The sequence below is a fragment of the Phragmites australis genome, chromosome 9 (genome assembly GCF_958298935.1).
Source record: "Phragmites australis chromosome 9, lpPhrAust1.1, whole genome shotgun sequence".
Classification (NCBI taxonomy): domain Eukaryota; kingdom Viridiplantae; phylum Streptophyta; class Magnoliopsida; order Poales; family Poaceae; genus Phragmites; species Phragmites australis.
Window position 1 is genome coordinate 272,804 of NC_084929.1, and position 60,948 is coordinate 333,751.

The following is a 60,948-nucleotide window of genomic DNA, read 5'->3' on the forward strand; positions in this document are numbered from 1 at the left end:
CCCCAAGAGTCCTCGGGTGGTCCTACCACTTAGGCATGAGTGGTCGAGATCACCCGACCCCGGGATCCTCGCGTGCCCCTGGACGCTCGGGCACTCCGGCTGAAGGAACCAAGTCCCCGGGCACCCCGAGCTCGGAAGCACACATCCCTCCTGGATCGGTTGGCCGGAAGGCCAACAGCTGTCCGGTGAGTGGTTAAATTCAGACAAATTTGCGTTCAATAATTTATGTTCCCGAGTCATCCTCGGGGGCCCTCGCATTTTAATCTGCTCGGCGAGATGATCTCCTCACGCACAAAACCCTACCGTGTGTCTACTTTTTCCTGGAACGACAGAGCGGTTCGTAGAAAGGTGTACTACGCGTACAGTAATGTCCGACCGAAGCCCTTCCTGGTGGTTGTGGTGTTCGGTCCGCTTTTAAGGACCCCGAGCACTACCGAGTCCTTGGGTGCCCTGGGTAATCCTATCGCTCGAGCTGCTCGAGTAGTTTGGAGCCCAGGCCTCAGGGGCGGGCTGTCAGTGCTCGGATCGGTCCATCTTAAGCCCGGGAACCACTGGACCACGGGGACTCTTGGTCACATTTCCGCCCGCGCGCATCTTCCGTCTACTGACTGAGTGGTCGCGAGGTGAAAAGGTATTCACCGGTCACGGCGTGTTCCGTGCTGGATCGATCCATCTCCCGAGCAAGGAAGTTCGTGTCTTTGTCTTTTGACTTAGACAATGCGGACTCGCGAGGGCTCGAGGGCTAAACGCGCCAAGAACAACGATCGGGACAACTTCGTTCTCAGGGATGGAAAGGTCGGGAACGGTCCGACTGAGTACTCCCCGGGGCTTCAAGGCAAAACATCGGAAGGAACACTAAGTACTCAAAAACACTAGAGTTGCGAGCCCAAAGAAAAGTTGCCATTATATTCACAAGGCAAATACAAGCATTTCTGAGGGATCACTCCCATATTTACATCCGTCAAGACAACAACAAAAGAAAGAGAAACGACTAAAAAAGCCTAGTCGGCGGCAGAGGCGGTGTCCGAGTCATCTGGGTCATCCCCGGGGGCTGGCGGCGGTGGCACTTCCCGCCTAAAGCCGGCCGCCACTTCGACAGCGGTACTCCGGACCGCTTCCCGGGCAGCCTCTCCCTTGGCTTCAACCACTCCTTCCCGCGCCGGCTCCAGCGAGAAGTTCGGGTCTCTGCTTCGGTAGCAGGCCAGGACGTGCTTGGCCACCGCGTGGGCCAAGCCGCGTCCCTCCCGGGCGGTGAGTTCCTGGACGGCCCAGGGCAGGGCCTCGAGGCGCTCGCAGACCTGCTGAAGCCCTAGCACTTGTCGTGCGGGGCTGTCACTCTTCTGGTCCTCGACGAGTCGTCCGAGACCGCCCTTCTCCACGGCCCGCAGCATCCGACGGAGTATGTCCTCCAACATTTGCTACAGGTTGACCCGCGAGACGAACGTGGTCTCGAGCTTCTCCTTCGCAGCTCGCAGCTGTGCCTCAAGTCCCTGGCCCCCGGCCGGGCCAGAAGAACCGCCGTCGGTTGCGGAGCTGGCAGCTTGCTTCGTCTGCGCCACCAGCTCGGACAAGGCGCGCTCAGAGGCGGTTAGCTCCGCCTCATGCTTCGCGTTCTCCTCCTCCCTGGTGGCGGTGGCCGCTGTCGTCGCAGCAACCTCGCCCTCTCGACGGCTCAGCTCCCCTTCCCGACGGGCCAGCACGTCCTCTTGGTGGGCCAGCGAGTCCTCCCGGGCACCCAGATTCGCCGCCGTGATCTCATTGTCCACCTCCCGAAGGGAGATGTCCTCCTCCCAACAGCAGATATCTTCTCTGATCTTCCGGAGGTCATCTTCCCAGTGCTGGAGGTCGGCGCGCGCCTGTTCAGCCTCGCCCTCTCGGCGGGTCAGCTTGGTCCGCAGCTCCTCCCCCGCCTTCTCGCGGGCTGCGACCGCTGCCTCCCGCTCCTGCGCCTGCCCCATCCTGGCAAGGGCCTCGGTAGCCTGCTGCCTCGACGCCTCAACCAGGCGGGCGACGTCTTCTCGCTCCCGCTCGGCCTCCATCCGCGCGGCCTTCAAAATCTCTTGTTCCCACGCGACCTCCGCGCGGGTATCTTCCAGGAGTTTCCGCTCCCGCGCGGCCGCCGCGCGGGCCTCCTCCTGGGCGCTCGCGAGCTGCGCCCTCTCCGAAGTCAGCCGAGCGCGCTCAGCTTCGAGCTGCCCCGCCTTTGCGTCCACTGCAGCGCCCAGCCGTCCGACCGCCACCTGGACGCCTTCGATCGCGGCCAGGAGGGGATCGGTGGGCCGGCCGGGCGCCGGTGGAGCGTCGGCCTCCCCGCAGATCGCCTCCGGGGGGTCCGAGGTCCCCATGGGATGCCACACCACCATCCGCCCCGGGCTCTGCCTGCCCAGGGGAGGTTCCGCCGGTGCCGAAGACTCGGGCGGCGGCCGTATTCCCGCCTCGGCCGCCGAGTCCGCCGGCCCGGCAAGGCCGCTGTCTCCACCATCATCCGCCCCGGGCTCTGCATGCTCGGGGTAGGTTCCGCCGGCGCCGAGGGCTCGGGCGACCGCTCCATCCTCCTCTCGGCCGCCGCTTCCGCCGTCCTCCCCGTGGCCGCCACGACCGTTGGCGCCCCCACCGTCGCTGCATCCGCCTGCGTCGACGCGGCCGGCGGGCTTGGCTCTGGCCTCGGCGCCTGCGCCCCTTCAATCGCGGTGGCGCCCGCGGTCGGCCTGCGGGAAATAGACGAAGATTAAAATCGAAGCTCAGTTCGGGCAAGGAGCGCCCAAGAAAGAGCGAAGAAGGAAACTTACCCGGTCGTCGTCCCCCGATACTGCCATTTGGCCGCCGGGATCCTGAAGTCCGGGTCCGGCGGCGCCGGCCCGGAATCCTCCCATCGCCTCTTCCGCTGGGGGCTCGACGGGGCCGCCGCGCGGCTCTCAGGCGCCGGGCCAGGCTCCATCCGCACGAGTCACGGTTCCAAGACCGGGAACACCGCCGCTACCGACGGCGACGGCGGGGAGTCCGGCACTGAGATAAGGACTCGGGGGCGCTTCCCCCGATCCCCCGGCGCCACCACCACTGCAGTGTCGGCGGAGCCCTCCTCTCTGGCGTGGCGGCTGCTGCCCGTAGCGGCCCCGTCGCCAGCCCGCGCCGAGCTGTTCGTAGCCTCCTCACAGAGCAGCTCGTCCAACCCAGGGAGCTCGGAGGCCTCGGGGCTCCGGCTCCTCGGCCGGTCCACGAGCCCCTGGGCATCGAACTCCGGCAGTTGTGGCATGATCGCCACACGATCGGGATTGGCGCAGAGTGCCATCTCCGGCCACGGGAGTTCCGCCCGGCTCATGTCTTCCACTCCGGTGATCACTCAGGTCATGCCCCTCAGCTCCGCCGGGCCCAGGTCCCAGCTTACACCGATTTGGGTCCGAGTGATGTCCTCAGGCCCGGTGTAGAACCAGCACGGCCGGGCCCGCTCCCGCAGGGGTGCCAGGCGACGGCGCAGGAAGTCCACCACCACCATGACCAAGGTCAGCCTGGAGTCGCGCAAGAGTTTGATGCGCTCGAACACCGGCTCCAACCTCGCGTCCTCCGGCGGTGGCACCTCCCACGTCGACCTCCGAGGTTCCGCCGCCGCTTCTGGTAGATCAAGACGCTCGTGGGGGTCGACATCGACGAAGAACCAGTCTCGTCGCCATTCCTCCCACTTGTTGCGCAGTACCTGGGGGATGTAGTGCTCCCCCAGGCCGTCTCGTAGACGAAGGCTGCAGCACCCCGCGACATCCGCCGTGGAGTGCCCTCTCTTCTTCCCCGCCAACCGTAAGACGAAGAAGTGTCGTAGAAGCATCGCCGAAGGCGCCACCCCCACGAACATCTCACAGAGGTGCGCGAAGACCACCAACACCACGACGGAGTTGGGGCTCAAGTGCACCACCTGGATGCCGTAGGTCTCAAGAACTTGGAGGAAGAAGGTAGAGAACGGCGGCACCAACCCCGCCGCCATGAAAGAAGTGAAGAGAACAATCCGCCCGGGAACGGTTGTCGTCGGCGTCAAGCTCGTCGGCGTCACCACCACGGCTCCCTCCTGCCCCTCGGGCACCAACAGCTTCCTAATCTTGGCCGCCGCCTCTTCGTTCCTCAGACGAGACTCTGACAGAATGCTGTCCGGAGCCTTGTCGCGACGGCCTCCTCCGACTCTCGGCATCTCGGCAGGAGCGGAGGTGCTTTGGTGGTGGAGAGAAAGAAGGAGAAGCGCTCCGGTCGCCTGAAAGTTTTCTAAGGGCTTCGGAGCACGGAGGAGGCAAGAGCAAGAGTGCAAGAAGGCGTAAAGAGGGGGACGGACCGATCCCCTCCCCCTTTTATATCTCAAAGTTCAAATATTGCCGCCCAACGGTTCGCTCGGTGAAACGCCCCCTCGATCGGCGCAACCGCCAGGCGAATCTCCCGCCGATCATGCAGCGTCAGCGGCTGCCAGGCGTATTTTCCTCAATCTGCGCGGTGGCCGCGCGTGCCGCCCGTACGGTCGTCGTGCCCTTCGAGAGTTGTGTGGACACGCGTCTACTCGTCTCCCCGCTGGGTCGTACCCGAAGCCCGGGTCTAAAAAGGTCACCTTTCGAAAGCTTGCCATGTGGCGTCCACGCCAGCCTCAGCCTCGACCGCGATGAAGGGCCCAACCGCAGTCTCTGTGTCATCACCTACCAATGGGCCCGGGGGCTACTGTCGGTGTATCAAGAACCGGGGGTCCCTGAGTCCCGAGACCAGGCCGGCCGTCCGCCACGTGTCACCATCCCGCAAGGTCCCTCCTGCAGGATGAAGAAAATCTAAGTTCCGGGAGAAGGTGCTCGGGGCCACAGGGCCACAGCCTCTGGTCCCCGAGCACCCCAGTTCCCCGATGACCCGCAGAGTCCAAGTACAGGGAAGAAAGTACCCGGGGATGTGCCCGCTTGCCCCCGAGTACCATGGTCCCCCGATGGGCCGAACAGCCAAGTGCTCAGGAGAGAGTGCTCGGGGCTGCACGTGGCAGCCCCCGAGCACTCGGTTCCCCGAAGGTTCTATAGAAGTGCTCGGGAGAGAGTGCTCGGGGCTGCACGTGGCAGCCCCCGAGCACTCGGTTCTCCGAAGGTTCGCGCGAGAACACCCGATGCCCCGACAACCCAGAAGGACCCATCGGCGAGGTGTCAACCAGTCAAAGGTCCGAAGCCGTATTTAATGGGCATGCGCGGCCTGACATCCTGACATTCCCAACTACCCACGCCGCAGTGTTAGTCCCTGCCATGCTTTGGCAGAGGGGCGTGGGTCCATTAATTGCACGGGTCCCGTCCCGTATCATCCGGGGTATCTCGGGATAACGTTGTCAGGATCAAAGCATTCCGCCTGCCACCCTGCCCTGGCAGAATAACAAGACAGGGTGGGCGCGCCGGGTCACTTCGCCCAGAGGGAATGATGACGCCTTTCTCAGTCGTGGCGTCTTAGAACTTGCGCCCCCTCTTTCCCATTTGGGGTAAGTCGTGGTCGGTGAGTGTATAAAAGGAAGGGATGGACAACACAGGAAGATCAAGCTGTCGCCCCTGAAGCGCTCAAAAAGCTATCCTTGACATCGATCCTTGAGTAAGACGAAAGGAGAAGAACACCGCAAGCAAGCTCGAGTAGAGCTAGAGCAAGTGAGCCTCAAGCTCTCTGTTAGACAATATACCCTTGTAACCAAATATATCCTTGAGGGATTCCCTTCGAGGAAGGATATTGCATCCACACAGGGGTAGCGTATTACGCCCCCGTGCGGCTCGAACCTGTCTAAACTCCGGTGCATTTATTTCTCTTTGCACTAGGTCGATCATCCCCCACCACCGGCCGTTGCATTTATTTCCACTTCCATTTATTTCTCCGACGAACTCGTTCAGGATCATCCCCCCGGCCGAATCTCTAAAAAGGGGTCTCTCGGGATCCCTGCGACAGGAGTTCATCCTCCGACAGGCTATTTATGGGTGCTCATTATAGAGTAAGTCTTGCGAGTACCTTCGTACTCACGTTGCTTTTCAGGTGTTACTGCCGAGGAGGAGTTGATCTTTGGTTACTTCACGCCCTTCGATGCGAGTAGCGGGAATGAGTAGTGTATCTTACTCTCAGAGGTCGTATTTTTTTATGGAGTCTAAGGGTATATGGCTTCATCCTTCTTTTGTTGTATAGTTTTTAGTCTTTCGCTGCGAAGTTTCTTTTGTTGGTTAGGAGTTGAGCAGTTTTTAGTCTCCATCTATCTCTCTTTTGTCATAATCTATAATAACTTTATGCATGCTTAAAAACTTGTAATATAATGTTAATTACTCGCTCTTTCTTAAGTTTTGTTGTGATGTTTCATGTTGGAAAAGTATGTGTTCCGATTTTAGGCACAAAACACATGTCGGGACTACCGGAGCGGTATTCTGATTAATCGTTGAAGTCATGATTAAGAAAATGATTGACTTAATGATTAATTAAAATATTGTTTGGACAGTTCCTCACACTCAGGTGGTAAAAACAGCCTGGGTGTGAATACGGTAAACAGTGACGTATTCGGCACCTAACGTGCCGAATATAGTTGCACAGTGCTATGCAGCTCATGAAGAAAGAAGCTAGAACCGGTTTTACGTATTTGTTTATATTTTTATATTCTCGATTTTATTTAGAGTACAAAAGGAATACAAAAATTCTAAACTTTTTGAGTAAACTAGAGCTCACTATAAACTTATTTTAATTGGTTTGATCCAAAAATCTTGTGCCAATATTTGATTAAAATTCTCCAAATAAGCCTACTTTTATAAATTCAAGCAATTTTTAATTTCCCAAATAAATTCCCAAAAATCTAGAAAATTCACTAATAATCTTCTCATGTGATATACTAATTTATAAAAATGTTTTCAACCCTAGGCTATTTGGTGAAAAAATAAGTTCCTTTGTAATGCTCCATTTATATGCAATTTTATCATTTCATGTGATATTCTCTTTTTAATTCAGTTTGAATAAAAAAATTCAAACATGCACAAAATCTTGGTTCTCAGATTAATATTAAGCCTTTGTAATGCTCCATTTATATGCATTTTTATCATTTCATGTGATATTCTCTTTTTAATTCAATTTGAATAAAAAATTCAAACAATCATAAAACCTTGGTTCTCAAATTAATTCAAACTCAAAACGTTGGGCAACCTCTCAGATTAATATTAAGCCTTTTCTTGTTGTTCTTTGTGCTTCATTTCTTTTTTTATTCTCTTTCTGCTATGAGAGATGGCATCCCCATATACATGATCCTTATCTGTTTGTTTAAATTTCAGATATATTATTTGCTATATTTAATTAATAAATATTAAAATTTGTCGTACCACTACCTACTTTTAAAAGATGAATGTAAATATATATTCGCAATTCATGGACTATATGCTTCTTAAGTGTTTGTTTTTTACCATCTTAGTAGTAGTTGTTAATATGCCATAAATCACATGATAAGAATATTAGTAAATTGTTGATTTTTTTTGGTTCTATGCATCAATATGAATTTTTAAATTTTTTATTCAAATTTAATTAAAAGGATAATACCACGTGAAATGATAAAATTACATATAAATGTAGCTCACTCTTTTACCAAATAACATAGTATTGTAAATATTTTTATAAATTAGTACATCACATGATAAGAATATTAGTGATTTTTTCTAGACTTTTAGGAATTTATTTGAGGCACTAAAAATTACTAGAATTTATAAAAGTAGGTTTTTTTGAGAATTTTAATTAAATATTGGCTTTAACTTTTGGATCAAACCAATTAAAACAGGTTGCTTGTAAGCTCTAGTTTACTCATAAAAATGTTTAAAAAATGTAGACTATGTTTGTACTCTGAATAAAATTGAGAGTTAAATAAAAAATATAAACAAACATGTACAACAGGTTCTTGCTTCTTTCTTCGTGAGTGACAGCTTTGAACGGCTGTATTCGGCACCTGAGATACTGAATATGGTCCTGTTTATCATATTCGGCATCTAATACAAGTTGTTTTCGGTACCTAAGGTGCTAAATACGTTGCACAATATGTATTTGGCACCTCATATATCGAAAACTACTGACCCCTGGTTTTTCGGTGCCTTGCATGCCAAAATCAGCTTTTAGGTACATGAGGTACCGAATACGCATGCTAAATTTGTAAATACGTCAAAAATTTATCTATTTTGTTAAATACAATGTCATTGTTGTCTATTTTTGGATTTTCGCTGTAGGGATGGTGATGTATTTTCACAGTGGAGATCCTATTATTTATTATTTTTTAGATAAATAAAAAGGTGGATATTTTTGGGATTTGTACAATTTTGGATCTTATTTGGATAATTTAATTAAATATTGGCTCGAACTTTTTGATCAAATAAATTAAAATGAGTTTCTAGTAAACTCTAGTTTGCTCATAAAAATGTTTAGATTTTTTTTTGACTACTTTTGTATTAATAAAATCGAGAGTTAAATAAAAACATAAACAAATACGTACAACCGATTCTAACTTCTTTCTTCGTGAGCGGCACAGCATTGGGCGGCTGTATTCGGCACCCGATATGCTAAATACAACATTGTTCACTATATACATGCTATTTTCGACACCTAAGGTATTGAATACGTTGCACAGTGTTGTATATTGGAGCAAGAGTTCGTCTTGCCCCAGTAAATACGGCAAGAGTTTCTTCTAAAGAGGAGAGTCAAGCTTGAAGATGAAGTTTAAGAGTAAGGAACACTACGAATATATTGATGGTAGAAAAAATGGATCGATCTAGGGGGAGTATCACAGCGTTCGCTCTGGTGCGTGTTCTATGTCCGTCTCCTGCCCACAGGACCATGACCTCCTATTTATAGGGTCATACGTAGCTTGGCGTACAAGTTATCATAATGTACAAATATCCGGGATCTAGCTAAATTACTGAGTCTTATCCCGGATGACTACCTTCTATCCTGTCGGGAGATAAATATTCACTGTGGTAATTATTGTGGTGCCTGCCCCCTGAAGGGGCGAGCCGGTCGCCAAATTACGGCCCGACGCCTCACTGTCATGGGTGTCATGAGTGGCGTCTATTCAGCCTAGGCCTTTAATGATGGTCACTTCCTTGCAGGCAAAGCACGACCGATGCTCCCCTCTCGATAGATTTTCCCAGGGCCTGCTGACTCACCTCGCTGCCTTCGGGAAGGTGGGCTGATCATCTCGAGGCGGGGGCCTCGGGAGGCATAGAACAGGGAGATGAAAACGTTGGGAAGCGGGACCCCGGAGGGCCATGACTTAGGGAGGCTGAAGCTTCGGAGGACCGAGGCTTCGGGAGGCCATGTTTCGGAAAGCTTCAGGAGGTCGAACCGGCGAAGCCAAGGGAGGACTTCGTAGGTGTGAAAGGGGTACCGTGAAATGATATGATGATATCGAAAATAGAGCTTTTAACAGAGGGTTCGGAGATCAAGACTCTGGAGGGACCTGGATGGTGATCTTCGACCGTTATTCTCACGCTGTTTTATTTTCCCTCCAACACTATATTCAGCATCTCAGATGCCAAAAACTGTCGGGCCCACAATTTTCGGTGCCTCGCGTGTCGAAATCAACTTTTCGGTACGCGATGTGCCGAATAAACATGCTAAATTTACAAATACGTTAACATGTTATCTATTTTGGTAAATATGATACCGTATGCTGTCTATTTTTGGATTTTTGTTATAGGGTTCATGGTGATGTATTTTCACGGTGGAGATCCTATTGTTTATTATTTTTTAGATAAATAAAAAGGTGGATATTGTTGGGAGTTGTACATTTTTTGCTGTGTCAAAAACGAATTTAAGCAGAAAAAGATATTTGGTGGGGGCAACAATTTTGGTTGCGTATAGAAAGAAGATAATGTTGCGAATAAATACGTTGGGGATACACACCCAAACGCCAACTTGTGTCGTGCTGCCCTCATCTCAATCGGCGGCGGGGCGTCTCCCTAATCATCGATCGATCGATCGTCTCGTCGACGACTCCCGTGCCCCGTCCCTGCATCACACTGCGGCGAGGAGAGAAGCGTAGAGAAGAAAGACTCTGGTGAGAGGTGAGGCCATGGCCTCCGGCTCCGGCCCCGGCCCCGGCCAGCGGCAATCCCCCAACCCAGGTACCTGCCTCCCTTCCAATTCTATCATTCTTTTACCGATCGGATTCAATTCGATTTGTCCTTCCAAAAACTCTTACCTTTTTTCGCTTCAGTTTCTTTCTTTGCAATTGAATTGAATTGAGTTGAGTTGAAATCCTCTCTTGCTTCGATCCTATTGACAACATACGGGGTCGTCGCCTTCTCCTGATGGCTGGTGGGATGGGATGGGATCTTTGTACCAGGAGCAGCAGCATCAGCAGCAGATGGCGATGGAGCCGGGGCCAAGGAGCTGGTGTTCGAGGCGCCGCCGCAGCCGATGAGGGAGGAGTACGTCCAGAACGCCGTCAAGTTCCTCTCCCACCCAAAGGTCAGGGGCTCCCCCGTCGTCTACAGGCGATCCTTCCTCGAGAAGAAGGGCCTCACCACCCAAGAGATCGACGAGGCCTTCCGAAGAGTCCCTGTAAGATCCATCACCTTCTTCTTCTTCTACTCCTCCTCCCCTCCCTATGGCTAAGACCACCAACAGCTTCATTCATGTCCTGCCCTTTCTTGCTTTCTGCTGCAGGATTCGCAACCGAGTGCTACTGCTGCTGCTGCTTCACAGCAGCAAGGTAAGCATTAAGTAAATTAAATCGGCTCCCATTCCTCCCTGTAAAGATAAGGTTTTCTTGCTTGTCTGATCATGCTGATTTCATTAACAAGCTCAGGGAATGCCTTGTCTTTGTTTGCTTGCTTACAGCTAACAACCAGAGTCAATCCGCTGGCGTGCAAACTTACGCGCCAGTGCAATCTGTGCAACCAGCATCTGGCCCTGTCGTTCTTCCTACGCAACCCAGATTCAGCTGGTACCAAGCATTCCTTGCTGCAGGGCTGTTGCTTGGTTTTGGTGCTAGTGCTGCTGTCTTTATCAAGGTATTACTGCTGACCTCTCTACATGTTATGAATCTTTTCAGCTTAGTAACACAGGTATATTTGCATGTGCGGCGCAGAAACTGTTCCTTCCTAGGCTCAAGTCCTGGATCCGTAACATCGTAGCAGAAGGCGATGAAACTGAAGGCAGGCAACCTAAGGCCAAGATTGATGATGAAACTGCAGAGGCTGTAAAGGCTTCTGCATTGGCTGTTTCTGCTATTGCTAAAACAAACCAGGAGCTGCTTGTTTCAAAGGATGAAGGTTTCACGATACTTGTTCATGATTTGTTTATTCTTTACAGCCAGTAATGTAATTCACTCTTATGTTATTGTGTTCTTGTTGGCAGAAAAGAAGATACTTGTGACATTAACACAATCTCTAGATTCCCAAGCAAAGGAGTTAAAATCCTTGACCGAGTCACTAAATCATAGCAGGGAATCCATAAATATTAGCAGGGAGGATAGGTTTTCTCAGTACCGGCCATTGGAAGAGCATGTCCCTCCTGCTATAAGGAATGGTCAGTATACAAGATTTATGTGGTATTTCATACTTTAGTGTTTCTCTCTTTGCATCAAATAGCTCTATTATCTGAAGAGGTCCACCTTATGCCGTGACAGGGCTGTGTAAAATCATCTGCATGCAAGCCCTAGATTAGAAAAAGTTAGCTTTCTGGTTTTGATATAATTGTTGACTCTGATATCTAAGAGAATCTGTTGACTCTGATATCTATGTGAATCTCACCAACACTACCGTTTGTTTGATCACAATGTCCAGGGCCAGTTAACAGTTCATGGAGAACATCTCAGGTGTGCATTTATAATGTCCATCCCTTATTCCTGTTCCAAAAATATGCTCATGCTTTGAATCATTGTCCTATTTCTGACCACTTTCCCTCTTGTAGCAAGCTAACATGTATGGTGTGCCAAACAGTGACTTCGGCTCAGGTTGGTATCTTTTGTGAATCTCTATTTTGCCTTACTGAGCCTGGTGTTTCCTTGTTTCTTGTTACCTACTGTTTGCTTGCTTGAGCAGGGAGGTCTTCGTTTGTGCCAGCACCTACTGAACCTACATCTGGATCATTTTCAAGATCCTATGCTGAGGTAAGGAGCTGATCAGTTTATAATTGACATACTCTGCAACCGTCGATGGGTTCAGCTGGTTAACACAAAGGGTTGCGACCCATGAGACCTGAGTTTCATCCCCATCGGGCACACACCGGGTGGAAAAAAAAAATAACCTAGTCAAATAGATACTAATTGGCATCCATATAACATCTATCAAATTAGCTGGATTGACTTGTTGATGCACAATCTGATGTTGCACATTCACTTTAACCAACTTTCTTGGACAGCTAGTGCTGGCTGGCAGCCAACCTTTGAAGTTTCTGGATGTTTTTCACATCTGGGTTGATCAACTCGTGAAAATACCACATTTTGCAAATCAGCTAGAAATGGTTGTGTAGCCTGAAGGGAGCTGTTTGCAAATCAGCCATATGTTAATTCTTGCTTCTGTATTTTTTTTTTTTTTGGGAAAAATTGCCCTGGTAGCATTATATTTGAAGGGAAGCATGTGTCCTATTATAACTTGAACCACCACCCTGATTGTATTTTTGTGCTTTGAACAGACGATGTCTACTGCACAACGAGATAGGTCTTCTGGGAGTAAGGTGAGAGGGTGCCCCCTTGTCTGTTGCTTTTACTGCCATAATGATTTCTTTGAGTTTAAACTAACTTTCATTTTGTTTTTGTTTTTCTTATAAAAAAAGCCATGGGAGATGCAGCAATATTCACAGCAGAGGCCTGGTTATGGGTCCAACTCCCAGTTGAGTGATGATGGATCACACTCTGAAGCCCAGGACAACTATGCTCCTCCATACCACCAGAATGGGAAGGGCCCTGATTTTCAAGCAGATGTGCCTAGGCCTCTGGCCTACAACACTGGGGTTGAGGAAAGGCCGCCGCCTCAGCGGCGCTGGGTGCCCCCTCAGCCTCCAGGTGTTGTGATGCCCGAAGCAGCAGCCGCCATTCGTCAACCAAAGACCCTTCAAAAGCAACCCTCCAGCGAAGGAGCTGAGGCAGCTGGTGAGATGCAGGTGAATGGTGCACCAAGTGCGTCTGCTGTTGACGCTGATGTGCCAGTTAATGGTGGCACTGAAAGTGATGCTGGGCGTAGCGAGATCGAAGAACACCCAGAAGCCATCTAAGTAAAATCAAGACCAACCAAGAACCGAGAAGCAACCCAGGCTTAGAGATTCTGGTACATCCGGGATACGTTTTCTGAATAATATCTGTATCACAACAGCGGCAGAGCAGCAAAAGATGGATACCCATAATGCAATAAGTTGCAATTAATTGTTGATACGTGTTGTATATTTAGATTAATGCTACTGTGTACACTCGAAAACATATCAAGAAGATTTCTAATTTTGTATGGCTGTGCATTTAGGTGCTTACAGAATCTGCTTGTGAATTGTGTTGTCTTTAGGTCTTGAGCAAAATGGAGATGCTCGTTTGTTTAGGTGTTCTCCAGCAGATTGTATTCTGGGTCTGCCCGCAGCATTCAATCTGGCATTTCTGTTGTGCACGCATCATCGGTTGCTGCTCTGGAGCAGGGACTTCCTCTGTTGTGCATAAGCCGCATGACTGTCTGCAGGAAGGGTATTTCAGTGGAAATTGGACTGAAGGATCCAATTGCTTGTTCATAAAATTACCAGCAGTCTGCTAAAAGTTTTTTCTTCTGGCTGCAAGATGTTACAACTAGTAATAGGATTGCAATTGCTATTGTTGTCCCAGATCGAAGATGGAACATCCATCCTAGGTTTGCAGTTGCAGGCCTAATCAGCTACAGAAGCACATTACTTGAGAACAAGGTAAGGCATAAGGAAGGATACTGCATAGCCTAATTTTGTACTACCATTACAAATAGAGGTCTGCAATTACATGACTGACTAGATCTAGATGAGAAACTAGGAAACTAGGAAGGATTGCAGCTGCTGGCATGGGCTGGAGGATCCACGCTACAAAAGACTGAAAATCAACAGCTGCAGCAAGCTGATGAGTACCAGAAGCCATCATCAACTAGCAAAGGGTCAAACAGAGATGATAACCATCCATACAAGACTACAGAGCTTAATGGTGATGAGCAGTGGAAGAAGCACCCTTGAGCATCTTGTCAACCTTGGCCAGAAGACCTTGCATTTCTGCCACAAGATTACCCATGGCCGGCTTTGCTTCTTCAGGTGAGTTGGCCGCCTTAAACGATGCGGACGAGATCATCATCTCAAGGTTCTTCCTAATGTCCGTGAGCGGGAGCTTTGGGACATTGAGCGTGATCGGAGGGAGATCCTGGAGGCGTGCTGCGCCTAGAAAAAGAGTCTTGGCGCACCTGTAGGCAGCCTCTGCTTCAGCCCTGGTGGCAAACACGACACGCGCGCTGGCGCTGCGCTCGCCTCTGGCGATGGCAGGCTCGGAGTCGGAGTGGATGACCAAGCCAAACCTGCGGAATGTGGAGAGAAGCTCGTCTTTGGAAGGCAGAGGAGTGCCCTCTGCAAAGTCCAGGACAAGTGCCACCGGATTCCTGAAATGCTGCGCTTGCTCCTCCTCCTTCATCTTCTTCTTCTTCCTCCTCTCACCATTTGCCGCATTGATAAAGAAATCTGCTTGCGATGCCATCTTCATCTTGTGTGCAGCTTCTTCAAGTGCTGCAGCATTCTCCATTGCGTCATCTTGTTGCTTGGTAGCAGCAGCAGCTTGGGGATTCTTCCTCTTCTTGGCTAGCGCTGACCCTGGGGCTGGGGATCCATGAGCCATGGGTATGGCAGGGCCTGCACTGAGGTTGCGCGAGCCGGCGGAATCGGAAGGAGGATTGGCGAAGGAGGTGGAGACCCTCCTCCTGTACAGGGCGAGGAAACGGAGGGCCGGCGCATCGACCTGGGCAGCGCTGGGGCCGGTGGAGTCCAGGTCCGGGAGCGCGGCGGCGTGGAGAGCCGACAGCACATCCGCGGCGCAGACATTGGGCGGCGGCTCCTCCTCCTCCTGGACGCCGTCGTCGTCATCTGTGTCGGTGTCGGTGTAGGGAGCGGAGAGGTACCTGCTCCTCCTGCGCGCGCGCTTGGCCTCTCTTGCAACGGCGATGGCGGAGGCGGGAGGTGGTGGGGTCAGCTGGATATTGGTTTCCATGCTAGGGTGGCGCCGGGGAGGAGACGGCGAGGAGGAAAGGGGAGGAGGAGGAGGAGTGAAGTGAGACTTGTGGAGCTCGGCTCGAGCTCCAGTCGTCATGCTCCTCTGCTCACCAAGTGAAGTGCCTGCGCCTGCCTCTCCCTGCCTTTTCCTTCCACGTGTACATGCTCCTCCTGCTCACCTCAACAACACTAGCCACTTGTCGTTTTTTCTTGCTTGAAAAAAATGATATTTCAATTAAAAAAGCACCACTTCACTCGCTAAGATTAAATTTTCACAACCCCGTTTTCGTTTATGAAATTTCCTTTAAGAAACATTTTCCCATATGAATGGGAATGGGAATGGAAATGGAATCCGATACAATCAGTCATACTCTAGAGACTACAAATAGATGGACCTTTTGCCCCCTTAGACCGAACCCAACGGGTTCCCGTCCCGGGGCTCATTCCCTTCGCGATGGGAAAACGCCCGAGACGGGAACGGGAGACGATGCCCAACGGCATCCCTTCCCGGCGCGGCGTGGGATGGGAAAGGAGAGAGGTTCCCTCGGCCGTGGGAACCTCTCTCCGTTCCCTTCGCGCAGAAGGAGAGTGGGGAAGGCTCGGGCAGTTGGCGTCGCGCGCTGGTGCGGAAGACGCGGAGAGGAGAAGCGGAGGCGGCGCGAGCAGGGATGACGGCGGCGCAAGGGTGGGCGCGCGTTGGAGTCGGGGCAGGTGGCCAGTTCGACCGCGCGGGGAGGGCAGCGTCGACGTCGCAAGAGGCGGCCAAGCGGCGAAGAGTGGAATCGACGGAAGGTACGACCGATTTGCCCTATGCTTGCTTTGGATCCGGGGTTGGGGAGGTTCGAAGAATGGATGTGGTGAATGGATAGGGTACGACGTCGATTAGGTCACAAGGGTCCTCGGTTTCTCCTCCGGGGACGGATGGTCCGGGGCCTCTGGGGACCGGCGCAGGGGTCGGGAGGCGGCGACGTCGGTCGATTGACAGCGGTGTAGTCACCATTGATTTGCCGTCCGACTTGGGGGAAGGGGCGATGGGGTAGCGGGGAAGGGGTGCGGTGATGGCGGCGTCACAGGGGGTGATGGGTTCTGTGCAGCGGCCTATGGCTGAGGACTTGTGGGAGAGTGCACGGGGTACGGCCCCAGGTGACCTTGCGTTTCCAGCGGGAATGGGTTCTCATCGGGCTCATGGGATTCCCGTGGTGCATGATGTAGATGGATGCGGCAGCTCTGGCGGCACTAGTCTCCATGATGCAAGACCATGTCCAGGAGGCGGCCGACGCTTTGAAGAAGTTAGCGAACGACAACTTGAGCCCAGAGAACACACCAGCGGCCATCGACCTGAACATGACGCTGCTAGAAGTGGATGCCATTGTTGGCGATTTGGGTCAGCTCGTCTTCCAGGTGGAGGATGCGCTGCGCCGGTCCTCTCTGTCCGTGCCTACTGACGAGGTGGACAGAAGTAGTGTGGGGGAGGAAGAAGACCCATGGCTATCCTTGAACAACGACGGCAATGACATGGAGCATTCGGAATGGAGCACGCATGAGGTGCTTTGTTCCAGTACTGAGGATGGCGGGTCCGTTGAGTCCGATAGATCGTGGCGCCTCTAATCTAGTGGCACGTTAGGTTTGAAAGGTACGAGGGTGGTGTCCTCCATTTGTGCGATATGCGTCTGCTGCTATGAGTTCCTTTGGTACCTTTGAAATTAGCTTTGTTGTCTGCTTAAGCTGTGTAATGAACTGAATTGGAATCATGTATGATTGGTGGTGTCCTGTGTGGCCATTTCAATGATGGAGGTCCTGTCTGGCCATTTCTGTTTGTGCACAATAATTCAACTGCTTTGGAAGATTGTTGTCCCCATTTGGTGCAAAATGGTATGAATAGACTCTTGTATGCATAGGTTGCCGAAGCAGTGGGGGGGGGGGGTTTGTTTACAGTACATTGGCCAATGTATTTCATTGTATGTTTCAGGTGTTTGAGATAAATGGTTAATGGTCCTGAATAGAACTATATTTTGTTTGTGAGGGCATGCCATGCGTGTTTGATTGATGCTTAAGGAGGGTTGCAATGGGGCAGTGCAGATAGGTATGTATGTGCCGACTGCACATACATAAGGTTTCAAAGGGCATGGTATGCCTATACTCTTGTTTCATTAGGTTCTAGATGTTGGTTGGTGGTGTTGTTACCCAAGGGCCATGGGTTTGAGAGTCTTGGTTCCTATATTCTGGTATGACTTGCTAGGAGGAACCTTTTGCGAGGGTTATAGTGTAGGACAATGTTTTCTGATTGTTAGGTTACAGCTATTTGTGGAAAATGGTTCATAAAGCATGTGTTGTGCAATGTGGTAGTTCAGTATCAGTGGGGTAGTACCTTCGGTTGAGTACCTTTAGTCCTGATGCATTGCTTCTGCGCCTATGCTTCCACTTACTTATAAGATTGTGGCCATATTCAGTGTTTGCTTTGTCATAAATTATGTACCTTAACTTATTTGAAGGGGCGGTATGGATCCTTTTTACGAGAGTATCCTTCAGGACGGTTTCGACCGTATGACTTGGGGGGGGGGGGTCCGGAGATGGGTACCCAGGGGGGTCCTCTGACGTTCCCGAAGCAGACTTCTCGTAGTTCTCACAGGCTACGAATCCTGGAGGACATTCGGATATAGGGCAGTTCAGTCTTGGAAGCGATGAGAAGGGTAGGAAGAAGGTTACCTCGAAGAAGAAGAAGAAGGTGGACGCGAAAACTGATAGAACCAAGTGGACTGACAAGGAAGATGAGTTGTTGGTGTCGGCATGGCTTAATGTGAGCCAAGATCCGGTTGTGGGCACAGATCAGTCGAAAGAGACCTATTGGGGCTGTATCGCAAAGTACTTCAACACAAATAAAAAGGAAAGCATGATGCCTAGGACCGACAAAGCGCTGATAAATCATATGAAGTTGATCATTGATGCTGTGACGAAATTTACGGTGCATTACAGGAAGGTAGAGCAGTTGAATCCGAGTGGCACCAATGAACGTGACAAGGTAACAATAATTGCGGCAACGTTTTGCAATGGTATTGTCCCTTGATTTGCAAGCATACCCGACTGACTTCTATGTTTTTTCCAGATGGCTCGAGCCTGCACCGCATATAAAGCACTTGAGGGCAAACCATTCGCGTACACCCACTGTTGGGTGCTGCTGGCCGACCACCCTAAGTGGCACGCACACGAATCGGTAAAGGCGCAGAAGGTCTAGGATGTTGTGGACGCCCAGTGCAGCCAAGCTGCGGGCAACGACGTCCCAAATGATGCGGCTTCGAACGCGTCAACGGACCTTCCCCGTCCTATTGGCCGTGACCAAGCGAAAGCTTCCTGTGCGTGCAAGTCACCGTCCACCTCGTCACTTCCCACCGTTTCCGGAGGTGTGTATGAACGACAACCGCAGGACCTCAGTGAAACGAAGAAGGTGATGGTCGAGCTTAAGAAGGAACAGCTCGAGGTGATGCGACTCCAAGCCACGGTCCGAGTCAATGACCAAGACGAACGTATTATGAAGGTTGACTTGGACAGTGTTACCGGCCCCCTACGCGAGTACTATAGGAAGCGCCAGGAAGACATATTGGTGCGGTGGAAGCTCCTACAAAACCATTCTTAGCTTGGTTGCAGTGCATGCGGACGTGTGGTTTTTTTAATCATCGGTTATGTCTTATTTGGATTGTAATAATTATCTTGGACATGTATTTCTTCTGTCTGTGTGGAACCTTGAAACATACAACTTTCCTTTGTAATATTGCTCAGACACAAGTGCTGGTTCGCTGCTTATATGCATTGAACTTGGTACATTCAGTTGTGCTATTATGCATTGAACTTGGTACATTCAGGATGTTGTGTTGCATTGTTTGCAGTACATTCATTTCTTCCTGATGACAGTACCACGCATGACAACCATCTCAGTTTGCACTAGCTAAGCATGATGCACGATGCATACTTAGGGCACAGAACTGCCCAGACATTAAGGACCATGGGAGATAAAAACCGAACTACATGCAACTACCTAAATTATGGAATACATAGTTGGGATCAGTCTACTATGCACCATGAATACTCCAGAGGTGCTCAACAAGGTCGTCACGCAATTGGTGGTGCATTGCACGGTTCCTGATAGCTTGAGTCGCTTTGACATAATGCAGCACGCCTTCATCAACATTTCGATGGACTTGAGTTGGTTCCCCCATATAGTCGAACACCTGCACCGTGGATGCGCTTCCACGCTCGTTCTCAATTATCATGTTGTGCATAATGACACAGGCGGTCATGATATTATGCAATGTGGATTGATCCCATACTCTAGCTGATCCGCGTACAATAGCAAACCTAGCTTGCAAGACACCAAATGCACGCTCGACATCCTTGCGGACAGATGCTTGCATGGCGGAGAAATGGATGCTCTTGTTGCCTCTTGATGCAGGAATTGCCTTCACTATGGTCGCCCATTCGGGGTATATGCCGTCGCCGAGGTAGTATCCCATGTCATACCTGTTACCATTGATAGTGTACGACACGGTTGGGGCAGTCCCATCGGTAAGCCTGGTATATAAGTTAGACTGGTGCAAAACATTTATATCATTTAGACTACTAGGCATCCCAAAGAAAACATGCCAAATCCATAAGTCATATGACGCAACCGCCTCCAAAAACTATAGAAGGCTTGCGAGTATGGCCTGTATATGCACCATGCCACGCTTTGGGACAGTTCTTCCATACCCAATGCATGCAGTCGATGCTCCCCAGCATCCCGGGGAACCCACGCCACTCGCCTTCTGCCAGGAGACGCGCGGTGTCAACTTCAGTGGGAGCACACAGATATTCATCTCCGAACACCTCCACAATAGCCTACACAAATTTCCGCAATGCCAGCATCGCCGTGCTCACCCCTATCCGCACATACTCGTCAACTGCATCGAAACTGACGCCGTATGCTAGTTGCCGGATCGCCGCTGTCATTTTTTGCAACGGGCTAAGGCCGAGCTTCCCCGTTGCATCCCTTCCCTGCCGGAACCAGGCGTCATGCTCCTCCACAGCGGCCGCAATACGCAAGAACAAACGCCGCGTCATACAAAACCTGGTTCCAGAAACATTCATTAGTCAGTGTACACAATGTTGCTTACGTCCTGCATTACAAATACACACTTACCTCCGCCGAAACAGGACATCACTGTACACAGGGTTGTCGGCGAAGTAGTCGTTGTAGAGCCTAGCAGCACCTTCGCGGTGATGACGGTCTATAACCGCATGGCCCAGCATGGACCCACGCTGACAGCTACGACACACCGCTGCTGCTTGTTCCTCCTCGATGGCAATAAGCAGAAGCAGCTTGTCCTCTTCGTCACTCGAATCCAAGGAGAACATCAGCATTTCCTCCGAATCTGAAGAGCTCATTCTGTATTTGCAATACGTGGAACTAGTGTGAGTCCCCTTTGAGGAGGCCGACCCTTTTATAGTAGTACAAATCTTCCTTGAGAAGCCACACTTGAATAGCTTCCTTTGCAAGCCGCTCGAAAAGTCCAACGTTTCCTTCCACGGGAAGCCTGTACACATTCAACACTCTCACCCGTACTGCATACTCCCGTAAATGCAACATATACACGCATAACTCGTGAAAATACGATTTCGGTTACAAAAATTATATAATATTGGAAGTCTGTTGGGGAAGGGAATGCTGTTGGAGTGTAGGATCATGAAGGGAATGAATATTGAAAGGGAATCCTGCCGGGAAGAGATTTTGGAGTGGGAAGGGAAGGAAACGGTTGGGATTGGTTTTAGGCCATCTCCAGCGGGAGAGGCTTTTCCGGCCGTATCACTGTGCGAACTAATCATTTCGTACTTTGCCGATCGGGAGCCAGCGGTATGCGTCTCCAACGGATTCGGCTTCGAGTCCAACAATGAAGCCGACGATGGGAGGAGGCTAGCAAATTTGCGGCCGGATAAAGTCTCTATCACTGTTTATAGCGTATGCACGTGGGTCTGGAGGGAGGAGGAGAGTGATGAAAGGAAAGAAATATGGTAGCTGCTGGAGATGAAAAAAATAGAAGATGTTGTAATAGTGTTAGGAGATATAGTAATAGTATTATAGAGGATGAATTTTTAGAATATCTGTTGGAGATGATTTTATTCTGTTTCTATTTATCCAAACGGTTTTCCAAGTGGGGAAAAAATGATGAGAAGTAACCAAACACTTGCTGAATAAAGATCGATATATAGACTGCAGGAACTAACTAACCATGATCGATGCTCCGGTCCCTTCAGATCAGATACTCCTACTATACAGAAGTATGAGTTCATCGTTTCTGCTAGCAGGCAGCTGTAACGATAGGTTGCAGAAACAATCTCTGCCCTGTGATCTCCTTCCTCTCTCCATATCTTGGACAACATTCCTCCTCATCCAATCCCATTACATTTCTAGTTACTTGATCCATCAGAGAAATTCGTCTAAATTACTTGTAACTTGGATGACCCATCATCACATTAATTAATTATAATGAAACGGATAGCAATATATGCAGCCTTGTCTTGCCTGGCCTACATTCACTGGAACGCAAGAGGGAATTAAGGAAATGCATGAATGAAGAGCAGCAGCAGCTATTTCTTGTTGAGGTCGATGCCGGCCTTGCGTGCGACGGCATCGAGGCCGTGCTTCTCGATGGTCTTGAGGGCCTTGGTGGAGAGGCGGAGCTTGACGAAGCGCTTGCCGGCCTCCCACCACAGCTTCTTGTACTGCAGATTCACGAACTGCTGCGTCTTGGTCTTGTGGTTGGAGAAGGACACCTTGTTGGCCCGGTTAGTCTTCTTGCCAGTGAAGGGGCAAATCCTACCTGCATCATCACATCAGTCACACACACAAGACAATCTTGTTAAGCAATAACTAAGCTACTGCTAGGATCTATCTTATCTGACATTATGTATGCTATGAATGATGATTTGGTTTGCAGGGCCTCAAGAAATTCACTGTGCAGAGCAGGTAAGCTTAATTAGCTAACCAATCTAGAATTGGATTGGAATCGACCATCAGAGGAGCCGAAGGAATTTCCACACTAGTGTAGAGTACCCGATCGATTACAACACACACTGACACTGATGAAATGGTTCGTTCCTGACATAACTAATCAGGTAGTAAATTAAGTTTTTTTTTACAGAACAAATCAAAATGGAGCAAATTTTTATAGGTACGAGGCACGAAAGAAAGAAAGGAGAGGAAGGAGGCAAAGATTACGTACGCGCGACGATGGGCTGGAGCTGGTGGTGGTGCTTGGGGAGGGGGGCCACGGCCGCTGTTGAAGTAGCAGCGGCAGCGGAGAGGGAGAGGCCGGCGAGCTGGGAGGTGGCGAAGCCGAGGGAGGAGGCGGTGGTGCTCCTCCGAACGGCGGCGGCGGGCATGGAGAAGGAGGAGTAGAGGAGGGTGGTGGTCGCCATGCCGAGGGTGGTGGTGGATGGAATGGAGGAGGAGGAATGGCCAGCTCCGCCTCCGCCTCCGCTCGGGGATAAGACGAGACAGGCTTGGCTAGGCTCGGATGGATCCACTCTTTCCAGGGCAGGCCCAGAGGCCCAAAGCCCAGGCCCGTTAAAGGCTTCTTTCAGAGATACTGGGCTGTGTGGTAAAGGAGGAAAACCCGGAGGGGCTGAAGGATTCTGAATTTTTTTATTTCTATATTTTTCAAATCCGGATTTTGCAAATATAAGCGTCCGTTTTACAAAATTACAAATCTATATGTCTATCGCGCGTTGGAAGCGTCCTTCCAACAGGCGACCGGTTAAAAAAAAATCATGTTTCAATGCCCTCAAAATTCAAAACACTATCTAAACAGTCACGAAAAATTATTTTTTAAGGATAATATCATCTAGGTCTTCATAAATTTTCAGACAAAAATAGGACATGTAAGATGATAAACAAAAAGATAAATTTCCTAAAATTTCTCTCTTTTTTCTCATTGTACATGCATTTTTTTGAGTTGAAAATTTGTGAAGGGCTAGATGATATAGCATCCTCTGCATCATAATTATTTTTAAATTTTTTATGACTATTTCGATAGTGTTTTGAATTTTGAAAGCATTGAAACGCAACTTTCAACAGACAACCGGAGTATAGATTTGGTCCTTAGGTTGGTAAAGAATATCCCAACGTACTAGTCTATATTTTTTCTTGTGATTGTCACCTTGCCAGAAAAATCTAGATTGTAGACAACCCAGTCATTTAAGTACTCCCCGTGGGATCTCAAAGAATGACATCTTAAAAATTGGAAGACTACTGAGGACCGAATTAAGAAGCACTAATCGTCCTCTAGCTGACATCATCTTCCCTTTCCAACTGCTCAATTTCCGTTCGAATCAATTTTCAACCCCTTTCCAATCACTATTTTTTAATTTTCGATGATGCATCGGAATGCCAAGATATTTAAAAGGGTATGTATTATATTACACCAAAATAAATGAGTATATTGGTCTTCACATTCCTTTGCCTCACTGTTGGAGGATGAACTCCGCAAGCGGGGATCCTGAGGGACTCCCTTTGAGATTCGGATGGGGGTTGATTCTGGATCTACCTCGTACGTGGATTTAATGTGAATATGTGAGATGTAGGCGGGACGGATGATCGTCTGCTAGTGAGAGTAAATGCAGTGAGAGTAAATGCTCGAGGGATTTTAAACAGGTTCGGACTACACGGGGCGTAATACCCTACTCCTGTGTGTAAGCTATTAATGCTCTGGGAATGCCTTTATCTGGATCTCTTGTATTACAAGGTTTTTTGTCTAAGTCTAGAGCTTCGGTCTTACTTCTAGCTTGGAGAACATCTGCTCAGCCTCTCAGACTTGTGTGCTGTATGCTTTGGCTTGTTCAAGTGTGTGCTTGAGCTTGTCCGAACTCGTTCTCCGACTTCTTCTTCTCCGAAGTGCCCCCCCCCCCCCTTTTATCTTGTTGGGGGAGGCTTGGCGTGCCCAGAAAGGAGGGCATGAGTTCCCATGCCCCATAAATGGAAAGCAACCGTCATGGGCTGCAATTTTGATGTTACAGGGGGTTGAAAAGTGCGTCTCCGACCGGTCCCATCGCCCATTATGCCCAACTGCAGCGGGTGCAGGGGGGCCCACCGGGCAGCCGCCGAACAACCCCGCATGCCCGCTCGGTCAGAGCAGGTCTGACACAGCAGGGAGGCAGGCGATAAGCCTCGAGCCCAGCGACGACATCTCCAAGCCACGCAAGGTGACGTGCGATGGGACATGTCGTATTAAATGTCCCCACGCCTTCCTTCCAAGAGGTGGTAGGGACTGACGTATTCAGTACAACAGGCGTGGGGGGGAGTGGTTGGAAGCGACAGGCCACACAGAAAGGACAATGATGTCACCTAGAGGGGGGTGAATAGGCATTTTTACAAAAAAATCGTCACTTTTTACCGTTGGCCTAAACTTGCAGCGGAATATAAACTAACGGATTTTTCACAAGTGAAAAACCTTAATATGCTAGGCTCAACTAGTGCACAATCACCCTAAATAAGTGTGAAAATTATAATCCTAAGTTGACAAAAATTACTCTAATCTAGCAAGAGATATGCAATAAAACTTAAATTGAAAAATGCTGAAAATACTGTTTATATGCCTGAAATTACTGTTCACCGGAGTCTCCGGGTTGTATAGGTCCGGAATCTCCGGTAAAGTCCGGATTCTCCGAATTCTGTACAGAACTGAGCCCGAAACTGAATATAAAGGATGGGTAGAGAGTTCTAGCTCAAACCAAGTGATGTCGTGTGTTCCCAGAGATGATTCCAAGTAGATCCATGGAGAACCTACACTCAAATACACGCAAACAAGTAGATCGAGCAATATGCACAAAGATTTGAGCCAGAACTCAAAAGTAAAGAAACAAGAGAGGAGACACAAGATTTGTTTCCCGAAGTTCGGATTCACCACCGTGAATCCTACGTCTCCGTTGAGGAAGCTCCAACGAGCCGGGTCTCTTTCAACCGCTTTCCTCGATCCACTCTTGATTTCTTCCCTTGCGGATGTGAAATCGAGCCCTTCACAAACTTCCGCAGCAACCCACAACCTTGGGTGCTCGTCGGCGACGCCTAGCCGCTTAGGAGGCTTCACCTCCAAGAGTAACAAACACGACGATGAACTTCTTGCCGAGAACTCAAGTGCTCAAGATTGGATTTTAGCTCACTTGCACTCAATCTTCCAATCTCTCAACCCAACTCACTTTTCTTGTCAAATCACACATTAGAATGGAGTGGGAGAGGTTCTTTTGGCTCTAGAAATGTGTTCTTTCGTGCCCTTTGCAGCAGCCCTAAAGGATGGGGTGAGTGGGGTATAAATAGCCCACTCCAAAGAACTAGCCGTTACTGTTCTAACATACCCACCCCGGAGTGAACACTGGAGTATCCGGTCCCAATTCCAAAAACAGCGTCAGAACGGTCACAGAACGTGTCAGAACTAGCCATTAGGCTCTTTTCTGGACTTTACCGGAGTATCCGGCCTACACCAGAGTCTCCGGTCGGCACTTAACACAGAAAATAGCCCCGAAAACTTCCCGGAGACTTCCCGGAGTCTCCGGCCACTTCAGGTACCGGAGTATCCAGACTTCACCGGAGTCTCCGGCCATTTCAGGTACCGGAGAATCCGGTCTTCACCGGAGTCTCCGAGTACAGCACAGCTGACCTCCGAAAAACGGCGATAAATTTTGATCCTGGAGTCCGATTTCAACAATTTTGGACTCTATGGAAAGCTTATTCAGAGGGCTACACATTCCAATTGAATTCATGACCTAAAACACATAGGATCAAACTAGGAACACTCCAAAACCTATTTTGGACACTTCCACACTTTCCGCTCCGGACTCTTAACAACAAACTCTCACTTTGGGTTTGGTTGGTACCTCTTGAGCACTGAGATGTGACAATTAGCTCACGTTGCATCCCTCTTAATAGTGCGGCATACCTAGACTCAATTTCAAAGATAAAAACACATTTGAACCAATTTGAGCCTTTTGAATACTTTCAAGTACCGCTTCTTTCTTTCAAACCTTGAGGGTTACCAACTTCCATATATTCTTCACTTGATTCTTCATATGATTGATGTGAATCATCCATAGCTTCCCATGGCCTTGCACAGTCCATCGGCGCAAAGCCTTCACTCGCTCTTCACCACCGCCTTTGATCCTTCGGCGCCAAGCCATTTGCTTGCCCTTCACCATGGATGGTCCATCGCAGCCGAGTCTTGCTTGCCCTTCACCGTCTTGCCATAGAAAACCACTTTGTATTCGACATCTTCAAGGAATTCATTTTATCAAATATGGAGTCCACTCTTGTTCTTCACTCTTGACATATATGATTTTAATTCAACTTATGCCTTCTTATGGATCCTAACCCCAACTCACTCTCAAGCATAAAGCACATGGGTTAGTCCATAAAACCTAAATGACAACATTTATACCTTAAGTTACTTGATCTCCACAAGTAACTTATTAGCCTTCATGCATATTATCAATCTTCATATAGAACCTAACCCCACTCATTCTTAAACACATAGCACACGGGTTAGTCCATAAAACTCTATTGACAGGTCATACCTTTAGTTACTTGATCTCCACAAGTAACTTAGCCTTCAAGCTTATTGTCAGTCTTATTGAGCTTCTTCTTCTTCTTATGAGCATCACTAAAATCTCAATGACTTTTGATGCAATTCTTTGAACTCATGACATTTCTCAAAGAATCCATGCTTCATCATTTATGCATCTCCTATGGAATAACCTAATAGCAATTTTTAATATAATTGTTAGTCCATAGGCATTGTCATCACTTACCCGAGCATCACCTAGAGCTCATTCATCTTGATGCATTGTCATTCTCCCCATTCACTTAGAGCTCATGCATATCTCTCATTCATGCATCACCTATGGAATAACCTACTAACAAGCTCAACACCATTGTTAGTCCATAAGTATTATCATTAATTACTAAAACCACATATAGGGGCTAGATGCACTTTCACACACTCCCTCTTAAATGCAGCATCGGACCTATCACCGATTGACACCTCACCGCTGAGCCCTTGTGGGGTCCACCGGCAAGGGGCTTCTTAGGTCCTCGGGGAACTCTGGGTGCTCGGGGACTACTGTTCATAGCCTCGAGCGCTCCTTCCCGGATATGTCTCTTCTCGGGTCCTCGGGGAACTACGGGTACTCGAGGACCACTGTTCATAGCCCCGAGTGCCCCCTCCCGGATATGTCCCTTCTTGGGCCCTCGGAGAACTACGGGTACTCGGGGACCACTGTTCATAGCCCCGAGCGCCCTCTCCCGGAACTGGCTCTTCTCGGGTCCTCGGGGAACTACGGGTACTTGGGAGCCACTGTTCATGGCCCCGAGCACCCCTCCCGGAACTGTGTCTTCTCGGATCCTTGGGGAATGACGGGTACTCGGGGACCACTGTTCATGGCCCCAAGCACCCCTCCCGGAACTGGGTCTTCTCGGGCCTCGGAGAGATGGTCCCCGAGGGAAAACGCCACGTGGCATTCTGCTGTCCTGACCTCGGGACTCGGGGACCCTTGGGTCCCATGTCACCGACACTCACCATAACAAAACAACTCATTTTTGTGGTAGTTTATTTCAACCCCAAGAGATGCTCAAACACACAAAGGATAAGTTTCATATTCTTTGTTTGTTCCAAATTATAGTCTATAAAAATGATAATGTCATCTGCATTTTACAGAATAGACAGACCATCATCTAACAAATGTGGAACCAAACATATTATTTGTCCATCCCTTTTGGCTCTTGATATTAATATTGTAAGCATATCTGCTACAATATTAAAAAAAGATGGGTGATAAGGGGTCACCTTGCCTTAAACCTTTGTGCGGTTGAAAATAGGGGCCAACTTCATCATTAACCTTAATTCCTGCATGTCCTTCCGACACAAAGTTTTGGATCCACTCACATTATTGTGTAGAGAATTCTTTCATTCGCAAAATTTGTTGAAGAAATGGTCATTTTACTTTACCATAGGCCTTTTCAAAATCAAGTTTCAATATCACGCCATTCTATTTTTTCTATGTAATTCATGGATGATTTTATGTAATATTATTACACCCTCCATAATGTTTCGTCTTGGTATGAAGGCGGTTTGAGTAGGTTTTATTATCTTTTCTACCACAGTACCAATTCTGTTAGTGCCCATTTTGGTGAATATCTTAAAACTAACATTTAACAAATATATAGGACGGTACTGTTGAATCTTCAAAGTCTCCTGAATTTTTGGGACAAGTGTTATCACCCAAAATTAAGGCTATAAATGGCCAGTTGCCCCTGGTGGAAATCAGATAACAAAGCCATCATGCCACCTTTGATGACTTCCAAAAAACCTGATAAAATTCAGCAGGGAAGCCGTCAGGACCTATGGCTTTATTATGCTCCATCTGAAATATTGCGTACTTCACCTCTTCTTCATCAAAGGGTGATGTAAGAATGTCATTCTATTCTTCACTTACTTGTGGTATATCATTTATGAATGATTCATCCATTACAAAAGTATTATGCTCCGGCTTACTAAATAACCCCTTATAATATTTTGTGATAAATTTTTTGAGATCAGCTTCCCTGATGAAATTGCCCTCGTCTTCAAGTTTGTATATCCGCTGCTTTCGGTGTTTACCATTAGCTACTAATTAGAAGTATTTAGTATTATTATCACCCTCTAATAGCTCATTCACCTTGGCACATTGGTACTATTTGAGCTTCTCTTGTCGCAGTAAAAGTGCAAGCCTCTGATTGAGGTAATGCTTAAAGGCCACCTCAGAAGGTGTTAATGGATTATTTTATGCTTTTTTATCGAGCTCATTAACCTTATTGACCAACTGTTTCTTTTCTTTCTTTAAAATTCCTAGTGTCTGTTTAGGCCATCTCTTAAATATTGTCTAAGGGATCGGATTTTATTTTTCCATTTTTTGATGGCATTAGATCCCCGATGTTCACTAGCCAGATGTTGGCAACCAGCTCATAGAAATCATCATGAATTAACTACTCCAATTTAAATTTGAATAGAGGTTATTTTTTATATTGAAAGGGAGCACCTGTATTAAGCAATAACTGAGTATAGTCTGATTTTACCCTGTCCAATACTTCTACTGAGATCTTCAAGTATTTTACTTTTTATTTTATATTTATCAGAATTTTATCTAGCTTTTCATATGTTGGAGGATGCCCATATATACTGGTGAGGACTAGATAGATTGCTGTTGATGTTGGCTGGGCTGAGCAGTGAGCAGCACTAATAAATTATACTCCAGAGCGGTAGTGCTTGCCACCTACCTAGATGCGCACTGCCTGCTCGTCCGTGCGTCCGTCAGTCAAGCAGGCCAGGCAGGTAGTGGCACGGGTAGACGGGTAGTAGTGGCAGTGCTTTTCGTCGCCGCCATCGATCAACAATCATCTCGTGAATGCCAGCTGCTGCTCATGCATCTTCATCAAATGCAATGCAGCAGATTAAGATATAATTTGTCTTACTCGCTGATCGAACGACCACTCAACCTAGCTCTGCAAGATATTTTCTTCAGCTAGCTAGGGTACTGCTACTCCATATACCCCTTCTGTTTTGGATGTGTTATCAGCGGTCCGTGAGGGCATGCCAGAAATTTTTATTTATATATTTTTTTTCGAAATTTACAAATATATAGGTTCATTTTGAAAATTTACAGAAATGTACTCCAGGGTGGACATTTATTCAACTGCAATTCTATAAAGATTGCATTTTTTTTAGAAACCAGACTACTTTAAGAAATTTAAGTTATACGAAGAGGAGAGTAGAAGTCGGTATTTTTATTCGTAAAGGTAAACATCCATGATTATTATAAACTTCGCGATATATGGTTTTAAATATTATAATACATGGGATAAAGCAAGAATTCTACTACGTGGAGCATGGAAATTTTTCTCTTCTCTTACATGCCACTACACACTTCTCTTCTTCTTGGTGACGTAAGAGAGCTCTAAAGTAGGTCATTACGCCTCTGATGTTCGCCCTCTTGCCTCCCTCAAATGTCCTCCTAGAGGTGGTGTTCATCCTTCCGCCTTTGAAGCTTATCAACCTATCGTTTATGTTCATGTTCTCGCCACTAACATTCCTGTTACCGCTCCCAACATGTCTCTTGCCTTTGGTGTGATTCCTTCATCCTAATCTCATACCCCCGTTTGGTTCCTGCCTCTCTAATCCATCCCCCATTGAGCGGAGGTCTCACCACATCAATCCATTGCTTGAAGCGACAATATTGTAGTTGATATAAACATGGTGTTAGGAGCCGACCCACTGAGACTTATCCCATATATATATTCTTCAAAAGATTCACCAAGTTCTTGTTCTTAAACTTCATAAGGAAGTTAGCACACAAATGCCTCACACGCCACCACCTCTTAAAATCATGCTAGAATCCTACTTGGTAAGGAGTCCTTGGATTCCTAGGGTTGCATGTATTCTCGAAGATACAACTGTGTCCGGGAAAGAAGTCCTTGGACGTATGAAAACTGCCCGTATGTACCAGGATATCTCACAAATATGAAAATTTATCTCTAAGAATATCATAATCCTACTTGAGAAGGAGTACATAAGCCATATAGCAGCCCCTATACACACACACAACAAACAAGCCCCAAGCCTACATGAGCCTCAAGCCTTCGAACCTTCTGTAATTGCCATCTACATCGACATCTTGTCGATACTACAAGCAAGGAGACTTCGATTAGGTTTACATCTATCTAGGCTAGCTAAAAACCCTCCCCCTATCACTGTCCCAAAGATAAATACAAGACCACAAGGTGTAGGGTTATTATTATTTGGGAGGTCTAAACTTTTATAAATTTCGGTGTTCGTCGTGTGATTCAGCTACAAGAGTATCCCCTACATCTATCATGTATTCGTAATATCGGTAGTTTACACATTGTCAATGGCTTCTTATCAATATAACAGTCAGTTCTCCCACCGGTACGTTTAAAAAAACGTGTGTCTATTTCTAAATGTAGCTGATGTTTTCTTTTACCGACTTTATGATTTCAGATTCTAACTTTTGCACGAGAAATTAATTGTGCTTGATTGCAACATGTAGGTTCCTACATGTGCCACGGCTGCATACAGCTGAAATAGTTTCTGAAACAATCTTTAGCTGCCTGGGCGAATGGGATCTTGAGATGAGGGTGTCGATGTTGACGGTTGCTTATTGTTGCACTGATCTTACTGTTATGGAGCTCCTAAAGCAAAGACTGGGAACTGGAAATCTTTTGCTAGACGGATCGTTGTTGCACATGAGATGTGCCTACATGCTGAATATAGTTGCGAACAGTTGCCTGGATCTGATGCGCATTGCGCAGTGCCATTCATAGGATCCGTGCCAGTGTTGAATTCTGGACGGCGACAACAGAAAGTGAAGAGATGTTTGTAAAGGCTGCTTGTGATTTGAATGTTACTGCAGTTCTATTTCCCTTCACTTTTCGGTGATGAGGCTTATAATGAGATAAACAGAGTTGGATAGCTTTGTTACGATTTGGTCAGACAGTACCAGGACAGCCGATCAGAAGTTGGGCCTTTACAGTCTTGTGTGGACTAGGAAGAAGATCCAGTCCAGCTATCGAGCTATGATTTATATATCGCTTGCAACTTTTCTAATGGAGATGTCAAGTCAGAGCTAGACAAATGTCTAAACGAGCCTGTTATTCCTAGAACAGTAGATTTTGACGCATTAGCTTGGTGGAAGAGCTTGGGGACAAGTTATCCAACTCTGCAGATGATAGCAGCGAGAGACATTCTTGCAGTTCCTATCTCAGGGCTAATCTCCGAATCAGCATTTAGCATCACCGGAAGGGTTATAAGCCCACAGCGTAGCAGGGTTTCACATGAGGCCCTGCAAGCCTTGATGTGCTCACAGTATTGGCTTCGTGGAGAAAAAAGAGGTACTTACTTTTTGTTATCCAGTAATGTTGCATTGATCGAGTGAATGTGAGATCGCTAATGAACTTTGAAAAATCTAGATGCAGGTTCGTCGGGTCTCTTCAGCTACCTCACCTGCCTTGAAGAAACAGATGCAATGGAGGTTGGGTGAAATTCGCATATATTTCTACACGGTTCAGTATTGGGCGTTGTTTATGAATACTCCACTGTTCATTCCGGGACCTTTATAAGCTATGAACGATGCAGGGGTCAAGCTAGAGCACCTGTGGAGACAGACTGCAGATGCTTTGAGCTATAGAATTGGACGGTGACTATCGCGTTGCTGCTCAGAGGTCAGGTATTCTTTTGTCGATATATGCATTGGTAGGAAAGAGGGAAAAGTGCTGTGCATCCAAGAATTCAGATGTGATTAAATTGAAGAACCGATATTTTATTTTGTTTGCCCCCTGTCCTTTGGTCTGCTGGAAAGCTCTGTTACTTGTGTTTACTTCAAGGCAAATTCAGATGGTATATATGATCTGGTACCGTGCAGAATGGCCTCTCTGCTGCTAGGAGCTTGTTACAAGCAACTAAACTAGCGGAGGAGTCTTATTATCTGTTCTGGCCTATGGGTTTTTTTTTTATTGAGTCTTATCTGTAGCCTGTCTGAAAATCATGCATGGTCCATAAACACCGGACGCGCACGTGCAACAATTGGAGAGTTGGGATCAAGTACGAAGGCAGAGCACCCTGTCGCTGTTGCAACAGGTAGAGCAGAATGAAGGGTTGAAAATTTCAAGGAGATGACAGTAAGACCTAGCATGCATCTACCATTTGAGGCAGATATTCAGATAGCGTCAGAGTTTAGCAAAGCAATCACAGAGGCCGAACAGAATCTACCATTTGAGGTCGAATCAATTGGCCTGGTGTGGTGTGCAGAGTGGGATATTCTTTCTTTCCTGGACGGGACATACATACATAGAGAAGTTGGTCCGTGTGTAGAATGGCGACCCTTCCACGGAAGCAAAGTGACGCAAATTGCAAAAGGTAAAGTAATCTCTTACAAGTAATCTTGTGCATGCAAGTAACCGATCACCTAATCTTGTGCTAGCTTAGCTTCGCAACTGAAAACATGTACGTACCATTGCTTGTTAACATGATCCTCCTGTTGTAAAGTCGTGATTTCATATTGAATTGTGCTGAAACTTTGGACATGACTGCAGCTGCTTTGCTTGCGTTCTTGGCCGCCCATGCATGCAATTCTTTCCTTTTGCTTTGGTTTGGGCTTGGGCTTGCTTGCTTGCACTGTTGGAAGACTCCTCTTCCCTTCAGCTTCAAGCCAAAGCCAGAGGCCAGACCGCCAGAGCAGAGTAGTTAACCCTCTCCACTGGATTTGGCATTGCTAACAACAAGTATTCCCTCCTCTGCTCTGCATATATCCATACATCCTTTGGTTTCAGAATTCATCAGAGAGATAAGATATAAATATATGCATTGCATTGCATGCATGGTACGAACAAGCAGCTAGCCATATCCATCCTCTGTAATTGCTTCTTTGCTTCGAGAGTACAAGTCAGGGATCGATCGAGATTTGCCAAGAAACCAACTAATACTAATAGAGGATGAAGATGCGAGAGATCGTCTTCTTCGACGTCGAGACGACGGCGCCGTCGTCGGCGGGCCGGTGGTGGCTGCTCGAGTTCGGCGCTATCCTCGTGTGCCCCAAGAAGCTGGTGGAGGTGGGCAGCTACGACACCCTCATCCGCCCGGGGGACCTCTCCGCTGTCTCCCGGCGGTTCACGGACGTCGAGGCCATCCGCTCCGCGCCGCCATTCGAGGACGTCGCCGACAAGATATTCGACATCCTCGACGGTATCTACCTACACGTCAACCATGCATTATCTATATATCCATCCATTGAATTGCTTCGGTTCGATCAGTTCAGTTCTGTTCAAGATACATGATGCTATATATATTGATGCATGGCATGGCATGGCATGGCAGGCCGCGTGTGGGCGGGCCACAACATCCAGCGCTTTGACTGCCCTCGCATCCGGGAGGCGTTCGCGGAGATCGGCCGCCCCGCCCCGGAGCCCACCGGCGTCATCGACTCCCTCAACGTGCTCGCCCACGACTTCGGGCGCCGCGCCGGCGACCTCAAGATGGCCACCCTGGCGTCCTACTTCGGCATCGGCAAGCAGAAGCACAGGAGCCTGGAGGATGCACGCATGAACCTCGAGGTGCTCAAGCACTGCGCAACAGTCCTGCTCCTGGTACCTTACCTACTCAATTCTCTCTGGCTAGATGCAGCTGAATGGATCATGGATACTCCTCTCCCTGCTAGTGCTATTCCGATCCAGCTGCTAGATGATTACTACCATATTGAATTCGATGCAGGAGTCGAGCCTTCCTTCTGTGCTGTGCAGTAAATCAGCAGCGGCTGCTCACGCCGGCGGCGCCATGACGAGGAGAAGGGCGACCATCGCCTCCACGACGCCGAACCGGATGTCGCAGACCAAGCTTCAGTTTACCCCTGCGCCTGTGCCGGCAGAAGCAGCGCCGCCGTCTGCAGCAACTCAAAAGATCAACGGCCCCTGCAAGAGGGATAGCTTGGGCAAGGTAATACTATGTGAGAATGTATCGGTCATGTTGCTGTTCTTGTCCGATCAATTGAAGAATGGATGAATTGAATTCCAATGGAATTTTATTAGGTGGTGGGGAGGGCCAGTAAGGAAGCATTGAGCACTAGGCGAGCAGCGACGGCGACACCCTTCCGCATGATCCTCAGGCACTCCAGGGCCATCCTCTAGATGATCCATCCTACGGATACTCTAGGGATCGACGTTCTGATCGATGGATGCTTTCTCAGGGAGAAGTGTAGAGTTGACAAATAATTTGAGCTCAAGCTTCTCCACACCAGCATGCGATCGACTAGCTAATTGCACCTTCTCATGATTCATTCCTAGCTTGGATTCATTCGTTTGTACAGATGATTGATTCGATCCACCTGTCCATATGTAATTTGACTCAAATCAGATTCATTTCATTTGTAAATTAAATGAAATGCCCTCATTTCATTTGTAAGTTAACACGCCATTCGTTAACTATTGCAGATTTCAATTCTTAATTGTTGTGCAATGCTCTCATGTATGCATGCTATTTATTTCATACAACCAAATTAACCATGCCATCAGATATAGACCACGAACTGATAGGTGTTGCTTCAATTCATTAGGAGATCGAATACCAACGAATGGAATGGAATGCATCCGAGTGAAAAAGACATTCCTCTAGCTTGGGCCAATCGTACAAGCAAGGTTGAAGGTCCAGGGCCCAAATCAGTATACACGTACAAGATGAATCACCTTTTAGCTCCAAAGAAACCAGCCAGGCAGAGACGCAATTCTTGCATCTACCAAAATTCACCAACCAACGATGGCTCCTTTGTCTGAGATTGCATTCTTGCATGAACCCCTTTTGTCCCCAAAAGGAAGTTGCGTAAACAATTCACTCACGAACCCATCTTACAAGTTACCATTTTAGCACACAGCTGTAGGACCAAATGTTGTGATTCGCATACACCTTAACCAGAGACCTTAGATACAGATACAATGGAGACCATCAGCGCGGAAGCAAACTATATCTTCAGTATAAGCAAAAGCCCATAATTCACAGATTCGCCACCAGAATAGAGATAAATTTCATATTCCGACTTAAATCCAAATGCAAGACAGTATTTACAGACTGACCCATCAACGGACACTTAGTTGACACAACATGTAGATACAATGGAGACCTCATTTATGTACATCCGAAAGCTCCCTGCGATTGTGCAGTTTCAAAAGCCACAATCACAAGGGCATCAACCACTTGACTCAAATAACTAGGTAGCAGCATAAAAGAAACTAGTTATATCCTCAGGTGGACCGGGAAAATTTACAGGTTGAGGTAGCAAAATAACGTTATGGTCAATGGGGATGATCAAACGCTCAGGCAAAGGTAACTGCACAGTGGGGCTCTTTGCTCCCGCAAGCAAAACCTTCGATTCTTACTTTTGGGCTGCTCGCCCCACAAGATGGAGAACCTACTTCAACTATTCCAGCTGCCTTTTTGCCAAAAGAACTCCCTAAGGGAGAAAAGGAAGGTGTTTTTTTACCGAACTGCGGATCATGGACAATAGGGTTGTTAGTGCGTACAGGTGGCGAGCCACAGAAAAAGCCCGCCTGGCTGCTCGAATCAGTATCAACATCAGGGTCACTCTGCAAGAGGGAGGAGAGCAAGATGGGCATCAGATATCCAGAATATGATGCTGCAGTTCTACAATTTATAATACCAAGAAAGTGCTGATATGGTGGTATACCTTGCTGAGGATGAGGTCAAGGATATCAGAAGCGGAGTCTGCTCTATACACTGGCAGTGCCCTGCAATCATGAAACACACATGGTCAGCAAAGAACCAGTCTTATGCCTGTCTACTACAATTTTGAAATGACATCATCACATATGAAGCATGACATGTGAAATCTAATCCTATCCGATGATTACTCCCTACTTTGTCCTCACATTATCCGTATGTAACGTCTTTTTCATATCTTGCTACTAAATGCCTACGCTTCCTGTCGAAAGCTTGTAACGTACGTGTGTGAAGTCATATCATCAAAGTCCCTCAAAAAGTATCTTTGTCGGTTCATGTAATCCTATCTAGTGTGTATCACCTACTTTGTCGCTAAATGTGCATGTTGCTGTCGCAAGCTTGTAAAGTAGCGTGTGAAATCCTATCACCAAATAATCTCTCAACGAGTATCTTTGCCGGTGCATGCATGTAACCTATCTAGTGTTTATTGCCTACTTTGTCGCTTAATGTCAAAGAATCTCTCAACAAGTGCCGCTTCATATTGCATCAATTTTGGAGCAAACTTCTCAAACACATAATAATACTATATATGTGATGTCTTATCTAAGAACAAATGCGAACGTGCACCCTATGCAATCATATCGCGCTATAAATTGGCGTTCAAAACCTAGCAAGTATTCCGCAAATGGCAAAGGCAGGTACAAATGCTTTAGATAAACTAGAAGGATGTAACGTTTAAGGTCAATCTGGTTAGAGCAAAGAATAAAAGAACTAACCCGTTATTAGGCTTGGGGCTGGCTCTATTCAGAGCTTCAATCGGGAAGGGCGGACGGGAAGCCCTGCGCGGCTGAGGGCAGATGACTTCGATGCGAACCACTGGCTGTGCATTCATCTGGCAAAACCTTGACCTTCGGTCAGGCATTGGGTCTACCCTAGAGAGCTGCTGCCCTCCTCCCGCGCTGAATCTCATCATGTAGTGCTCCATGTCTACTCCTGTAAAGACACAACCGTGGTTGAGCAAACAACAACAAAAGTAGCGGTAGTTTCGGCAAGTGAAGTGGGAACCAAGCATGTAAATGAAATAAGAGCTAATCGACGGCGACACCAGGTGATGGAAAAATAATTTGACGTTGCTTTCACTTAATAATCATAGTGAGAGAGTTGGTGCACCAAACAAGAAGAAGACTTTGTTCAAAAATTGCACATGTTGGGGGGGTTTTCTATGAGCAGCAAGGGCGAGATACTTGTTTCAATTTTAATATTTATAAGCAGATCTGCTGGTGCGAGTGATATGCACGAGCAAACGCAAACAATCTAACTTGAGATTCCGCAAGAAACAAACAGATTTTGAAACAAAAAAGACTGTTGCGAATCCGCAAGCACCAAAACACTAACTCGATATGCCGGAACTTCTTCTACACTAAAACACTAACTAGCGCCCACCCAGTAGCAGCAAACAAATCCTCCGCAAGGAACTGGACCGACGGATCGGAGAGATTTGAGAGCTCATCGAAGAAGAAGAAGAAGAAGAAGAAGAAGAAGAAGAAGAAGAAGAAGAAGAAGAAGAAGAAGAAGAAGAAGAAGCAGAAGAAGAAGAAGAAGGGCAGATCTGGTGGATCCGGAGAGGCTCACCAGCAAGGCACCCACAGATCCGCGCCCTTGACCGGCAGATCCACCGCTGCTCCACCTCGTCGTGCCGCGGCAAGCAGATCTCCGGCGAAGAAACCGAAACCCTAGGCCCGGCGACTTGCCCTCGCCACCGCTCCCCCGGCTTCCCTTTTTATCGGTCAACTTGGCCAAGCCCTTCAATGACACGCGGGGCCCACAAGTGCTGTGGTGGTGGCCCGCACGTCAGAAGAACCGTTTCCGTTCCGTTCATGGAATCCGTTCCCTCCCTCCGTCACAAATCTTATAAAAGAATGTAATAAATGAAAAGAAAGAAAAGAATGTGATTTTTTCTATATATGTTTATTCCAAACCTCCCTCATGTTGTGTTTTCTATCGATCTGCAAATATCTACAGTACAGCTGCTCATATGCAACTTCAATTCTTGCAAGTTTTGATGAAAAACTTACCTGTTGTTGTAAGTAATATATCCTAGTATAAGCTAGCGACGGATACATATGTTCGTTTTGAGTTGTTAAAACTACACAAGTAGTGATATAAGTTTTGTATTTTCTGAATTATTGTATCGATCTAAAACTTAAAAAAATAAATTAAAGATTCACTTTCACCCAATTAACTTAAGGAAAAATGAATTAAATGGTGATATAAAACTATCTATTGCGTACCCACTTACATCCCTATACACAGAGTCTATAGTGTATAATTTTACCGCCTGTTATACCTATTGTCTCTAGTCATATGCTTATCCTTTGTATTATCGTATGTTTGTGTGTCTATATAAACATAGATATTATGCTCAAGGAATAGCGAGTCATAGTGTAAATGTGCGCTCTTGTTATGGAGTCATGTTTAGTCAAGCACTCAAAGCTACGGTACTATTATCCGATAACAATATGTTTTCTTTTTGACGGCTCTATTTCCAATACTCTTTATAGTTCTGATCTTGTATTCATCCCAATCTTATCATTTTCAGTTTTCAATGTTGATGCCGAGAAAATATATGGTTTATGAAATGGATTTTTACATTTTTCCGATTGATTCTGACCGTCGTCCCCCTAAGCACAAAGATCGAAGCCCCATGCTTGCCCATGAGGCCATATAATGTCAGATTATTGTCCCTCCATCTTTGTTTTTTATCACCTTTCTATTGAAGTTTTCCCCTGATCGAAACCGTAGCACCTTTCTGCACAAATCCATCTGGCCACACAATGAGCACAAGGGGTCCCAATGGCTGCACAGAAAGACAGGTCTGAAGATTGCCTTTTTCTCCTGCAATTTTCTTCTCTCATGAGTAAAAGATTTCTTCTCTCAGGGCGGTACCAATTGATTATTAGTCGGCAAGTTACAAAACAATTTAGATCACTACTTTAAAGATGTTAGCTTGAGGATACATAGAGTGCAAGAGGCATATATTTTAGAAGGGTAAGTCACCTTCCAAGTGAGGTATTGTATTTGTCTCGGTTATTTTTTGGACAGTTAGATCTAACTTCTCCTTTTAACCTTATCACCCTGATACCCGACACCGCCATCGCACCCTGACACCGCCAATGGCCACCTCCCACCAGCGAGGCCCGCCGGTGCTCCTCCTCCCTCCCCTAACGTGTCTCCCTCTTCTCCCGCTAGCGTAGCCCTTTCTTCTTTGATTCCAATGAGATTCTCTAAGGAACGGCGATGATCTAAGAATGGGTGAATTATGGATTATAAAACCAATCGGCTCAAAATTAACAAAATAAACCTAAATTAATTTCTATTTCAATGTACTCTAAGTTCATCTAGTGTGGCTATTCTAATGCAATAAAGTTTTGTACCCTGGATTTTAGGCAATTCTATGAAAAGTAAATGCGAAATTTAAATAGTGCAATATATAAGTGCATAATGTAAATAAGTTAGAGAGCACAAACTCGTCACGGTGACTTTTCTCATGGTATTGGTAAGTTGCCTCTTACCACTAGTCCACGTTGGAGCCCCTTGCAAGAGTTAAACTCCCTGGTCGGATAACTCTGTTGCTCTTGCCGTTAGAGCTTTGTAGGATCAAGAAGGTCGACTACAGGGGTTGAATAGGTGGTTCTAAAAATTCTAGCAAGATATAACCGATAAAGAAGTGAAATTGAAAATAATCGATTACAATACATATGAACCCCCAAAATCTATATCTTAATGAAAGTGATCAATTCTATATCTATGTCAAAATTTGTAACCTAAGGTAACATATAAACAATTATAATTTTAGAAATGTAAATTGCTCAAAGTAAATAAGCTTAAGTAGGCAAATCACAAAGGAGATATCAGATTTTTTACCATGGTCTCGGAGACTTACCGATCTCCCCTAATCCACGTTGAGGTGGGTTCAAGCCTTTAACCGCTTCTCTATCAAGTATGTAATTCTCACCACGAGCAATTTGATCTTGAGACGAATTAATCCAATAAATCACTCACTACCTTGATTCCACTAGTTGTACTTTACCACTCCGTCAAGACGTATACAAAGCCTCTCACAATCACGCTGGGCCTTCTCACAAGCTTTATTGAAAAGATCACCGGATTACAACGCCACTACACCGTCTAGTTGTTGGCAAACACCAAGAGTAACAAACCAAGACAAACTCGACTCTCACCAGGTGCATAAAGCTCAATCACTAATACAAAAGCACTTGATTATTTCCTCACAATCCTCTCTATATGCAAGATATGCACAAATATGTGAGAAGGACTTTACAATAGTTCAAGGATGCTCAATAAGGGCAGCAGCACTAGCCCAAGCCACTGGACACGGGGTATTTATAGGTCACAACTCAAAATGTAGCCGTTACCAAAAGTCTGACTTCTCTGCGTATCTGGTGATCAGACCACAGTTCACTGACGGTCAAACCGCCACTAGACCAACGACTCTAAAACTAGTCGTTATAGCCTTTTCACCTTTTTCAGTAGTCAGACCGACCCTCTTAGCAATTAGACCGCCACTCTTTTACCAGCACATCTGACACTTAAAGAAACGATAATAACTTTCTAACCCGATATTCAATTTATATGATCTTAGACTCTATGAAAAGTTTATTTAGAGGGCTACCCATCCCAACTGATTGCTTGATCTCAAACATATTGGATCAAACCTAAAACATAATACAAAGATCCACCACAATGAAAACTATATGAACCTTAAACTTTTGCAAAATAATTTTGCAACTTAAAGATTCCATGTGACCAAGAGTTAAAGTATTCACTATGAAAACTTGTAAAACACCTCTGCAAACTTAGCAGCATGCCATACGGAGTAGAAACATGAAGTTGAGCTATTTACAAAACCCATTTGTAAACTATAACATCCTACCAAAGAGAGTATGTACATATAAGATTGAGCTTACCAACACATGGTAAAACTCAAGCAATCGTCAAAACCCTTCTTAATAGTACATCATTTATCATATCAATCTGGTCATTTCTCTCCGCTAATCACCATTGACAGACAAAAGAAAATACACTACATTTTATACCTTTACCTTTACCTAGGCATCCCGCCAGACTTGATGAACACATCATCCGAGTCCCGATGTTTTTTTTAGGCTTATCATCAACTCTTTACTTGAGCTTGATGATGATGTTCATCCTCGTTTGCTATCTCGATCCTCTCTTGATCAAGCTTGATGAAGTCACTTGATTGCTTACATACACAAAGCATTAAAGATTTGTCTTTTCGTACCATCTTCATCCGGTTCATCACCAAGGTATAAACTGCAAATATCAAGTACACAAGTTGTTCACTAACCCTGTCTGGATCTCGCTCTTCTAACTTAGCACATTGAATATCTCAATTCAATATTTGTCTTCATACGGAACCTAACCCTAACTTACTCTTAAACAAATAGCACATGAGTTAGTCCATAAAACTCAATTGATAATTCTATACATTTAGTTACTTATATCCACAAGTAACTTTGATCTTCATGCTTACTGTTAATATTCTTAAGAACATCCTCAAACTTCGAGGTCTCTTCCTCTCTACCTTCTTATCCTTCTTCACATGAGCATCACTTAGAGCTCAATGACCTCAATGCATATCTTCTGATCTCATGTTATTCCTCAACGAATCTATCTACTATGAAATATCCTACAAATAATTCTCAATATAATTACTAGCCTATAGGTATTATCATAATTTACCCGAGCATTACCTAAAGCTTATTCATCTTGATGTATTTTTCCTGATCATATAACATTCCTCAATAAATCCATACTCAATCCTCCATACATTACTTATGAAAATAACATACTAACAATTCTCAATATAATTATTAATCCATATATATTATTATTAATTATTAAAACCACACTTAAATGTTAGATATACATTCAAGGTCCCCACAGACCAATGTGTCCACTCAGATCCTCACAGTTGTCTTCATTATGACAGCGCTTCACCACTCTAGCACAAATCACTTCTCTCGCTTACAACGCTTATAACTACTCTCCAAACTTCATTAGAGTATCTCATAAAACTCATTGCTACCAAGCTATCTAGGTGTAGAAAAAAATACCAAGAGTAAATACAAAGTATGGCAAAGTGACAAGGAAGTCTCGAACCTTGAGATGTAGCACTCACTCGGAAAGCTGCAATCTATTGGTTTGGAATCCTTCCAACATGTTTCTTTCTTTCCTTTTCTTTTGTTTTCCCATGAAAAGGAAGTAGGAAAGGAATTATGGTTGGATTGTATTAATATAGGCTGGCTACTATATATATATATATATTATTAGTTGTAGTAATTATCAGTTGACTAATGGACAGAAAGACGAAGTTATACGATTGACTATAGTACTATATTGCAAGAAGCATCACAAAAGTTGGAGAGGCATGGTGGAATATAATAGGTTCAAATGTAAAAGGAAGGAAAATTAAAGGTAGCGACTTTATTCTTATTCCACCATTATCAATATCTGTAGCAATAGGGATCGAAATACTTTGTCTAATATCCGACAGCAGCTGCTCTCTCAGATAAAGCTATGGATAGACATGAGGCACAACAATTTTGGTTCGATCCGAGCATGATATGGTATGACCTGGCTAAATCGGCATAACATAAGTCGATAAAATTAGGCTAGTTACAGTAAGTACGGTAGAATTTTTTTCTAATCAAGACAACCAATTAATAAAGTTTTTAAATCTATTTTTATATTTTTCTTGATTCTTTTTATTTTAAAGATTTTTTTCAAAACGGGTGGTGCTAAGCCTACCGTGCCTAATCGGCTCAACATGGGCTCACAAGTCTTGTCGTGATGTGCCCGTGCCAAGCCGGTTCGTCAGGCCCACTTGACTAGCTCTGCTCTCATAGTCGTCCAGTCATTTCAGAATTAGAAAGCAGGGAGGGGAGGGGCAAAGCGGTCATTCCAACCTCATCATCTTGTTCATTTCAGCCAGCGTACAACCACTGAGACTGAGCGCAGGGACCCACCTTACAATGTAAGCGAAAACCTCCGATGGAATCCAAGGAGCGGGAGGAATTGGCGGCAAACCAAACCCTCTCGCTCTCCTCCTCCTCCTCCTCCTTTCATCCGCTCCCTCCCTCACAAAACGGAAACCCTAGCAGCACACCATGCCCGACCTCCCCTGTGACGGCGATGGCGTCTGCATGGTATGCCGTGCCGCCGCGCCGCCCGAGGTTGACCTCCTCCGATGCTCCACCTGTGCCACCCCATGGCACTCCCCCTGCCTCTCCAAGCCCCCCGCCCTCTCCCACGCCGCCCAGTGGAACTGCCCCGACTGCTCTGGCGATGCTGCCCCCGCGCTCGTCCCTGCCCCCGGAGGCCGCCTCGTCGCCGCCATCCGCGCCATCGAAGCCGATAATACCCTCTCCGACCAGGACAAGGCGCGACGCCGCCAGGCGCTCCTTGCCGGCGAGGCCCCCGCCGCCGCCGACGACGACGCAGCGGACGATGTCCTCGAGATGGTCGGCAAAAACTTCAGCTGCGTCTTCTGCATCAAGCTGCCCGACCGCCCCGTCACAGTGAGTTCCTCCACTCCTCTCGATTTCTTCTTCCATTCCGCCTGCTTCCCATCTTTTCCACCCACGGATCTGCCCGCGCTACTCTTGTCTAATGACCACTGCAGCATAAGCATACGCACGGCTAGACGGACCACACACACCATTAGATTCCTCACATGGGTGCTCATTACCTATCAATCCGATAATCTTCTGCATTTCGTCTACTGTTGCGCAAACATCTCTTCGCCTCCTACTTCTACCGATTCTTGTTGCACCTCCAGATTTTCTACTCAGGGATCATCGTATTTATGCTCATTTTGTTTGGTATTTGCTATATGATCTGTTCCGCATTGCATCACCTGGTATTGTTCCACGTTGCTACGTTTCTGCGCATAATTCTTTGCCTTGGACGCTAGAGATACTGTCAGTGGTTTTAATCCGGTATTGCTTCAATGAAATGCCATGATTTTTAATAAACACTACCTCAATTTCATTTTTCCATATTACCATGCATTTTTTGTATGCTGGCTGGGGTCCAGTCTTGTTCTTCCCTCCAGCTTCTAATTCTTTAAATTTTGTATTTACAACAGAAAAAGAAGCTACATTGCGGTGGAGTGGTTTTATTAGTTGGCTACATTGCCACCTTTGTAGTATGCATGTAATTCGTAAATGACCGCCGCCATTTCTCCTCAAAAACCGTTATATATTTGAATTTGAAGACTCAATTTGTTCTTAATGTTGTCCGTTGCAAACATGAAGTTTCTATAAATACAGTGATGCTACTTTGGGGGGATATGTACTGATGTCATCCTTAGACATTTTCGATACCATAGGTTATGAACTAACGACATGTTTTGGTAGTCTCTAACACGATGCCCTTGGCCCACCTTATAAATGTGCTCTAAAACTGTTTTCTTTCTGTTATATATATATGTCGCATTAGAGTTCCATAATTGTGCTTTGAGTGCTTGATGACAGTGACTGAAGGAAATATTGGCAGTTTGGCGCCACACTGCTCATTATGACCTTGTAGGCTTGCCTATATTATTCTGTTCATTGTGCGCATGTACAGACATTTCCAACAGTATGCTGCGAGTTGCACCGAGTCAGACCCCATTAGAGTCTAACTTTTTAGTTGCAATGTAGTTTAAAAGTTGAATTCAGTGGTTCATTGGCAAATTGAGCTAATATGATGGAGCTTTGCTGAAGGTTTTTTCGATAAAGGAAGTTTTTATTGATCTCAGACTATTACATCAAGCTGATACAATCGCACTGAAAACACTCCCGGCCTTTGCATAGTCAAGATGCACACAACCAAAAACAGAAAAGAGGAAACATAATTTTTTTTAGCATAGGTGTAAACAGGAGATGCTAAGGCGCTCTGATCCTCCGACTAGGCCGCCACCCATACATCTGGGTAAAACACTCCCTGGCCACCCTCTCCAAATGCTGACACGGCGCCGTAACCGTATCCCGAGAGTCCGGTTTCTGTAATATAGTCTAGGTATAGAGCCAGTGAGTACAAAGGTAGATAACCTGCAAAGTAGATAAAATATTTTTTTTTATCAAACATCATATCATTCTTGCATAACCAAAGCGACCAGCAAATAACCGCTGCCCCCAACAGGACTTTCGGTTTCAAGTCCTTCCTAATACCACGTAACCAAGTACTGAATATATGTGATACACTACGAGGTCGGAAGAGTCCTGAAGCCGCTTGTATGATAGACCACACAGCGCGGGCAAGACGGTATTCAAAGAAAAGATGTTTAATTGTCTCTTCTTGGTGACAAAAACAACAGTTCTTACTCCCTTGTCAATTGCGCTTTGCCAGATTGTCCTTTGTCAGGACTACACCGTGGCGTAAGTTTCAAGAGAAGATTCTGACTTTAAGAGGCACCTTCAGTTTCTAAAGGCGTTTATTTAGATTGGGAACATCACTATACACTAAGTCAAGATAGTGAGATTTCATCGTGAACTGCCCATTCAGAGTTAAGTTCCAACGGAACTCATCTTGCTCTTGAGTAAGGACAATATTAGCGATTCGAGGAAGTAAATCATTCCACGCTATTAATTTTGTCATGTTTATTCTTCTATTTGGCTGTAACTTGTAAATTTAGTTATGGAGTAACTATTGTTGGTTGGTTGCAACGCTATGCACTGCACACTTGATGCCATGTTTTTATCCTTTGGGAGTTATTTGATCTTTGTTCTATATGTATTCTTTGTATATTTTACTTTGGGTAAACATAGTATCCCTGCTATGTTTTATGTACCTTCAATTCAATATTTGTTTGGTGCCATTTCTAATTACTATATACTTTTGTCTTTACAGACACCCTGTGGCCATAACTTCTGCTTGAAATGCTTCCAAAAGTGGATTCAGAATGGAAAAAGGACATGTGGGAAATGTCGGGCACAGATCCCTGCCAAAATGGCTCAGCAGCCAAGAATTAACTCTGCACTAGTTGAAGCTATACGGATGGCCAAGATTTCAAAGAATGCTAACTCAGCCGGCTCAGCAGCTCTGTATCATTATATACGGAACGATGATAGACCTGACAAGGCATTTACATCCGTGAGAGCTAAGAAAGCTGGAAAAGCGAATGCTTCGAGTGGCCAGATCTTTGTGACTATTGCGCCTGATCATTTTGGCCCCATTCTTGCAGAAAATGATCCCAAAAGGAATATTGGTGTTCGAGTAGGGGAAACATGGGAAGACCGACTTGAATGCAGGCAATGGGGTGCTCATTTTCCTCATGTAGCTGGTATTGCTGGCCAGTCCACATATGGGGCTCAGTCAGTAGCGCTCTCGGGAGGGTATGAAGATGATGAAGACCACGGGGAGTGGTTTCTTTATACTGGAAGGTTCATGATTCTAACAACTTGCTATTCTTCTCTTTTTTCCCTATATGATCTCATATTTGACCTTATTGAAATATATGTAAGATTATACCTGAAAAGTATATGCAAAATAATATCTACTGATGCAGTGGTGGGAGAGATCTAAGCGGGAACAAGCGAACAAACAAGGAGCAATCCTCTGATCAGAAATTTGAGAAGCTGAATGCTGCTTTGCGTATTAGTTGCTTGAGGGGTTACCCTGTCAGGGTTGTGCGGTATGTTCTTTTTGCCACGCTTATACTTGAAACCAAGTATGGTTTGCCCCTAAAAAAAGATTAGATGATGTTGTAGTCTTTTGCTGCTTTATTTGTTTACATATCATTGCTTTCTTGACATGGAGACAGGAGATATGATTATAGGGCCATACTGTCGCTTTACAATTTGAATGATGCTCCTTCTGTTATTGTCTTTCCTCTATCCATTTCTCAGTGTTATGAACTGTTCATCTATTGAGGCCATTTTCTATTCTGACAATCTGTAGTACTTCATATCCTCTTGTCTTTGAACTTGTCTCACTACATTCTCTTAATAGGTCCCACAAAGAGAAGCGTTCTTCATATGCTCCTGAATCTGGTGTGAGGTATGATGGAATTTACAGAATTGAGAAATGCTGGAGGAAGATTGGTATTCAGGTAATTTCATTCTCTCGTATGCAGATTGCAGATGTAGCTCCATACTTCTGTACCTTGCAGCTGCTTATCAGCTGACAGATTAAATAAATTTATTGAAAAGTATTAAATGCACTCCTGCCTTTTGCCATAGGGTACGTTCAAAGTCTGCAGGTATCTCTTTGTACGCTGTGACAATGAACCAGCCCCCTGGACCAGGTTTGACAAACTACGTACCTTTTATCTTGTGACTATTAGAATATACTCGATTTTAAGCGAAAAACGGCATTGTTCCTGCTGACACCATATGCTTTGGTTTTCAGTGATGATCATGGTGACCGTCCGAGGCCATTGCCCAAGATTAAGGAGCTACAAGGTGCAACTGATATAACTGAGAGGAAAGGACGTCCTTCATGGGACTACGATGTATGTACATCTGTTTCTTCTTCTTGCAGTATTACTGAACTATGTTTTGACTAGTTTATATTCATTGTTATAGGAGAAAGACGGTTGGAAATGGATGGTGCCTCCGCCAATCAGCAGGAAGCCTATTCTCACTGGGGATTCTGAGACTGACAAGCAAGTACGGAGAGTAGCAAGGCGTGCTCATATGTCCGTGGCTGAAAGACTGCTGAAAGGTTTTTTTTTTCTTCTGTTCTATTTATTTTGCGTGCGTTTTGCAACAATGTGTTTGTAGCATGACAAAATTGAAGGTACCACGAGCATTCTCTCAGAACTTTTTTCTGTTGTCTGGTCCTGCAGAGTTTGGTTGTTCTATCTGCCGGAAAGTTATTAAAGAACCACTTACTACTCCCTGTGCTCATAACTTTTGCAAGACTTGTTTGCTTGATGCATATGATAGCCAGTCCTCTATGAGAGAAAGAAGCCGTGGTGGTCGGACTCTAAGGGCTCAGAAGATTGTGAAGAAGTGCCCTTCCTGCCCAACTGACATCTGTGACTTCCTAGAGAATCCACAGGTACGGTTAAATATAAATTTGTTGAAGCGTGCTGGAGCTTGTAGAGTTTCTCACATGTTTGGTGATATTTTTCTTTCAGATAAACCGAGAAATGATGGATCTAATTGAGTCTTTGCAACGGAAGGCTGTTGAAGAAGGTGACACCAAGGTGGCTTCAGATGGTAGTAATGAAGCTGAGGAATGTGGTGATGGTGACTCGGAGGAAAATGATGGTGCTTTGGCAAAGGAAGACGATGACAGCAGCTTGAATGAGGAAGAGCAAGATAGTGCTGAGGATAAGAAGACGGAGTGCCCCAATGTTGATTCAAATGTTAATATTGATAGTTCTGTCAAAATTGTGGTTGAAGTCAAGGAAGCTGGAAAAGATGATAAGAAGATCAAGACGAGTGCAGCTGAACTGGTGGCTGTGTTAGTTGAAGAAGACGTTGTGAAACAGATCAAGAAGGATTCAAAGGAGGTTGAAAAGAAAGAAAATGAGAAGCGCAAGGGTGACACTGAGATTGTCACAAATGCTGCTAAAAGGATGAAGGCCAGTGCTGCCGTGGAAGAGATTGCTGTGTGCGGCACTCCTGTCAAACAGAACAGGAAGAGTGGTGAGGCGGATGGTAGTCCTGCTGTGAGCAGCGGTCGCAGGGTGACTCGGAGCAGCGCGAATGCTTGTGAAGCTGATGATAGCCCTGCTAGAAGGACCAGAAGCCGTGCCAGGGCTGATGGCGGTTGCTGAAGGTGGTAGAAAGAGGCGGCGGAGGAGCGCAGGATGCTGATGGCGCGGAAGCAGAAGCCACATCTTGTTGAAGGCTCCACTTTTTAGGGGAAGTTTGCTTTCTTTTGGGTGATTTGTGTACCCTACTCTTGCGGGATGTAAGGGGGAACTGGATTGCGTGCACTTCAGGAAACCGATTAGGGATGCCTGGATGTTCGGTTGTTTATCGGAGACGTTTAAACTATTTAAGTTACCAGCTCCATTGGATGAACAATCGCTGTCTCCAATTGGAATATATATGCCTATGACTATGCTCTCTCTTTGCGCGTGTATTCTGTTTGTTTGTTTTTTTTGTAGGGTTTAGGAAATGGTGATGAATGTGTCCTTGAGCATGCATGCATCCTTCCATTTCACCATCTCAACAAGTAATGGCCCCAAGTTTGTTTCGGCCCTGATACATTGTAGTCTGTTTCTTGACTTGCAAAGGTAAGAGAATTATTTTTAGATATTTTAAGTTCGTCTGTTCTGGACTTGGTTGAGACTTCGGGATTCAGGGTAAGGTTTGCTGATGAACAGTGGCAGGCAAGCAGCATTCTTCTGATGCTCCTATAGGGTTGCGGATTTGTTACCAGTACACTGAAAGGGTAGAGAGAGAGAGAGAGAGAGAGAGAGAGGAGAATACAGACACATGGTGAGGTTTTTGCAGATTCGCAGAATCCAGACTGCAGAAACCGCAGGAAGGAGGATAAAAGCACAAGGTAAGCGATGCATCGAAAACTTGGTAGCATCCCATGGACCATGATCATCAGCACAAGTCTTTACACAGAGTAAGCATGGAAGCAAGATAAGTTAGCATAGCAATATGAGAACAATTCAAGTCGATTAGCATTTAGCAATCCTGATGAATTCAACTGTACAAGTTCCATTTCACCCAAAACACAGCACCTCTCTCTCTACTCTTCACCTGCTTGCTCTTCTCCGTACTTGTAGCCGTCGATTAATAAGTTTGAAACTGAGGGTCTCGCATAATTTAGGGTGAATCTTCAGCAGCCTCATGCAGGGCAGAGTTCATTGCATCCACAAGTTACAACATTGCTGATGAGGAAAAAAAAAAAAGCAAAACTGTGAATAATTTATTACAGGTTCTTCAGCCTCCATTTAGTGAGTAAATACTGGTTAGGCTTGCTCCAAGCTGTCCTCGGTCCGGAGCCAAATCGAGTTGGCTCGGATGCTTGTGTTTTCTTAGTTTGGTGAGGTTGATGGACTTCCGTCTTTAGTGCCGGAACTAGTGAGCGGCCTGTTTCTCCCAGACCGAGACTGGACATTGTTCCCGACAGGGAAAGGCTCCTGAGAAGAATGTATAAAACCCCGTGTCAGTCATTTCACAGCGACATGTGGGACTCAGAATTCATTGTAGCTTGCACTGTTACTAATCAATAGGTTTACAGTAACAACGGCAGCATAATAACTCATACCTGATCCCCTAAATTAGGACCATCTTTGTGGAAAAGGATAGGACGGCACCATTTCTCTTCATTCATCAGGCTAGAATTCTGGAAATGAGCAATCAAAGCACTCCTCCCCTGGATTCTGGCGTACGCAAGTGACGCCACTTTCTCGCTGTTGAACTTTTCCCATTTCTTGCCATTAAATGTCTACATAAAGCCATCAAATCCAATTAATTCTCAACATACGCTCAATTGGAAAGGGTGAGAGGCAAAGCAAACTGGATATAAGCCCTACTATTATCTAGTAAGACATGGACATATAGCCATATACCTTATAAAATGGAATTATGTGCTGCGGATCAGTCATATTGATGAAAGCATAGCCCACATTACATTTGTTCTGAGGAAAGCAAACATTGCAGGAGTCAGAGCCTAGGAATTTTATTGCAAGTTCCAACTTTCATACTAAGTGGAAAAATAGACCTTAAAATCAATCGGAAGATAGAAGAAATCATAGGTTCCTCGGTGATTCTCATCAATCACAGCCAAAAGCAGCTTACAATTGTACCTGTTGATAGAATCAAGTGTGAGTCCACGGAAGAAAATGGCCTACAGGATATACTAACCTGAGTAACATGCGATAAAAAATTGGCAGAGGTGTAAACGTACTTGTTAGGAATGTTTTTGATCATCAGTGTGGTGCGCAAGTCTTCATCCTTCGCTATGCGGTCAATGTCAAGCTCAAATTGCTTCTTGTTTTCAGACTGGACAGCGTTCCCATCATGCCTGCGGCTCCTGATCTGATCATTAGTGGCATCATATGAAGTGGAAAAACGGATCATAGGATTCCTTCCGTTGGTTGCATGAAAAATTTGCTGAAATGATGGAAATCCAGCATTTACGGGAGAGAATATGGTCTCCCTGTAATTTCCTCTGGTAGGCGCAAATACAGAGAGATCTGATGGATATAGTTGAGGGCTACCAGGAAACCCTACATTCTCAAGAGATCCTGGATGAAAGGAGTGTACATTTGCAAAACTGCCAACATTGTTTGGAGCTGAACCAAAGTGATGTTGGTCCATAGGATGAGCACCAGTGTTCAACATGTGAGGTGGCACAACAGGGTAACCATGCATATGCATCGGTTGCTGAAAGTTCGACCATATCATTGGAGCAGAGGGGCTTTGAGGAAAACCATCTAAGTTATTCCAGGTGTAGTTATGTCCATGAAGTGGGCAACTTCCAATTCCAGTAACCCCAAACGCTGAAAAAAAGAATTCTGCTGATGAACTATAAAAAGGTACAATTATCATATTGCAATCAAGGTTGTTAAAATGACGATCCTAGTTGTAGGATCGTACAATCCTACGATCCCACCAACACCAATACGACTCATTGTATTAAGAGTCGTATCTAGTAGGATCGTGGTAGAATCATGTAGGATCGAAGTAAAATCGTGGTAGGATCATGGTAGAATCACAAACTTGATCGCAATCACTATAAAGAGCAGTGATTTTCATGCTAAACAGTTAAAACAATCAAAAAAAGTTTGGAAAGACAAGGACAAGCAGTTTGAGCAGAAAAGATTTACCTTCATTTTCATCAGAGAAATGACCGTGAAGGTCACTGGAGCTGACCTTATGATTATTATAATCCATTCCTTCAGTAAGTCTGAAGCTGGGACTCCTGGCACTTAATGTCAACTTAGAGCTATTGCAAATATCACTATGACACTCTGGCAGTGAGTGTGGGTGGAAGGCTCGCAGTTCACATCCAAATTTTCCTTGACCAAGTGACCCACTAGGTTCACCAAAGGTCACTTGATTACTGTGCTGACGTGTAGACTCGATTCTGATAGGTGATGATAATTTCTGAGGACCATTCATAGAGAATCTATGGAGTGATTTATTGAATTGTGTTCTAGCCGGATAATATAAATTATGATAAGAGCCGTGCTCCCAACTTTTAGGCCCCAACTTTCCTGTTTGACACGTGAAAAGAAAGTCCAAGCTCAAAATTTATGAATAGTAGGAAGCAATGAATAATGTTAAAAATGGTTAAAGTCATATATTATACCAATGGTCCCAGGCGGAGAGTTCTTAAGCTGGTGAAATACAGTGTCCTGCTTCCATTCTCCAGAACATTGCTCTGTGAAGCTGTGTAATACAGAGGAAACATGTTACTTCACCACAAACTGATAGGATTTGATGGCAACATAATACGACTGCCGTAGCAGAAAAAATGAGAATGGCAGTTTAGAGTTCCCTTGACATTGTACGGTTACCCATTAATTTGACATGATTAAAATTATAGTTAAAGAATTATCAACGGATAGAAGCGCGTGGAAGTTAGCAATACGCGTGCCAGAGCCATAACTTATGCATCAGTCTCCTTATACCATTATTACTTTTATTTTGTTACTATTACTAGTATCTTTATCATCATTATTGTTTTCACGTCATCTTTTTAGTTGGATCATGTGGGTTTCATATCTAGCCTACCCCAATTTGCTCAGGACTAAGGCTGCTGCTGTTGTTGATTAAAATTACAGTCGCAAGACAATTGGTTTTGTTCTCACGCAAATTTAAATTATTAGAATGATTCATACTAATTACTAGTTGATTTCTGGTTACCATGGAAGTAAGGAAGAACAACAGAAAGTCCAATGACTGAGAGTAGCTACAGATAGCCCACAAAGGCTACAAAACAGTGAAAAATGTGAAGTAGCATGTTTTCCTTGCATCTATGAGTACTTGCAGCATTTTTTTATTGTCCCACTACCCAAAGATACGTACTTCCGGAGTCTTGAAAAGCCTCCAGGCATATTAGTCCAGTATGAAGAAAGACAACAATAGAAAGTGCAAGTTCGACTAGGTAATTAGTCCTTATGAAGAAAAACAACAATGCACAGTACCCATACTACAAGATAATACCAAAATAGGGCCCAAAAAAAAACAGCCAAGCTAAGTACCAGGATTTTACTCCTCCCGAATGGCTAAGCTCAACCTTGATTTTTGGGCATGACATATCATCCTTACTAAGGTCATTCACTGCTGCTTCTGCTGCTCTAACATCATAGAACTCTACAAATTTCTTATTGCAGCTTGTAGGAGCCCTGAAAATCTAATAACCAACAAAAAAGTGGTAAAAAAGTTTGAAATTCAATTTTGTAAAGCAAAGTTTAGAAATAATATTACCTCCTTGACATCACCATAAACACCAAGTATTTGGAGAAGATCATCGTTAGAGATGGAAGAGTCAATGATGGATACCACAAGTATTCCGTTATTGGGATATTTGTTTGGAACCTTTTCCTAGTAAAGTTAAAGTAGCACACAATGGCAACGTCAATGCATTTGTATAGATCGGCATCATTAAGCTAATCAAGCAATTAGTGACATGAACAAAACTTCAGAAAACGAAAAACTCAGCATGATGCCACATCAAGATAGTTTAAACACAATGCCATATCAACTGTGCTTGTATCTGTCTAACAGATAGGCCATGGTGATAAATATTTCCAGTCTCCTAGATGTGACTGAGTTCTAGAGCCAGATACAGAAAAATGCAAACAGTTTAGTTCAGGAAAAGACAAACAAATGGGAATGGAGAACATAGAGATATACCATTGCAACATAAACATGATGTGAGAACATCGTCTTACCGAGGTACAAGGTTCGTCTTAGTGTAGGAATTGAAGTGGATTCAGAATTGTGTTCTCGTTACTTATTGCAGTCATAGCCATTTTGAAATTTAAAAAATTAGCGATGAAAGAGACATAAAGACATATCACAGAAATTTTCAAGAGGGGATACTAAGAGATGTATGACTTGCTGTGGTCTACACACAGGAATATATAGGATACATACGTTAGTTATTCATTGGCAGAAGTTTTTACTGGGTGACTAGTGTGCAATGCTCAATTGCTCGTGCTACCTTTCAAAACATAGCATAACAAAAAAATTATTTCTTTCTTCCCTTTTCTGATTAAGACAGAAAACGGATTCTTGTATACTGACAAACTAATTGTACATATTGAATAAGGGACATGTTATGAAAACATTTCCACTTCCACAAAACTGATAATGCGTTTACCTTAGGAATGGAAGATTGTACATCAAGGTTCATCAGTCCCAGAGCTTTGTTATGCAGTGCTCTCATCGCGTTCTCAGCAGATCTTATGTCATAATAAGACACTGTAACAAATCCATGATTCTTGCAGGTGTAAAGTGTCTGTACGTCCCCAAATTGCTGGAGGTCCAGATGAAATATATATTATATGTGTGTATCTGAAAGAACAGTATTTACTAAAGTGAAAGTGAAATGAAGTATTAAGAAGGAATGAGGAAAGTGCTGTTGAAACCTGAAACAGAACCCGCAGTTCAGAATCCTCAATGCTAGCATTAATGTTTTTTATTATAAGAGCTCTGGAAGGGTGTTTATTGATAGACTGTTGTTCCCTAGAAAGTTGACTCTTGAAGGATCCTTCATGATATTTGTCACCTTTGCTGGAATCATCATTCTCTAACTCCATTCCTCCTCCAGTGCAGAATATATCTTCATCAGCATCATCCTGGTTCGATAGGCCAGTGTATTCAAAACCATCTATAACGCCTGATATTAAATCATCGTCATCGGGAAGGAGGTCTCCAATAGTCTGAGCTTCAATTTCTTTCATGGACCCTAGAGGTTCATCTCCATCACAGCTGGAGTTATTTGCATCAGCAGATTGACCAAGAACACCACTTGCCATCAATCTCGCTGCAGAAACATTAAGGCAAGAAGAATAAAACATGTCAAGATAAAAAAAGGAACTGACTTATACAATATTTTGGCTGAATAATACATGTAGTGCAATAATGACAGCACTACATCTCCGAACTCTAGTAATATAACTTAGTTTCTTGGAAAACAGGAAGGCAACTCACATTTGCTACTGAACACTTCAGAGAAGGAGCTGGATGAAGGGCTATTTCCATAGCCATGCACACGTCGATCAGCACTAGTTAGTTCAACAAAAGCTGTCTCTCTTGTCGACAAGCCAAGCCTGGATCTGGAGCTACTGAGGGCATCACCCCAAGAAATTGATGGCAAGCTTGAAGCATTTTCTTCTTGCCCCATCAAATTACTGAGGTTAAGTACATCCAATTGACCCTTGAGTGCTTGAGCTCCTGGATTTTCCAGACCACATGCAGGATTTACTCCCATGGGATGGACCTTTTCAAGCGGAGAAGTGAAAGCTGACTTGCTCCCTGACATTAATGAACATCAATGAGTACACTCAGTTCCTGGAAAGCTGTTCAATCTACTGTCATGTTACAACCTTCAACACATGAGTTGTATGATAAGTTGATTGTGGCATTTAATTGCTAACTGCGCTTACTTAACCTTCCAACTAATTCCTACCTAACTGTCTTCAGCGAAAAATTCCATATGCATTCCCTGCCAAATTGAGACACTGAAATCTTTTTATGTACCACAAGTCCAAAATGCTTATTAAAATGGGATGCTTAATCAATTAGGCAACCTAGGTGGTATTTAGTCCAGAAGGGAACTCCCTGGCAAAATAGTCTGACCTAAATTGATACAGAAGCCCAACTTTCTGATTTTAGTCAGATAGTTAAATTTACTACAATAAAACAGGCGAGAATCGACCAGGACAACAAACCACCTATCAGCCCCCAACCCCCATAAACATGAAGCATGAGTTTATGAGTTGTTTTCTGAAGGATGAGTTGGGCAAGACAAGTTAGGTATGTATCTTTTTAGGTGATCTTATTGAAGCATCAATAACTCCACTAACTACCAACAGTGAGTATAAAAATAAGCCCATGCATTTTGTAAGGATGTATCAGGAATTGAAAATAGAACACCTAACTGGCAATTTCCATCATGCAAGAAGCAACAATCAAGACAAAAATAATCGTAAATTTTCAAATCAAGCATGATCCACACCTTTCTGATCGACCATTGACTCTGATTTCCAAAATCCAACTTGTCTCTGCATAAATCATGGAAACGAGATCATGTAGTGCTACCGTTTTGCATTATCAAAAAGAGAGAGAGAAACAAGGCCAAGCTTTTCATTGTTAACCTCAGTAGGGACGAGATCCTCAGAGAAGAATGACGATGATGATTCTGACACTGGACCAAACGCCCTCCTGTCTATGACTCCAGATGCTATCACCATAGGTACAGAAAGTTTTGTCTTGACTCACTTTTTTTTGGTTCTGTAGTTTCTTCACCTCAACCCCTGGAGGCTATGGCCCCTCTCATTAGTTGCCTGCTTAAGAAATATCGAAGAAAAAGATTGAAAGAAACAAGAGGTAAAGATTTCCTAAGCACTACTGCTTGAACTTTTTTTAATTTCTCAATGCATAGAAATCAAGAGAGGTAGTGGTTCAGAGTTCACTAATAAGAAAGATGGTAGCCTACAGTACAAGATAAATTACGCAGGTCTTGTATCTCGAGGGATTGCACAAACTGTGGCAAAGTTTGGCTTCCAACCAAACCAAAGAGGCCCTAACTCTAAAGCAAATAGTGGAGGAGGTAGTCCTAATCATGATGGCAAAATCGAGGCAAGCAGAGACGGCCCCATTTACTTGTGGAACCAAACTAATGGTAATGGGGAACCGAATCGACGGAACTCAAAACTTTGTGGCGAAAGGCATCTTACAGAAACAGCTACAATTGATGAGCAAGGCAAAACCAAGAGACTGGAAGAAAGAAATACTATATAATTGTCCTCCTCCTGTCATGTTGCAATGAAAGCAAGAATGTCGAGATAGAGAAAAAGGCTGAAAGGTGCGAGACAAAAAAGAAAAGTTGCTTCCTTTCCTTTCCTTTCTATAACGGACATTGGGAAAGACGCAGTTTTTTCCTCTTCTTCTTCTTCCTCTTGTTGTACTCGAGTCCATAATGGAAGAAGGATTCCCAAATCGGAAGGGCAAAGTAGCTGGAATTGTAGTCCATGGACTTGGAACCGCACGCAAATGAAATGATTGGAGCCAGCAGAGCATTGCGAAACCCAGGGTCCTCGAATCAAAGACTCGATTTTTTTCTTTTTAAAAAAAATCAAATACCATTTTCGCAGACATTTGAGGACAGGAAACCCAAGCAAAAGCAGGAGAGAGAGAGAGAGAGAGAGAGAGAGAGAGAGAGAGAGAGAGAGAGAGAGAGAGAAGGGGAAAAGCTAACCCAGGAGGAGGAGGAGGAGCAGAAGTAGAAAGAAGCGTCGATGTCTCTCTTGTCTCTTTAATTTCTCTGGTTGCGCAGGGAAGTGCTGCTAGCTAGCTTGACCGCTTGCTCCTACCCTGATTAATGGGGCAGTTTATATCGCAGGGATCAATCACATCGGAGACGAAGCAAAGCAAAAGCTCAGCACCGCACCCCACCCAGCGATGGATTGTCCCTGTGGCGTAAGGCAGCGATGGATTGGAGAATGGAGATGGAGAAGCGGGGGAGGATAATCTTAGCACCACGCCTACGCGATTCCAAAACAAACCCCCCCTCCCCGCAAACTTAACAAATCAAAACAAATAGATTTCCCTCTCCCGCACTGCAAGCAAGCCGAAGGAAACCTTGGACTGATGGAACGGGCTTGCCCTGCCCTGCCCTGCCCCGCCGCCGCACGCAACGCAACGCAGACAACTCCTACTGCTACTCCAGGTAGAGGTAGCTAGGAGGTAAATCACTTAACTTGGTTGCTTCAAGAGTAATCCCTAGAATCTTAGTGAGCATGCAAACCACTGAGGTGTCGTGACAATCGATTGGATTGGAAGGAAATAGATAGATGTATGCCATTACCATGCCTCTCTCGCTTACGCTTCCTTTGCTTAGGCTGGCGGTGAGGTGCCTCGCCGGCCGGAGTAAAAGAAGAAGAAGAAGAAGAAGAAGAGAGCTTTCTTTATTTTCCTTGCTTTCTTGGAAGGAGGGAGAGAATGGAGTTGGATTTGGGTGGGGAACAAAACAATACTCATGACGGAGGAAGAGGAAGACCAGAACAAGAAGGAAGAGAATGAATAGTGCTCGCGCGACAAACACGAGGCTGCTGCCACTGCCAGCCAGAGTGCGTGCGTGAGGAGAGCGATGGAGAAAACGGGAACGGCTCCTCCTTTCCCTCCATCCTCTCGCAAAGGAAAAGAACAACAGCCGGATCATCTTGTGACGTTGCTAGTAGTGTACCATTACCAACACACTACTAGAATACTGTATGTCTTTTCTTGTTTCAGATATCTATGGAGCGAGTAGTCAACCCGCCTTAGGTGAGCGATGACGCTGGAGATCCCGACCTCTCATCGAAGACCTTGTAATTTAGGATAAGGGTTTAAGATGGGGTGTTTCTTTTCCCGTGAGTATAGAAACCGGATGGAGGAGACGGTGGTGGGCAAGGTCAGTGTGGGGCCATGACGACGGTAGATGTTAGGGTAGGGCGGGGTTGGAGGGGTGACGACGGGTGTGCAGGTAGAGCAGCGATGCGACGATCTATTGGCTTTGGAGGTGGTGAATAGTGATGGTATGGGCAGCGTGATGGGTTGCGGAGGTGTTATAGACAGTACATTCGTTTAGGGGGAGGTAGGTTGTCGAAGCGGGGACGACGGTTGACAGAACCTAAGCAAGATAATGCCAGGAAAAGAGGTGTAGGAAGACAAGGTCTAGTTGCGACAAAGTCGAATGGCATCAGGTGGGGCGGTAGCTAGGTCACACTAACCAGTGAGCGTCATTGATTAGTAGTTGCTACTACGTGACGTGGTATGCTCTACTGCATGTATACGTTTTATATTATTTGGGTGTATGATTTGATGTAATTTTACAAGAGTATATGGTATTGACTTGTTGCCTTAATAGTTGGTGTTGGCTACCCACGTCGTTGCTTCCATATGGTTGTCCGATTGGGGTGTGTTAGCGATCCATCTATCCCTTTCCTTTCTCCAATCACCTATGCCACCACCCGTAGACCTCAGCCACCGTCCTCCTCAGCCTGATGCTCCCGACGTCCACACCGTGTTCAATCCAACGAAGAGGGGAAAGAAATAGCCAATCGATGCTGTCCACCTGTTCTCGTCTCCGACCACTCACTATTCTCGTCCAGTCTGCACCGCTACACCACCAGGATGCTGCGCCCTGCACAGGTGTGCTCCAGATTTGGCGCTTCGCCATGTGCCCAGAGTTCAATTTCCTCTAGCCCAATGCGCCTCCTGGCCTAATGCAATACCTGAAAATGTGTAATTCATTTGTTGATTACGGGACCTGAGAGAGAGCACGGATTTTGACATTTAAAACCATTATTTCATTGGACGATCGAAGACCGTGGATACATAGATCTCATCGAGATGATTCCATGTTGTTATCTAGCGTCACGTTTGGGTACTCAGTCAGTTCATGGTGAGCCCAATACATCTAGACTGTTGATTAAAATGAAAAAAAGAGAGGATAAGGCTCCACCTCCAGTTTGCTCGACCACTTCCAGCTCCATCTGAATCATTGTCGTCTCCCAACTATCGGCGTTGCCTCTGTCCCTGCTGACTCATGCCACTACGTGCCTAGTCTCTCATCATGCTACCGACTAGTGGCGTAAGGGGGAGCAGGAGAGGGTGAGGGGATGTGTGGGAGGGGGCATGAGGGTGCTATGGGGTGGACAGGAAGGAAAGACGAAAGAAGAAAGGAAAAGAAAGAAAGAGGAAAGAAGAAGAAGGAAGAAGAGGAATGAAGAAGGGGAAAGGGAGAAGAAGGAGGTCTTCCGCGAGTTCACCGGGATTTGCGGTTCCGCTTCAAAGGTAAACTCTTCGTAGTCCTTAGAGGCTTGTAGGTAGTGGAGATCGGTCGTCCACGTTGTCGGTTGAGTGCGTTGTTGGTCCGGTTAGTGAGTAGCACATCAATTCTATTTGAGACCTAATCGGTGTCAGTTTCAATCGTAGGATTATAATGGAAGTTGTAGTTCTTATCATACTCTTCCCGATGGCGTTGGCATTGTTCTTTTTGGGTAAGCGGTTTAGGTGTTTTTGGCTAATCGGTGTTGTTGTCTGTCAAGGATTAGACCATGTGTTTTGTCTTGCTCTTCGGCCTTTGATCGAGCTATAGAAGGTTCTTACTCGACGTCTAGCGAGCTAGTTGGTAGATGTCTTTCTGTAGCCTTCGGTTGTCGGGATTGTTGGCTTTTGGGGCGTAGAAGCGTGTGCCATCTTTTGTTTTACTGTTGCGGTGTCTTGGTGCTAATTGGGTCTTTGTTCAGGTGGTGCCTCTCTAGGTC

At 45.7% G+C, this 60,948-nt stretch overlaps 8 protein-coding genes across 12 annotated transcripts; 3 read left to right on the plus strand and 5 right to left on the minus strand.

The window, feature by feature from the left end:
- Window positions 1-9,875: 9,875 nt before the first annotated feature.
- LOC133928225 (peroxisomal membrane protein PEX14-like) lies at window positions 9,876-13,424 on the plus strand. 2 transcript variants are annotated; one of them, XM_062374453.1, is made up of 11 exons: window positions 9,876-10,103; window positions 10,331-10,542; window positions 10,648-10,693; window positions 10,822-10,994; window positions 11,072-11,255; window positions 11,341-11,511; window positions 11,769-11,800; window positions 11,896-11,938; window positions 12,027-12,094; window positions 12,619-12,660; window positions 12,760-13,424. In XM_062374453.1, exons 1-11 carry the CDS (start codon window positions 10,052-10,054, stop codon window positions 13,195-13,197), a joined length of 1,461 nt encoding a protein of 486 aa, XP_062230437.1. In that variant the 5' UTR covers window positions 9,876-10,051; the 3' UTR covers window positions 13,198-13,424. The 2 variants fall into 2 exon arrangements, with proteins under 2 accessions (XP_062230437.1, XP_062230436.1); XM_062374452.1 differs by having other exon boundaries at window positions 9,877-10,103; window positions 10,325-10,542.
- Window positions 13,425-13,722: 298 nt separating this feature from the next.
- LOC133928227 (uncharacterized) lies at window positions 13,723-15,415 on the minus strand. Its single transcript, XM_062374455.1, has one exon. The coding sequence runs from the start codon at window positions 15,269-15,271 to the stop codon at window positions 14,123-14,125; it is 1,149 nt and encodes a 382-aa protein (XP_062230439.1). The 5' UTR covers window positions 15,272-15,415; the 3' UTR covers window positions 13,723-14,122.
- Window positions 15,416-19,238: 3,823 nt separating this feature from the next.
- LOC133929582 (uncharacterized) lies at window positions 19,239-20,589 on the minus strand. The gene is made up of 4 exons (XM_062376387.1): window positions 20,345-20,589; window positions 20,095-20,272; window positions 19,915-20,043; window positions 19,239-19,754 (listed from the first exon to the last, which is right to left on the minus strand). Exons 1-4 carry the CDS (start codon window positions 20,587-20,589, stop codon window positions 19,239-19,241), a joined length of 1,068 nt encoding a protein of 355 aa, XP_062232371.1.
- Window positions 20,590-21,625: 1,036 nt separating this feature from the next.
- On the minus strand, window positions 21,626-22,682 carry LOC133928228 (large ribosomal subunit protein bL28c-like). The gene is made up of 2 exons (XM_062374456.1): window positions 22,425-22,682; window positions 21,626-22,022 (listed from the first exon to the last, which is right to left on the minus strand). The coding sequence occupies exons 1-2, from the start codon at window positions 22,618-22,620 to the stop codon at window positions 21,790-21,792; spliced, it is 429 nt and encodes a 142-aa protein (XP_062230440.1). The 5' UTR covers window positions 22,621-22,682; the 3' UTR covers window positions 21,626-21,789.
- Window positions 22,683-33,251: 10,569 nt separating this feature from the next.
- Window positions 33,252-35,225, plus strand: LOC133928230 (protein NEN4-like). Its single transcript, XM_062374459.1, has 4 exons — window positions 33,252-33,977; window positions 34,110-34,378; window positions 34,503-34,724; window positions 34,817-35,225. Exons 1-4 carry the CDS (start codon window positions 33,728-33,730, stop codon window positions 34,913-34,915), a joined length of 840 nt encoding a protein of 279 aa, XP_062230443.1. The 5' UTR covers window positions 33,252-33,727; the 3' UTR covers window positions 34,916-35,225.
- A 556-nt stretch (window positions 35,226-35,781) lies between these two features.
- LOC133928229 (uncharacterized) lies at window positions 35,782-38,254 on the minus strand. The gene is made up of 4 exons (XM_062374457.1): window positions 38,091-38,254; window positions 37,235-37,451; window positions 36,466-36,526; window positions 35,782-36,364 (listed from the first exon to the last, which is right to left on the minus strand). Exons 2-4 carry the CDS (start codon window positions 37,441-37,443, stop codon window positions 36,095-36,097), a joined length of 540 nt encoding a protein of 179 aa, XP_062230441.1. The 5' UTR covers window positions 37,444-37,451; window positions 38,091-38,254; the 3' UTR covers window positions 35,782-36,094.
- A 5,255-nt stretch (window positions 38,255-43,509) lies between these two features.
- Window positions 43,510-49,570, plus strand: LOC133928232 (E3 ubiquitin-protein ligase ORTHRUS 2-like). Its single transcript, XM_062374464.1, has 9 exons — window positions 43,510-44,080; window positions 46,395-46,927; window positions 47,053-47,178; window positions 47,496-47,595; window positions 47,726-47,790; window positions 47,895-47,997; window positions 48,071-48,209; window positions 48,334-48,548; window positions 48,628-49,570. The coding sequence occupies exons 1-9, from the start codon at window positions 43,670-43,672 to the stop codon at window positions 49,270-49,272; spliced, it is 2,337 nt and encodes a 778-aa protein (XP_062230448.1). The 5' UTR covers window positions 43,510-43,669; the 3' UTR covers window positions 49,273-49,570.
- Window positions 49,571-50,114: 544 nt separating this feature from the next.
- LOC133928231 (protein MEI2-like 3) lies at window positions 50,115-58,885 on the minus strand. Of its 4 annotated transcripts, none has more exons than XM_062374463.1 (15): window positions 58,506-58,885; window positions 56,794-56,985; window positions 56,655-56,700; window positions 55,628-55,951; window positions 55,063-55,460; window positions 54,795-54,950; window positions 53,897-54,013; window positions 53,671-53,822; window positions 52,776-52,855; window positions 52,291-52,680; window positions 51,369-51,963; window positions 51,183-51,267; window positions 51,031-51,099; window positions 50,727-50,906; window positions 50,115-50,598 (listed from the first exon to the last, which is right to left on the minus strand). In XM_062374463.1, exons 2-15 carry the CDS (start codon window positions 56,887-56,889, stop codon window positions 50,494-50,496), a joined length of 2,793 nt encoding a protein of 930 aa, XP_062230447.1. In that variant the 5' UTR covers window positions 56,890-56,985; window positions 58,506-58,885; the 3' UTR covers window positions 50,115-50,493. The 4 variants fall into 4 exon arrangements, with proteins under 4 accessions (XP_062230447.1, XP_062230444.1, XP_062230446.1 ...); XM_062374460.1 differs by having other exon boundaries at window positions 56,794-56,982; window positions 58,506-58,884; XM_062374462.1 differs by lacking the exon at window positions 58,506-58,885 and adding an exon at window positions 57,897-58,380 and having other exon boundaries at window positions 56,794-56,982.
- Window positions 58,886-60,948: the final 2,063 nt, after the last annotated feature.

Coding starts and splice junctions, on each gene's coding strand:
- LOC133928225 (XM_062374452.1), top strand. CDS start 10,052: ATGGCCTCCGGCTCCGGCCCCGGCCCCGGCCAGCGGCAATCCCCCAAC. Junction 10,543..10,647: donor AGGCCTTCCGAAGAGTCCCT/GTAAGATCCATC, acceptor TTTCTGCTGCAG/GATTCGCAACCGAGTGCTAC. Junction 10,694..10,821: donor TGCTGCTTCACAGCAGCAAG/GTAAGCATTAAG, acceptor GCTTGCTTACAG/CTAACAACCAGAGTCAATCC.
- LOC133929582 (XM_062376387.1), bottom strand. CDS start 20,589: ATGAGCTCTTCAGATTCGGAGGAAATGCTGATGTTCTCCTTGGATTCG. Junction 20,273..20,344: donor GATGTCCTGTTTCGGCGGAG/GTAAGTGTGTAT, acceptor TTCTGGAACCAG/GTTTTGTATGACGCGGCGTT. Junction 20,044..20,094: donor TCGATGCAGTTGACGAGTAT/GTGCGGATAGGG, acceptor AAATTTGTGTAG/GCTATTGTGGAGGTGTTCGG.
- LOC133928232 (XM_062374464.1), top strand. CDS start 43,670: ATGCCCGACCTCCCCTGTGACGGCGATGGCGTCTGCATGGTATGCCGT. Junction 47,596..47,725: donor GGAGGAAGATTGGTATTCAG/GTAATTTCATTC, acceptor CTTTTGCCATAG/GGTACGTTCAAAGTCTGCAG. Junction 48,210..48,333: donor GGCTGAAAGACTGCTGAAAG/GTTTTTTTTTTC, acceptor CTGGTCCTGCAG/AGTTTGGTTGTTCTATCTGC.
- LOC133928229 (XM_062374457.1), bottom strand. CDS start 37,443: ATGGAGCACTACATGATGAGATTCAGCGCGGGAGGAGGGCAGCAGCTC. Junction 36,527..37,234: donor AGCCCCAAGCCTAATAACGG/GTTAGTTCTTTT, acceptor TCATGATTGCAG/GGCACTGCCAGTGTATAGAG. Junction 36,365..36,465: donor TTGACCTCATCCTCAGCAAG/GTATACCACCAT, acceptor TCCCTCTTGCAG/AGTGACCCTGATGTTGATAC.
- LOC133928231 (XM_062374463.1), bottom strand. CDS start 56,889: ATGGTGATAGCATCTGGAGTCATAGACAGGAGGGCGTTTGGTCCAGTG. Junction 53,823..53,896: donor TTTATGGTGATGTCAAGGAG/GTAATATTATTT, acceptor GTTGGTTATTAG/ATTTTCAGGGCTCCTACAAG. Junction 52,681..52,775: donor CTCTCCGCCTGGGACCATTG/GTATAATATATG, acceptor CGTGTCAAACAG/GAAAGTTGGGGCCTAAAAGT.
- LOC133928227 (XM_062374455.1), bottom strand. CDS start 15,271: ATGACGACTGGAGCTCGAGCCGAGCTCCACAAGTCTCACTTCACTCCT.
- LOC133928228 (XM_062374456.1), bottom strand. CDS start 22,620: ATGGCGACCACCACCCTCCTCTACTCCTCCTTCTCCATGCCCGCCGCC. Junction 22,023..22,424: donor GCTCCAGCCCATCGTCGCGC/GTACGTAATCTT, acceptor GTGATGATGCAG/GTAGGATTTGCCCCTTCACT.
- LOC133928230 (XM_062374459.1), top strand. CDS start 33,728: ATGAAGATGCGAGAGATCGTCTTCTTCGACGTCGAGACGACGGCGCCG. Junction 34,379..34,502: donor GCGCAACAGTCCTGCTCCTG/GTACCTTACCTA, acceptor AATTCGATGCAG/GAGTCGAGCCTTCCTTCTGT. Junction 34,725..34,816: donor AGAGGGATAGCTTGGGCAAG/GTAATACTATGT, acceptor GAATTTTATTAG/GTGGTGGGGAGGGCCAGTAA.